Genomic DNA, 72,089 nt, shown 5'->3' with positions numbered 1-72,089 from the left:
ATTTATAGGGGTATCGTAGTTTCAAATTTATATCATCCACGCGTAAATAGTTTCCCTTTATGTAAGAAATAAGTAAACTATAAAGAAATATTGTTTTTTTTATACTCATACACCGGGGCTCGGGTTGACTCGTATTGGTATGTTTCAATCTTATTCAGAACTTTATATTATGCGTAGGTTCTTTAATCGTTTATAAAGGTATTTTATTTTTTTAACGAGTATATCCCGCCTGAAAAATAAAGGTTAATTTGGGCCAACTTTGGGCCAAAATAGCGTTCGTGCTAAAAAAACTTCCACTTGTTTCTATTTTTTCAGAGATGAGTTTCATGGCTTTGGCAAAAATCTGATTTTTTGTCTTCTGAAAAATCAGCCCAATATTGTGCCAAAAATTGGTCATGTATAGATTAAATCCAATTGTTAAACCTGTCCAATTAAAGCTGATTTTTGAAATTCAGTTTGGAGTAGGAATTTAATTAATAAACTCATGTTTATGAAATAACTTTATTATATAAAACGTGATTTGTTTGTTTAAGCTTGGAAAATCAATGGCGATCTGTTTGGAAGCAGTTTAAAGTCTTACTTTGATACTTAGTTATAAAAATGAAGAGATTATGTTGAGTTCATGGGTTTTTAAAGAAATCGCGTACGGGGACCTAAAGTCGACTAAACGGCATAAGAACCGTTGTCCTAAGACGTCTAATTCCAATCATAAGGATTTCCACTATAATATGAATTTGAATACACTTTGTACAAGCACATCAAAATCGGAATAAGTCCTTGAATAAATGTAAAGAGACTAAGTTAGATTAGGGGCGTACCAAGCCCCTAGTTGGCCATTTTCACCCATGGCTGGGCTTTCTACGCGTCTCGCTATCTTCTTTGTCTTCCCAGACTCTATTTTTTGAAGTAGTACTCCTACTTGGGCCTTAGGCCCAAGAGGGTGGTTCATGCATTTTTTTACCTGAGCAGTCACGTGATAGGAGGAGGGGGGGAGGGGGAGAAGAAAGAAAACACCGGTTAATTTATAATCGCTGAACTTATCACTATAATAATAATCAACTATATTTATGTATATATACATATCAAACAAAACCATATAAAGTTTTATGCTTACCCCATACCAGTCCCAAAATGGGGTTTTATTAATTTGAGACTTGACATGGTATGGGGACTGGGTCCTTGCCCCGTATACCCGATGTCGCACAAGTTTCAAGGGGTTTCTAGGGACCCCAGGCATGGCTAACACCGGGAAATGCTCGGACAACCCCAAACTACCACGACTCATTTCAAAATTGATAAACCCCAAAGAAAGACAGTAGAGAGCATAAGGCTTTAAGACTAAACAAAATCAACTAAGCTCACACATGACAAAACAACAACACTGCCCAGGAACAAGAGATATAAGCAAGGCATAGCATGAAATGATTCGGTAAGATTCAGCAGATCAGCCGAGGCACAACATGAGAATCTCATTAGCATTTTTACAGCAAGTTTGAAGGAGAGCACAGGTTACTAATAATATAGTAGCACAGGTGAAGCAAGATCAGCTCAACAAGAAGAATCACTCAAACCCATTTTAAGGCCAGGTCTTTACAGAATCAAAAAGCATGCAGGACTACTCTTAGGCAAATTTTGTACATACAGGCAAATGTCATTAGGCTTGCTTTAAACAAGATGTTGTGGCCAATCATGTGTGTGGGAACAGCAGGAGTTAATCACATTAGAAGGGCAATCTTGGACAGGATCATACATGGGTAGGGATAGGGGGGCATGATGGGGCCTAAGCAAAGTGCCATATGAAGGACCAAAGATCCAAACAAAGCCTTTTTTTTTTACCCAGCAGAGAAGGCCTCAGAACAAGACATGGCAAAACAATAAGTCTTAACAGAAAAGTTCAGCACCAACAAAGGAATGCAACATGGTCATAAGTTCAGCACAAGTCATAAAAATGCCACAAGGACCAATTTCTATATCTATAGTACATAGTTAGGTGCAGACTGCAGTAATGTACAACGAGTGGGCAAAGTTGGTACCTAGGACTACATGGCTAGGTGAGGCAAACAAACAAGGTGGTGCAGCCAAGAGAAGGAAGCAGAGGCAGGGAACAGGCATGTTAAGAGAAAGGGGAGGGACTATGTGTAACGATCCATTTGGTCGTTTTGGCGTTTTGGAGTCTTTTCCCAAAATACCCTTTTCGTAGCTTTAAATGGTATTTTTGACTTGCGGGAATTGGTGGCACGGTGATTTCATTGACAGGTACTTTTTGAATTATATTTATTTAGTGTGTGAATATATATTCGTAGGAATTTTATTTCCACAATATAAGGTATAGTTGGTGCATAATGTAGTTGAATAACTGAGTTAGTTTTTACCTCTTACATAGTGGTTGAGTTAATAGGTTATTTGGGCTATTAATTTTAGTCGGTGGTTAATAGGCCAAGTCCATAATTTATTTAGCACTCATGTTATATGGCTCATATATAAGAATCACTTTAAGTGGGTAGGGTTTGAAGTTGTTAAAGGAGGACATCAAAAGTTTCAAGAAAGGAGTAGCTACGCACGGAAGTTACGATGTCTATGCCTTGAAGAGGAGATTCTCACCTTCAGGCAGATGATTTGAGTGATTTATTCACAAAGATATTATTTAACAATGTGCAGGTAGGATAATATTTGATTTTAATGAGACCATTTTCTTTAAGGATACGGTTCTTTGCTTATGGAATTGGGTGAAAATTAGTGGATGGCTAATGATGACAAAATTATTTGAGGGGCTAGATAATGTAATGATGAAGCAATCATTGGGCACAAATAATAGAATGGGTGTTTGGTTAATGCCTGATCCCTGTACGTTTTCTTGCAAATTGGAAGCCATGACTATCAATTCTTAAAGCAATCAGTGGCATACGTGAAATGCAATATTGTAATGCCAAATTCTATTGTTGGGTACTTTCGGGAATAATGGATGGAAATAACGAGCTGCTAAACTTAATTTGTGATGTTTTCTCTTTGAGATATATTTGTACCCTTAAATTCGTGGTAGTTGAGATATGCAAAATGGGATTGTAATCCTAAGTTAAGATTTTAGGGGTAATTAAAGGTTTCGGACCCTAGTCTTAAGAAATGAGAATTAATGATTTGAGAGTACATTTATGGAAGAAGTTGACTAAGTTTCTGGATTTATGACCCTTAGGTTATGGTAAAATGATTTTTAAAGAAAATTTCAGTTTTGCCCTTGTAGGCTTGGGATCACTTTTCGAGGTGCGTTTTGGGATTTCAAATATAAGTATAGCAATATGGGTGTCCTTATATTCGTATTCTAACGTCGATCTCATATTTGATAGACTTCGATCATTCGAAGGCTCTACGCAAAGGGAAGGCATTGATTTGATCGTTCATGGCACCCGCTCGGCATTGAGGTAGGTTACGGCTTACTTTATGTCTAGACTCCGGTTAGCGAAACGTATATAAATAGTAGTGATTGACGGGGAAAGCATGATAGGTCTTCAGGCATGGTGTAGAGGTGAATTTCATCTAGGTTGATATTGTCAGGTGTTATGTGAGCTTGTCGCCATTACTGTGATACTGTTATGTGGGCTTGTCGCCATTATTACGATATTGTTATGTGGGCTTGTCACCATGGTTGTGATTTCATGTACTTGATATAATTGTGCGATATTGTTATGTGGGCTTGTCACCATGGTTGTGATTTCATGTACTTGATATAATTGTCTCTCTCTCTCTCTTGTTATCTCACTTGTCATATGTAAGAGGAAGGTTATTACTGAGAAATTAAATATTGAATTGCACTTCATAGTATGAATATGTGGAACCTATGATTGCGGTGATTATTGAGATTGATTTCATGCGAGGCATGCATCCCATATTCTATGTGTTATTTGATGTGATTATCACCTAGTTGTATCACTGTCACATACTAGCTCACTCATTTCATGAAAAGGAAGGGTAATATTGATGATTGAACCATGGACAATAATATGACTTGTACTTGTTGATTGCATATTGGTGATATAGTTGAGACTGATATCATGCATGACATGCTTCCATATTACTCTTATGTTGTCCTGATGGTGAGGTGAGTGATTAAGAGACTCCGAGGTATTTGCCGGAGGTTGAGAGACTTTGAGGGCCTTGCCGGAGATTGAGTGTGATTTATAGCCTTTGAGGTTTCTGTCGGAGGGCACGAGTGGTACATGGACTTCGTGGGTCCCCCATGGGTCATGACTGTGAGGCATTGCCATAGCATATGTGTACGAGAGTGGAGCGTGAGAGGTGACTACTGTATTGCATAACATTTGCACAACACGACATTGCATTGCATTGCACTCCATTTGAATTGACATTCAGGCCATTGCCTGGCACATTCTCTTATTGATTATTGATTGGTGAATTATTGATTTGTTGTTGGTTGTAAGGTATTTATTTTAGAGGCTTAACGGACTCGAGGTTTAGAGATTCCCACCTAGGCTTATAACCTAAGATATTGAAATCCTTTGTAACTATCGTTACTGCAAGACTTCCATATTCTTTGAGTTGTGTCTGTGTTTGATTACTTATCCGCTACTTGTTAGTTGCTTCTTGTTTATATGCGTGAACTAACCATTGTAGGCCTATGATACCTACGAGCCTTGTATTGTGCTCATACTACTCTTGCTATACTTCTTGTGGAGTCTAGAGTTGTTTTCAGGTGATGTTCGGAGTCTCGCGACCATTTCGAGGCACTCGTCAGAGGCGTTTGGGTGAGCTATTTGAGATCTTGCAACCCAGAGTCTCTTCTTAGATTTCTGTTGTTCCTTATCCTTAAACAGAAGTCGTATCCAGTTTGAGTCTGTTATTTACTTCAAATTGTAAACTTCTTAGAAGCTCTTGTACGAGTTTAGACTAGGTTTTGGGAATTTCTTCTAATAAAGGTGTTTCTTCCATATTGGTTTTAATATTTAAACTGTTAGATTGTGTTTACATATTGTTATTCCGCATGTTATATCAAATAGAGGTAGTTAGGGGAAGGGTTCTCCCACCAGGGGAGGTTAGTGTGGGTGCCCGCATGATCCGTGATTTGGGTCGTGACACTATCGATGTCAACATCAAGCAAGGAAAGAAAAGGAAAAGAACAAGAAGAGAAAAGAAAAAAAAAACAAGCAGACCTGAAGTAACATGGACAAACACTAAATAAGGTGAGGGGGTCGCCAGAGAGAGGTTATACACTAAAGCAATCTAGACAATCATTCAATGGTCTTGAAGCATGGATGTTTTGTTGACAGGTGACAGGAGCATAGTGAGACACACAGGACATGGATGATCACACACTCAATGCAACAACAGGTATGCCAGGTATGCCAAAATACTTCAAGCAGTGGCAGTTCAAGGAGAAGACAAAGCTGGTTTCAGTCAAGAGGTATACATGGGATGCAGGCATAGTAAACATGACGATCAACCTATATGGACACCCTATCTAAGCAAGAGGGCATGCTTACTAACTAGTTTGAGCCCGGGCTAATGCAAGAGGAAGGCTTGGCAAGGTGCTATGCAGGTGGCTAAATGCATATGCAGGCCAATTTTAGATAAGGCATTTACACAAATAGCATGAGCAGGCAAGTTGGAATGCAAAGGGAAGGGGTTTGGGGCTTAAAGTTGAAGCAGGCCATGCACAAGTGTTAGTTCAAGGCCAATCAAAGAAAGTGCCAAGGTATATGTTTAGCTCTAGTTCATACAAAAAAATAAAGCAAAACTCAGGGAAAGAGGAGGGAAAGCAGGCAGGGCATACTTATCATAAGGGGATGCAAGCTACTCTTAGGCCAAACACATATACTCTAAAGAGATGAGGAGGTCTCTACTCAGCAAGCATGAACAAATAAGGGGGGGGGGGGCGGGGGGGACATCGGATATCATTTATGTGACAGCAGACTTAAAGTGACTCAGTTTTGACACTGAATCCAGTAGAGGTTCACATAGGAGGCATGTAACAGGTTAAAGAACAAGCTGCAGATTAGAGGTTGAGCTAAACTACCTACGGGTAATGTGTGACAGAAACATATGACAAGGCTAGGTGATCATGGAGTAGTACAAGGCCTCACCATTACAAAATCACATGAAGACAGTCTTATTATATCTCTTAGGTCTGCATCCTTACAGGAGACCAAAACATGGTATCAATATCATATATGATGAAGAAAGCTTGAACAAATAGACAAGATTTTCCAGACATGAGGCTAGCATTAGGTGCAAATGATCAAATTTTGAACAAAAGGCTCACATAATTCACAGAGAAACAAACAGGGAAGACAGATAAGCTATCACATCTTTCTTTTCAGAATTACTTTCTTCCACATAGCCCTTCCCCTTTCAACAGCAAGTAGGACTTATACTATAGACATATGTCAACACTAGACCAAGTTATATACCCTTACTGACCATTTTAATCTTAACAAGTTTCATCAGGATCAGGCTGGGATCATAATTATCAACTATAAGCTTATTTCAACCTTCTTCTCATTCAACCAAAGTAACTAGCCACTCCCTTCCCCCTTTTTAAACCTATTAAGCTACTCATCCCACACCAATATCAAGCAAACATCAGCCAACATCCCAACCAAACAAACCCATTTCTTGATCCTAAGCTCAAAGAAAACAGGCACTCCACCCATGGAATAGAGATAAACTCCTTCTACCAGCATAATTGAATTTCATTAAAGTAAAACAAATATCATAACATGATTCAATCAAACCAACAACACTACCTGCTGCCTACATTTATCCCATCAGCACCAAACTTTAGTTCAAAGAAATTACCAATAACAACTAAAGCTAAAAAAAAAAAAACCATTATCTAGTGCTAACAACAGACCATTCAAGAACAAGCCAAATGAAAACATATCAAACTAGGCTATCTTTACAACATAACTGGACCCCATAAGGGTGGAACAAATGTCACACATGATATAATCAAACCAACAACACTCATCTACTGTCTACATTCATCACGCCAAGCCTTAGTTAAGCTAAGAAATTACCATAATAATTAATGCTGGAAACAACTACTTATCACTAACAACAAACCATTCAAAAATAAACAAATGAAAGCAAAATTGACAGGAATTAAAAGGAAGGCAACAAACAAAATGAATATTACCTTTTTTGGGCACGGCCAAGACCAAATGTGGATTTGAGAAAAAACTCCCCTCTCTAAACACAAGCCCAGCGACCAAAAATGAAATAAAATCAAGATTTTAGACTAGGTTTCCGAGCAAATCAAAATAACCTTAAGAAAACTGAAAGAATATTCGACTTAGAGAATTTTTATATCTCCAATTTCTTAACCCTTTTCAAAATCTCTCCCTTTTACTCGTGAAAGGGGGTTTCTATTTATAGAAACCCTAGGATGCACTCAAAGCTAAAACAACGATGTGGGCCTTCATAGTTTCAAGCCCAGATCACAAAAGGAAGGGTTCAGATTCAAGATTCATGCCAATCAACGGCCACAAATGCTCCTTACAACTGTAGATGAAGTAAAAAAAAAGACCTATAGTGCGAATCATACCTTAAGGGGCTGTTTGGATGAAAAATCAGGCAAAACCAGAGGAAAAAGGATGAAGCCTTAAATGCTTCGTCCTCTTTCAACCACCCAACGGCGTCACTGTACTGGTGGCGAACAGTACCGACGATTTGACCTGGGAGGGGTAAGAGGGGTGAGGGAGTAGGGAGGCGGCTAGGGTGAAACCCTAGCGCTTTCTCTAAAATAACATAAAGACCCCCTTTATGTTCGTCGATATATCGAGGGAGTATTATATTGCAGCTTGGGCCGGGTCAGCCCCTTTGTGGGCTGGACCTGGCCCTATATTTTTTTTTAAAGAAAGCTGAACCCCTTTGCATATTATGCACGTATACACGCACATATCGAGTGTATATACGCTCGTAGGGAAAAAATAAATAATCCAATAAAAGGTTGTTACTCAAAGTACGTAATCATAAAAAGAAATAATTAAAACGAGGGCGATTGGAGACGTAACAAAATTAAAAAGAGTTTTGAAACCCACTTTTGTAGAAAAAGCCTCAAATTGACCTTTCAGTAAATAAAGATTGCAACTACGATCAATCATTGTGATTAAATGCATAAATATCCTCGCAATTAATTATTTGCAAGCGTAGCCTTACTCCAGTATTTAATTTAACCAATTAAGACTAATTTGCATCAACGTCCTCAGTTAATCTGTCCATGACTTGGACATTTCAATTAAGGCCGTCCGGAATTCAGAAATTTGCAACATTGACCCCAGCTGTATTGAACCATGAGTTGGTTAACTATGAGGTGGTCATTAATGCACAATAATTATAATAATTAGGCTAAAAATCATAATTAAAAATAATTTTGCCATAAGTGGCACAAACATGCCTATATAACAATAATTCAAAGCTCGAGGGGTAAAAATAGCGAATTCTTTTAATTACTCAAGTTCCTTGGATAAAAATAAATAAAAATGCCTTTTATCTAACTTTCTTGATTTTTGCTGAATTAGATGAACAATTATTTGAAATTCCATCAGCTGCCGGGGGAATTATAGAAAGTACTGTAAAATGCTTATAAATTCCCGAGTAATTAATAAAGGGATTTTTACACTGTCTGCCAATTCAGGTAAAATATTTACCCGGTTTGGCCAAACTTTTTTTTCTTACACGCTCTAGCCGGATTAGTTAGCCGTCGGTATTGTGTGGTGGAGTGTTGGTTGTGTTGCTAGAGCTCCAGTATTGAGAAGACGAAGAGGGGCTGGTCTTTGGTTGTTGGTTCGATATTCGCCGGAGCTCCGGCGTTGGCTCGTCGGAGGAGAAAGCTTTGGTGGCTGTTTTTTAGTAGATCGGAACTCCGACGTCAATGGAGAAGAAGGAAGAAGGAAGCTTTGTCTTCTTCATCTACCACCAGATCTCCCGTCGATGGTGGTTACGCCGGCGCCGGCGTCGTCGTTAGATCTAGGGTTTCGGTAAGTGTTTAAACACCTCATATACACTATTATACACTTTTATACAGTGTAGAAGTATGTATAAATGCCCTTTATACATTATGTATAAACTTGTATAAGTTTGTATAATATTGTATACTAGTCTTATACATTATTATACACTTTTATACAAGGTATATACATTATCTACAGTAGGTGTATAAAGTTGTATATTGTTGTCTAAAGGTGAATATTCAAGTTGGGCCATGAAATGTTGGGCTGTAGGTTTTTAATTTAAAATATGGGCTATGAATATGTAATTTTGACCCATAAATTGTTTATAAGTGAAATTTTCCCATTAATAAAGCTTTGAAATTGCCCCTGTTAATTTACGGAAGTAAAAAATGTTAACCTGAATAATTGTTTAAAATTATTCAGAAATCTTTGCGAGTGTGCAAAATTATCTTATTTATTATCCAAGGACCCTGAGTAAGTAAAGTAAATTACGGGAGGTCAAAAATCAGGTGTTCTGTTAAACACAATTACTACGATTCCAAAACAACAAAAACCTTAATTACAACAAAACCTTACACATTACATGCATTATTTTCTTGCTAGCCAACTGAATAAATTTACCAACTGAATAAATTAATTTAACATTTCTAACATATGTATAGTTAACCCTTGCATTATTTTTTCCTGTTGGAATTAAGACATACATGATAATCTATACATTTGTTGAGCTCTCATGTTGGCCAGCAACCTCAGGATCCTTATCAAACTTGTCAGCCATTTGAATATTATCTACATTATTTCCTTGTGCTCCTCCATAAGGGGTGTTGCCTCCACTGGTTTGCCCTGAAAAATTGCAATTTGGTTAGTGCATATTTGTACATGCTAATTTTATATATATAACACACACAATAATAATAGTGTAAAGATTTTTATTAGTAATGCTGAAATTGATAATAAATTGTTGACGTATTTGATAAAAAAGTGATGATAAATGATTTTTTATATTAAAATAACTAAGATGTCCTTAAAATTATTAGAAAAATTATAAATTTAAAAATATATATGCAAAAGGTGATGAACGAAGGATAAAATTGAATGGCAATGAGTTAGGAGCTTCATATTGGGAAGAGCAGTTTAAGAATTATACAAGATTTTAAAGATAGAATAGTAAAATATTTGGTTAAATTAAAAATGTTTATAAGCTGAAAAACCATAAGTTAAGGGTAATCATCTTATGTTTTTTGCATGATTTGGCTTATTAGCACTTTGGGTGTTTACCCTTTGCGTAACTATGTTAAAAATTGCTTATAAATTAGTTTGATCAGTTTATAAGCTTACCCAATATACTCACATTCACTTTATGATTAACTTATTGTTGGGTGTGCGAACAAAGTACCACATTGGTAGCTGAAAAGAAAAAAGAGCTACTTATAAGGAGTTGGATACTCTTAATGATGTGAGGCCTTTTTTAGAGGCAGGCGCACGCTTGGCCCAAAGCGGACAATATCACATCATGTGAAGAGTATCTTTGGACCGTTTTGGCCCAACAAGCTGGTATCGGAAGCAATGGTTTGGCGGGACGAGTATGAAGATGGCGGGTGTGGCGTGGGCCGGCTTAGTACACCTTTGCCGTCTATGGGCGGTTTACGACCTTTACCGTAGCTTTGAAAGACGCATTCACAACCTTTGGGCTTCGGTGGCCGTAAATACTCTGACGATGTAGGTGGCACACAGACATGTTGAATCTCGGCCTAGTGGTATGATAATGAGCCACGTAGAACTTGGTTCGAGGGGGGAGATTGTTGGGTGTGCGAACAAAGTACCACATTGGTAGCTGAAAAGAAAAAGGAGCTACTTATAAGGAGTTGAATACTCTTAATGATGTGAGGCCTTTTGGGGAAAACCGTGCCGACTTGGCTCAAAGCGGACAATATCACATCATGTGAAGAGTATCTTGGGCCGTTTTAGCCCAACACTTATAAGTGACTTGTTTGTGTAAATATTTCATAGCCAGTAAATACATATAACTAAAATCATGTTGTATTTAATTTGCTAATACAACAACAACAATATACCCAGTGTAATTTCACAAGTGAGGTCAACAGTTTGAAAAAGGGAATACTAAAATGAAAGCTGCTTTTTCCTAAAGCCTTACCTGGGTTTACAGCAGATGTAGTAGCCACTTTGCTTCTGTAGTGTAAAATAGCAAAAATACCCACAATAGCCCAGATAAGGAAGAAGGCTGGAATTGTAGAACCCAGTATTATAGGCAGATTGTTTTTCTTCTTTCTATTCTTATTCTTTGGCGATTTATTAGCGGATCGAGTTGCTGGCTGATCTCCTGATGATGATGAATCAGTGGTCTGGCAAGACTCATCAGATGTACTGCACAAGTCTGAATTGCCTGAAATACTGAAATATAAAAATTCAATCAGACTTTCAGAACAGTCATCCTCTATAATAACATTTCACTATAATGGTCTATGTTTCTTAATGTGAAACCGATTTTCATATGATGTTATGTTATATATTCTCTATAGCAGCTAAAAACTATCCGAACATATAATCGTTATTATAAAGTAGTTCGACTGTAGTAGAAACTTACTAAATTATATATATGTTTGGCCCTTTACATTACTTAAGTCCAAAAAATGTAACATGAAATATTTGTAGAGTTGCTTTTCTTACTCTATGGTTAGGCCATTCTTGTTTGACACTGAATCAGGTATTGCTCCACTGAACTGGTTGTTTGCTAAATTCCTGTAAGAAAAACAAAACCAGCTGTCGTATCAAGATAGAAAGCTTTAGCATATTTATGATAAGAACATAATGACGGCGTAAGAAATATTTATACAATTACTATAAATTATAAAGTAACAAAGTATTTCGTCCTTATTTATGCGATGCATTTTGATTTGGTATAAAGTTTAAGAAGAAAAAAAAAGATTTTTGGAATTTATGGTAAAACACAAATGATAAATATTTGTGTCAGTATAAATCATCTCGTTAAGATAAAATGGGAAGTATAAGTTAAATAATTTCTAAATATAAAAGGGTGTCTCTTTTTTTCTTTCTGGAACATACTAAAGCAGAAAATGCATAACGTAAATTGAGACAGAAAGAAATTTTTTTATACTGTCCGTATACATAACCTAAATCCATAAAATATGTAAGGCTTGTTTTTATACTAACAGTTCTTTAAGATTTGGTAAGGTGCCAAGGAAATCAGGAATACGTCCATCCAAATTGTTGTCACTCAAATCACTGCAATCCAAGGAGGGAAAAAAAAAAAAAAAGATTATGAAATTAATTAAAATATCCCTATTTAGGAAGAAATGTATTTTAATTAATCTGAGAAAAAAAATATTACATTGTCTGAAGAGCATCCATGGAACTAAAATCTGGAAGTGATCCTGACAGATTGAAGCCATTCAAGTACCTGCAATTTTATTTCAACAAAAAGAAAAGTTTATTTTAAGAGCACATATTAAAAATTATCATATTAAAAATTATTATCTTATCATTATTAGTAATGATTATTAGATGGTGCTTACAGTGCTGTAATTCGAGGTGGATCATTGCTGCTACAATTAAGCCAATCCCACGTAAAGGGTGATGGAAGACAAGGATCACCACTCCAGTCTTGTAATACTTCAAATTCGTTTTGCAGTGATACTAAGCTCTCCACTATATAAAAATATCATATAGTACTGAGTATAATTTTCCATATATAATTCAACAACACTAGAAATATCAATAAATAAAGAATTTAACTTATGTATACCGACAATGTAAAGAAATGGTATATTATTAGTGTATTTAACCTGTTGTAGAAGGTGATGATCTGCCATATTTTTCAAGTTATTAATTTCATTTATTATGAAATTATCTACAATTATCTTTTAGATGATCATGAGTAATGTATACATTCCTCTATACTCAATGTATAGAAGTCAAACTCATAAATAGAGATTATTTTGTATATGTTGACAACACATAAGAATTTTACCCCATTGGGCCATTGGAAAAGAAGTGCATGTAACCATCCTTCAAAAGCGAAATTACTAAACTGAAAAGTAGGTGAAGTTACCTACTACAACAAATTAAAATACACAAATAGTATAAAATTGTATACAAATTATTAGTATATATAAGTTAAGTTCATAAATCAACAATAGTGTGTATGCATTCCAGCTTTATATACTCTCCGCATATAGAAGTCAAACTCATAAACAAAGATTACTTTCTATATACGTGTAAGCATTTTTACACTACCAGCTAATCGAAAAGATAATTACATGTAACCATTCATAAAAAGTGGGAATCGTCAACTGAAAAATAGGACAATTTACCTCCTAATAATTAAAATACACTGGTAATATAAGTCCTTATTGTTAGTGCGTATAAGTAAATTCATAAATAAATAGGAGGAGTAACAGGGTGTACGTACCATCTTGACTGTTTGTTCCATCAGTCAACGCATCTCCAACTATAAATATTTCCAAGGCATTGATAAGAGGTGGAAGTGTAGAATTTGTTGTAGGCACAATAGAAAATGTAGTGTTTGGAGAAACAGTAAGATTGCTAACAAACAATTGAGTAAAACTCCCATAAGGTGGCAAAATTGGGTCTGAAAAAGACTCAGTGTCTTTGAAAATCCTAAAGGATCTTGTTTGGTTGGGACCAAGTTGAGTCACTTCAGAAAAGTACATGTTCATGTAGATTGGAACATTATCAATGGGAAGAAATCTCATGTTCAGTGTTACGAAATTTGATATATTGGCTGTGGAAATTGCATTTTGTAACACTTCTTGTGGGGGTTGATCTTCATGAGTGGTGTCAATGTCTGTGGCATCACTAGTGAGTGATACTAATGAATTTCCAGGAATTCCAGGCACCCATAATCTATCATAGGGATCATCTATGTACCTGTTGGTTGTGATAAAAAGAATTTTGTTAATGAAAAAAAATATTGTATAGCTTCGAAAAATTAATTAGCCTCTAAGCCTGAAGACCAAGTAAATTGAAATAGGGTTTATGAATCTTCACTATATCACTCAATTTACATCCTGTCTTAATCCGATACAAAAGAGAAGAAGATAATTCTTCATCACTAGAAATTTAGAATCAAGTCGTTATATTTAATTCGAAAGACAGGATAATGATATGATCATATATAACACAAAGAACCAAAAACTACAAATATTTTTTGTCCAAATCAGCGCTAGAGGCAGAACTACATGGTCAAAAGGGAGTCCAATTAAATTGTTGAATCTTGTCCAATTAAATTGTTGAATCTTTTGAGGAAAAAGGTTCAGAATTGCCCTTGTAGTTTGCGAATGGTCTACTTTTATCCTTCGTTTAAAGTTGGAGTCAACTATGCTCCTGTCGTGACAAAATCGGCAGGCGTTTGCTCTTATTTGTCAACTCAGCTAACAGAATGACTATAAAATTAAAGAAAAAAGAAGGAAAATGGTCAAAAATCCGTCGTGTGGTTTGCAAAATTATTCATAATTAATTACCTCTATGCTTTAGGTCACAAATTTAAATACTAAGACTTGTTGGATCTTTTCTCGTCTTTTAAACCAAGTTAGTAAAGCTTCTATTACGACAACTGAGGTTACTCAAAATTGCTTTAAATCACATTGCTTTAAATCACAAGTTAAAATATCAGCTATGACAATTTTTATTTTTTTTGCATTTTTTGAATTCATTATTAGAATTTCTGATTTCACCACTATTAACGCCGAATAGAACTCTAACATAAAGAGAAGCAACACAACATTGAGGAGGCTAGAATGTTTACCTGATAGTTTGGTTAGAACCATAAGCAATTCTTCTGTTCAAGAACAAAGGATGATTATCATCAACATGATCATACATGGTAGAACCCAAACTACGAACTTCAAGTGCTGATATAAAAGGAAACTGATCAGCCACTGTCTGAGCAAGACATACACTAAGGTATTCTCCCTTAGCAACATAAATTGTCTCATAGTAGACAAGTTGATCACTCATGGTTTTCACATTGGCCCAATCATTCCCATCAAATTGAAGTGAAAATGATGGAGGATTTGATTTTCCATCGTAATTTCCATAGTTAAAGCTAGCTCGAATTAAAACTCGTCCACCCTTTTCGACTTTAATTAGGTAACAATTCTTGTTCCTGCTTGTGAACACTCTAAGTGTGTCCATTATGTGGGATACTGAGTTGTTGGATTGTACAACATAGGATTCTCCATTGCTCATGTAGTCTTCATCTCCTAACCAAACTATGAAATTTTCAATATCAGTGTATGTTTCTGATGACCCACAATCGAGGCTCACGAACACTGCAAATGAAAGGAAGAAAAAAAAAAAAGTTAAAAATGAATCAAGAAATTAGCTAGCAAAATAATAGATAGCTAAGAGTTTCACGGACACCGGATGGTTAAACTAAAAAAAAGGTTTTAAGAAAATATGAACGCCACCGAAGGGTCTGGTGGAAAAGTTGGGATCCCTCCACTGTTGGTCTCGGGTTTGAATCATAGGAAATGAAAACCTTTCAGTAGGTAGCTTTATCCCCTTAGTGGACCTAGCTGACTCAAATCTAGATTAACTAGGCCAGTAGCTTTATACCCTTAGGGGACCTAGCTCTTGCACGAATCTAGATTACGTAGGCCAGTACGTTCCCGATACCACCTAGTTGACCTATCAGACACGAATCCGGATTAGTCTTGGTAAGAGGATATCAACGCCACCACGGTCTGGTGGAATAACTAGGATCCTTTCACCCTAAATCTGAGGTCTCGGGTTTGAATCATATGATAATTGAAAATCTTTTAGTAGGTAGCTTTAACCCCTTAATGGACCTATCACGAATTCGGTTAATTGGGCAAGTAGATTTCTAATACTCCTTAGTCGACACATTTAGCATGAATTCGAATTAGTGGACTAATAGGTTTCACACATCAAATGATTAAATAGAGCAAATGAAGAAAGTTTACAAAAGGTATAATAAAATGCAAGTAAGCTTACCATCAGCAGAAACCGAGAAAACACAAAGAACTAAAACAAGTAGGAGAAAATGGCTGCTAGCCATGCTGAGATAGAGAATGATGAGCTCAGGAATAGAATAGAAAGACAATGAAGCTTAAGGTTTCCTTATATAGGAAATATTGTGTTATTAGTTGAAGTAATTGTTAGATAGGAGCTGAATTAATGTATATCCTTGACCAGCTTAATGCCAATGTAGTGGCAAAAGTTGACCCTGCATGTGTTTTGTTTTTGTATACCCCTTTTAACTATTCCAGCTAGACAATTTGATGATATATATTACTCCTTTATTTTTAACTTTGTTGATTGCGATGGTATAATCGTATCTCCCTCTGTCCCAATTTATATGACACATTTTGTTTTTAGAGAATCAAACAAGAAAATCTTTGATCCCGATTAATTCGTATGCCCTTTAAATATTTTAAATTATTAATAATTGTGACTTGTAATACCTTTTATGTAGTTTCTAAATATGTAAATTATTTTTCAAAAATATTAAAGATTGCATGTCTGAATTCACGGTTAAAATAAAGAAACTTGACTCTCGAAATCCGAACTATGTCATATAAATTAGGACGGAGGAAAATAAAGAAATTTGACTCTCGAAATCCGAACTATGTCATATAAATTAGGACGGAGGGAGTATTATATTTTACTGGTCTGTCTATGTACAAAATAAGTGACTATTTGAATTGGAGTTTTGAGCTTGTTAATTAGTACTCCTTAGTAGTATATGTATCAGAGTTTTAATCTTGTTTCCTTTCTCCGAAGTTTAATACATAAATATTTGGCTAAAGTACTAAAATTCATACTTACAAATACATGGCTGATTTAACCAAATTAACTCATTATAGAGTTACTCGTGGTAGCTAAATAACTTTGCTTTGATCATTTTATTATAAGCTAGGGCCTAGGAGTACCAGTTACATCTAAGAATGTCAAATAAATCGTAAGCACCGTAGTGTAGTTTAGCTTTATGTATTTTCTTAATTCAAGATCTTGCATGGATTCTCTTAAATATCTATTAACCAGTTTTAGAAAGAAACAAATTAAATTAAAGAAACTCTACACCACCAATTAGTACATAAAAAGGGTAAACTTCATAGCATTAATCTGTATTGCGTTGACATTGACTTCAGTAAGGCGTTAAACTAGGGAAGTCAACTAATATGCCAGATAATATAGAAGACTAAAGAGTTTGAACTCGTCAAAGTAAGTTGCTTAATGATTGTACCAATAAGTGAATGTCTCAATTACCTGTCGATCCACAGGTGAATCTATAATGTAACGCATTAGCTTAGGTAAACTTAGTATATTAAGAAATTCATTAAATATCTATAACTATTTCACTCTGAACCTAATTACTTATTGCATATTAATTTAAAGTTATTGTAATAACTCATAAATTTTAAATCCTTAATTTGTCTTGATGTCGATAGATGATATTTTCTCTCCAATTGGACTGTCACTATATACATGTTCCAATATTTCTGCATACCAGTGGCGCAGAAAATGATAAACGGCGATGACATTTGTGAGGTATGTAAGTCATCGGAGAAAGATGCTTTATTTATTGTCATCTCTTTAATTATTGGATGTTGCGGACAACGTGTGAAAGATAAGGGACAAATTGCTCTACTCTCTTGATAGTTCTGCCACAACTTGTTAGAAACATACAATATCTTAAAACAAGTGTATTGGGATAATATTCACTATAAATTCATTAAATAACTTTACCCTTACAATTAGGGATCGTTGGTAGCTGGTTTGGAGGTAGTTATGCAGGTATTAAATTCTGCATAAGTAATACTACTATGTTTGGTAACTGGTTAGGAGGTAAGTTATTCACGTATAACCTAAATAGCCGTTCACATAATTGTTAAACTAAAAATAGCAGGCAGATGTATAATATGTGTATAATTCATACTTCCTCTGTTTCAATTTGTTTGTCTTACTTTCCTTTTCAATTTGTTTAAAAAAGAATGCTTCTTTCCTAGTTTGGCAATTCTTTAATTTCAACATCCCACATGGCATGTTTAAGACGACAAGATCAAAGGGCATTTTGGTACATTATACATATCTTTAGTTTAAGACCACAAAATTCAAAAGTCTTCTTTACTTTACTAAACTCTGTGTCCAGTCAAACTAAGACAAACAAATTGAAACCGAGGGAATATATAATGTGTATAATCATGTATAATTAGTGCATCATCCACATATATCGGCTAGGAAAAGTAAACAATGAATCTAGCCGGCTATCAATGTAAACATCCCAATCAATACGATGTTTGGTTTGCAATTTAAAAACCCACGTAACTAATACATGTATAAGTTATGAGGAAAATCTATGAATTATTTTATGCAGGATAGAAGGTGGAATAACTTTACGAATAATGCGTAAAATAATAAATAGATTCCCTCATATATATAATATATATATATATATATATATATATATATATATATATATATATATATATCCACACATATATATATAATATATATATATGTGTGTATATATATATATATATATATATATATATATATATATATATATATATATATATATATATATGTGTGTGTGTGTGTGTGTGTGTGTATATATATATATATATATATGTGTGTGTGTGTGTGTGTGTGTGTGTATATATATATATATATATATATATATATATATATATATATATATATATATATATATATATATATATATATATATATATATATATATATATATATATATATATATGTATATATGTGTGTATATATATATATATATATATATGTGTGTGTGTATATATATATATATATATATGTGTGTATATATATATATATATATATATATATATATATATATATATATATATATATATATATTACTATCTCGCATGCTCTAAACGATTACGAAACGACCTCTTAAGGTACAGGACCAGTAAATATTCAAATTATTTTTACATGGTAATAGAATCAATATTAGGTAAATCCATTCTTTTACCCTCAAATCCGATTTTCGTATAGACGATGTTAATTTTAGAACCAAAATATACTTGTAAGAAGGTATAAGGAATACACAATGTCTTATTTCGATTCGTTGAGTCTATAAGAGAATCGAGGTGATGAGGTTTAATTATAAACATGTTGCTTTAAGGTTTCTGATATTAAATCGATATGTTTGAATTCGTTCTCAAAAATACTCTATCTAGTTTGCTCGTAGTATGATTTTGGATTACCATTAGCTATGGGATTTTTTGGATTTCTTTTGCCTTTGCTCCGTTGCAGCTTAGCGCCTATGGAGTTTTTTTGATTTCTTTTGCCTTTTGAAACTTGGGTAATTAGAAATAAAGGGAAGGAAAACAAAGTCATTAGGTGTAATATAAAAAAAGAAACACATTTTTTACTTTTGGGTAATTAGAATTATAGAAGAAAAAGGTTTAGAATAATATAAAAAGGAAAGTTAAAAGGCTACTTTAGAAAAAAGAAGAAGCATAGCTCGGGTTCGATCCTGAGACCTTGAGGAAATAAACAGTGTTCCTTCAGTTAATATTAGATATATTTTCAGAATTATACACATAAATATTGAATTTAGTTGAGTGACCATGTGTTCACGTGACCCAAATTTCACACCTAAATTCGCCTCTGCCTCTGCCTATGCCCTCATTTGTTTTTTTGGGTTACAGCACCCTGCATCTAATTATGATGGAACATACTCCATCTTTGAGAAGTAGGATTTCATATCAGCTCTCAAAAAATTCTAACTTGATTATGAAGATATGACTAATATCTTCACAATAATACAAAAGAAAATCAAGGGACATCAAAAAGATAATTCCTATATATTGATCTATTTACATAGAAGGAATTTCTAAACGATGGTAATTGCATTTTGTCGACCTTGATCTCTCCCTTTGTATCTCTTGGCAGTTTCATAAAGCTATTCATCCAAACAATACTTTCACAGCTTAGGAGCCAATTTCCCAGTCTATCAGCAGCTCTATTGCACTCTTTGAAGAAATGTTGGATGGACTTCTCTTGAATGGATTCGAGATTGTGTTGAATTTGCTCAATAATGGTCATCAGTGGGAGGTTTGGATTTGTTAAGAATCCAGTCCACCAACATTTTTGAATTACTCTCAATTTCTAAGTTGTTGATGTCATTATTCAAGCACCATTCAATTCCAACTTTCAAAGCTATTGCTTTAGCCATATTGTTTGTAATATTGCCAAGATAAGCAGCATAAGCAATAATCATATTACCTCTTTGATATGTAATTAGTCCCCCACCTCCATTAGGTCCCGAATTTCCTTTAGAACATTCATCTGTATTTAACTTGACAGCTCCTAGAGCAGGGAAATTCCACCTTATAGCAATAGTATTGATGTGGTGTTTAGCATGTTCACTGATCTCCAATAGTTTACTCCATTCCATAAAAGGTTTAATATTCTTGAATTGTTTATGCACCACCATAAGAGTTTGTTGGCAAGTATTGTCGACTATTCTGTATCTGGACATGTTGTAGTTCTCATATCTCCTCTGACATCTCTACTTCCAGATCTGCTAAATGATGATGCAAGGTAAAATTTGTAAAATCATGCTTTGAATGGGGTTCTTCTCTTTTGTCATCCACCATGACAGTACTTTTTGCCTGATATTGCCATATCCTTCTGTAATGCCAAACATTTGTGCAAAGTGCTTCCATACTTCGATGCTAATCATGCTGTTTTAGAATAGATGCTCCTGTGTTTCCTAATTTCCAGACCTGCAACAAGAACATTTAGAGGTTAGTTGTATTTTAATTCTCTTGAGGTTGTCATGAATAGCCACACTGTTTCTGAACAACCTCCAAATGAAAAAAGAAGTTTTGATGGCAGTTTTTTATGCAATATCTTCTTGTTGGTTAAAGAGGTGTTATGTGTTTCTCTAATGGCTTTCCAAGCAGATTGGCAGCTAAATTTTCCATCACTAGTGACACTCCAAAAAGGTTGATCATCTAAATCTTGGGAATGAGTCTTAATGTCATGTATCTTGCTCACCTCACTTATAGGCAAAATCTTTAGCAGCTTATTGGTATTCCAATTGTTTTGATGGATAAAAGTATGGATGGGGCTTTTGTTTGAGGTATTAGTGCCACTAGGATGAGCTAGTCTACCAGATCCCATCCAATTATCCCACCCAGTGTTTGAATTTTCTCTATTGATTTACCAATGGGTTAGATGATCCACTTTATCCCCGATTTTCATTAGCCTCCTCCAAGAATGAAAATGTGTATAGTTCCATTTCCTTGCCACTGGATGTAGTCTAATTGAATACTTGGCCTCATGAATTTAGTCTATAAGGACTCTGATGTTATGAAAATCCACCATAGTTTAGCTGAAACAGAGTTTGCAATTTCTTGTAATGATCTCACTCTAATGCCTCCTTCATCTTTAGGCAAACAAAAATTAGACCAAGGATATTTATACTACCTTCACATTGTCCACAGAAAAAATTACTTCCTCTGTCCCAATTTATGTGATACACTTTCCTTTTTAGTCTATCCCAAAAAAATGATACATTTTCTTATTTGGCAATAATTTAACTTTAAACTTTATTTTTTCACGCTTAACGAGATGATCTATAACCACACAAATATCTTTGACTTATTTTAGACCACAAGATTCAAAAGTCTTCCTTTATTTCTTAAACTTCGTGCCCAGTCAAACTATATTCCATAAATTGGGACGGAGGGAGTAGCAAATATGCTTTCAATTTGTTTAAAAATGGTTTTTGGGGGCATATATATGGAAAGTAAGTGTACAGGAATAGTAGATAAAACATGTTTCATAAGAATCATTTTTCCACCACTTGATAGAATTTTACACTGCCAAGAATCAAGTTTCTGCAATATTTTAGTAGCCATAAAACTGAAGAATTTGATCTTGTTTCTCCCACAAAAATAGACACCCCAAATATGTGATAGGGAACTCAGATCTCTGAAACTTCAGTACCCTCCAACTATCTTGATTCTTTTTATAGAGATAGAACTATCCATTAGAAAACAACTTTTGTTCTCACTGATCATTTGGCCAGAGTTCTTCTGATACTCTTAGACAATCCATTATCTTATTCAAAGTATAGGGTTTCCCAGAATAGAAAATTATAATGTTATCAACATAGGACAAATGGTTTATGGCAGGACCATTAGCGTGCATATTGAACCCATTGAACCTTGGATCATCAAATAATTTGTTGAGCTTCCTAGATAGCACCTCTGCAGCTATGATGAACAAAGATGGTGATATTGGATCACCTTGTTTAACACCTCTTTGGGACTTGAAAAAGCCATTTCTTTTTTCCATTTATATTGACAGAATACCAAGCATTAGATAGCAGATTCCATATGATAAAAATTCAATGCTCACAGAACCCCATTTTCCTCATGACTGCACATATGAAATTCCAGGAGATTCTGTCATAAGCCTTATTCATATCCAGCTTAATCACTACATTTCCTCCCTTGTTTGGCTTTTTGATTTCATGAACAATTTCTTGTGCTAAAAGCACATTCTCCCCAATTGCTTTGACCTTCATGAATCCACTTTGATTTTGAGAAATGATGTTAGGCAGGATCTTGGACATCCTATTATTCAAGTTTTTTGATACAAGCTTTTGAGTAACATTACTTAAATTGATAGGCCTGAATTCAGAGAATTTCTGAGGATGCTGGACCTTTGGAATTAAGACAAGGCATGTACTAGTGAAATATTTAGGCATGGGATGACCTTTAATCATTCTTTCACCATGTTGATCATATCTTGTGCAATTGTATCCCAACATTTCTGAAAAAACATGCTAGAGAAACCATCAAGCCCAGCAGAGCTATTGGTGTCAATGTCAAAAATAACATCTTTGACTTTTTCACTGGAAATATCCCCAGTGAGCATTTGGTTATCTTCATTACTGATAGATTTTGGTATACAATCCAAAACACTCAAATCAATATAAGTATGGCTTTGAGAGAAAAGGTTTTGATAAAAATCCACTTCAGCTTTGGCAATATGATCCTCTTCTTCTAGCCAATCATCCCCATTTTTTATTCTATTGATCTTCATATGATTTCTTCTTCTTCTTCTTCTTCTTCTAACCAGTGAATGAAAATATTTGGTATTTTCATCACCATCAAGCTGCCATTTAAGATGAGCTTTTTGTCTCCAATAGGCATCTATTGTTTTGAGGTGAAAAACCAGGTCAACCTTTGCTTTGTTCATGGTCATTCTATCATTCTGATTTAATGAACTCATGTATCTTCACAAGCTACCATATGTTCCTCCACTTGGTTTGTTTTGATAAAAATGTCTCCAATTTTGTTTCTGGACCAATCACTAAGAGCCTTGCTCACTTTTTTCATTTTCTGCTGAACTATCCAGAATATATTTCCTTCAACATGTTGATTCCACTGTTCCTTTACTATACCCTGAAAATCTTCCTTATCAGCCCAAAAATTCAAGAACTTGAAATACCTAATGTTGTTAACAGTTTGATCTAATGTTATAGCTCACTCTTGCTAGGTGTTGGACAGAGATAGAAGTAAACAACTAAACATGGCTCCCATTTCATCATTGGCTACCATCCTGTCTAATCTTTTCCATATAATCTCCTCCTCCTTCCTTTCATTACACCAAGTAAAAGAATTACCCTTTGTATCCCATATCTGCAAGCCCACGTTCAGTTAAACATTCAATAAAGTCCATACTCTTGCTAATCTTGTGTGGTGTTCCTCCAGATTTCTCTTCAGGGCCCAAAATACAGTTAAAATCACCAAATACAGTTAAAATCACCACACACAATCCAAGGTTGATTGATTGTTGATGCAAAAGCCCTCATATGTTCCCATAATTGGACTCTGCCAGCAGATCTAGACTTTGCATATACAGTGGATATAAACAACTCCTTATCACTCTTGTTATGACATATTTTGCAGGTAAGCATTTGATCATCATTGGCATACACATCACAATATATATCAGAACTCCAAAAATTCCATATTTTACTGCTACTATTCACAAAGCAGCCTTTCCTACCAAGATTTTGTCTGTAATTTTCAATTTTTTCCTCTTTGATAAAAGGTTCCTGAATTGCAACAAAAGAGATTTTGTACTGATTGATGATGCTTTTAAGTCTTTCAGTAGATGCCTGGGACTTCACAGTAAGCATTAAATTACGAATGCTAAAACTCAGTTTTATCTTATAAGCACTGACCCTAGTCCGTATATTGACAAGATTAAATGGAAAATATATATATTTAATAAATAATAGATAATATGTAAAGTAAGTATTATTTATTTTACATTAAAAAAATACACGATTGGTGCGTCATAGAGCTTGATAAGCATTGATTTATATGATCTAAAGCATGTCTAAGAAAACATATAGAGCAAATCGTTGCGGAACCAAAGATTATCGTCAGCTTCAATTTTTAATTTCGGTGGCAAGATTATCGTCAGCTTCAATTTTTAATTTCGGTGGGTCTTCAAAAGGGTTGTGTGGTTATTGGTTAGGAAGTGAATTATTCATGTATTAAAATCAGTATAATTAGTATCATGTTTGGTAGCATTTTAGTTGCTTATCACCCAAAAAAAAGCATTTTAGTTGATTCAACACATCAAGTATGGTGTTTGGTTACGAGTTTAAAATCTCGTACAACTAATAAGTTATGAGACAATCTATGTATTATTTTATACTGGCTAGAAAATGGAATAACTAAACTCTACATAACTATCATGCATTATTAATAACCGTATAAAAAATTCCTACAATACTTAATAATAAAAAATCCCTACAATAGTTAATAAAGAAGAATTATCTTACTCGTGCATTAGGACCCATACCTAATGCTGATTTTATACAACAAGTCTCTGTGCACATGCATTGCACGTGTATCCCTTGACAATTAATACATACTTTTAAAGCATATACAGGGTCAAAAATACCCCTCTACTTTGGAAAAAGAGCTAAAAATATCCTCTATTACAAATTTGGGCCAAAATACCTCTTCCGCCATTAAAGTTTTCAAATATCTGTCCCCGGAAATCCCCAACATACTTGATTTTATTTTTTAAACTTCATTTAAACCCTAATCTAACTAAATGAAAATCAATGGGTTACAGCTCCTGTGCCTAGTGGCTCCAGATGTAGGACTAGGGCACAAGTTGGTCGCGTATGAGTTTTTTATGTAGTTGGTCAGGTTTAAATAGAGCGGTTTTAAAAATGAGATTGGGTTATTTTGGGGGATTTGGGGATTTCCGTTAAGATAGGGGTATATTTGAAAACTTTAATGACAGGAGCGGTATTTTTGACCCAAATTTGTAACATAGGATATTTTTAGCCCTTTTCCCAAAGTAGAGGTAATAGAGGTTATTTTTAGCCCTTTTCCCAAAATAGAGGATTTTTTTTTATCCTTTTCCCTTTATTTATTATAATATATGTGTATGAAATTCAAAATAAAATTGGAAAGGGAAAAAGCTCAAATTGATTATTAGTGTTCGTATATGTTAAAGCAATAGCGCAGTTAACTTGAAATGATTGGATAGAACTACAATTATATTTTAAGCTAATTGTTGAAGCTGCATTAAGACTTCGACTCTTTCTATAGAGTATGTTCAATATAACAACAAATAAAAATCTCAACTAAGGTGTAGTAACATTATATTGGATTTTCAATCCTATTTCTTGGGTGTGAATAAAATTATTTTGACATATGCATTCAGATGGATATATATGTATCGTGAAAATAAATATAATATTTGTCACTCAATATCTAAAAAGTTGATCGTTGTGTTTTGAATTCCGACACTCTCTTTGGGGAAATGAAAAGTATATACTTAATTATAATAGAGGAGAGGTAGATGAAGCATTAGAATGAGTTCAAAAGAAAAATTCAAACTGAAAAAGTGGTATAGGTGGATATTGATATACTTCATTGAATATATATTCTCCAAGAACTAAGCTTGCCATACAGCCTAGCTGAAGAATCATACAATTTAAGGCATTTTATTTCGTTTTTTGCAACGACCTGTTAGGTTGTTTTGCCTATTTTACTCTAAATGACCCTTTCTCTAGTTTCTTTATGATATATTTGACCTGCCGTTGCCGGTGGGTGGTGCGATTCCCTAGGCATTTTGGTGAGTTTTGGGTAAGAAAAAAGTGTTTTTGGAAATCCTTAAGGTATGGGTTGACCAAAGTCAACATCGGGGGTAAATGAGTCTTTTTGATAGTTTCGTCGATTTCATTATGTTCGGAATGTGATTTTTGATATAGTCGGACTATTGGTTCGGGTCCCGAGGCGTTCGGGTGTGATTTAAATCGTTGGTGGAGAATTTAGAATTTTGATGGTTGGAGTTGACCTTAGTCAACACGGGTCAAGACGACTTTTTTTGGGAATTCCGAGTGCTCGAGTAGGTTCGTAGTGTGTTTTATGATTGAAATGCATATTTGGTTCGTGTCCGGGAGGTTCTAGATGAGTTTTGGGTGTTAATCCAAAGATTTAAAGACACCAGAAATTTCTGATATCTAGTGTAAGCACAATCGCGCTGAGGGAGCGCAACTGCGCTGGAGGATTGAGAGCTAGTCAGCACAATCGCGCTGGAGGATGGAGAGCTAGTCAGCGCAATCGCGCTGAAGGAAATTTGGCAAGGCAGCACGATCGCGCTCCATTAGCGCGATAGATGGGGAAATTTTTGTTAGCGCTATCACGCTAGGGTTGCGCGATCGCTCTAGGTTGAGCGCGATTGTATTGAATCCGATTTTACAATGAACGATTTTGACCTTTGTTGTTGGAACAGGTTTTGGGTTGACTTTCTGGACCCGAATCCTTTATATGGCAATATGGGTAGCGATAGACTCGTATTCTTATCTAAATACCATATTTGACCAAATTGGAATCGTTTGGAAGCTCTATGAAAGGGCAAGGCTTCGTTGCGATAGTTAGACTCTAATTGAAGCAAGATGATACCTCTTTGACCTTATTTAAAGCGCCGTAGTTGGTTAAAATGGACTAACTAAGAGGAAGTAATGAGGTACTAAGGGGGTCCCAATCCTTGTGAGGTAACGAGCACTTGTATCGGGTACCGGTGCTATGTTATGGGTACTTGCCTATATTTACATTGTATAGTCTGATCTGAATGCCATGCTTTGGGTATTAGCTGATAGCATAGAGTGATTGTGATTGCGAATTTGATATGAGGTCCCTTTTTATTGTTTTATGCTTATTACTTGTATTATTTGTGATCATACGTTCTGATCGCTCCATAAAATACTCGTTTAAAAGTGGAAAAGAGCTAAAGATTGAGTCTGTATTTCTTAGCTTGATTTCTTATTGTTGTGCATGTGATATTCATGCTTTATATGGTATCTCATGCATAATTTAGGATACACATGTAAGGTCCGAGGCGAAATGGTACCGGACGGAGTAATGCTGACGAGCGAAATTGGTTAGTGATAAGTAACGTGAGCCTACTGTCACGCCCCGAACCTGGGCCTGGACGTAACACGGCACCGGGCTCGATCGTGTACCGAGCGAACCAACCGGCCGGGTGAATCAACATGTGATATCAAAAACATGGCGAACGTGGAAACAACTAAACACGTAACGATATACTAAAGGTCTAACCGAAATCATAATGCGGAAATACTTAGATAATCTGAAATATCTAAACGTAGCCAACATGGCTTAAACCAAAACAACTGAATAACTGCCAACAAGGCTAACATAATAAATATCTGACTGTCTGAACTGTGTCTATGAAGTCTCTAATGAATATAAAAAGGTAACTCCGGTTTTAGAAAGTCGTAAGAATCGTGATGATCGATAGCGCCCCGGCGGAAATCGGGGCTTACCACGCAGGCAGGGGCCCCATACGAACATTCCCAGCCGGATCGTCAACCTCGTATGTCGTACCGTATCGCGAGACGCAGCCCCTGCTGTCATGGACATCAACACATTTGAATTGTACCGGGTATGTAAAGCAACCGAAGCAATAAAATACCGAAACCGAAACCGAAACCGACAATCAGAATCGTAATAGCAAGGAAGTGTAGCCATGAATACTCCCCCGCTCGTATCCGAATCATCCGTATTATCCGTGTTTGTATACGTGGGGCCTCGGCCCAATAATAAATGCACGCTATGGCCTCGGCCTAGGGGTGCGCGCGCTCAATGGCTCGGCCATGTATACTGTAACATCCCGCATCTTGGAACTAAGTTTAGACTCATAAGATTAGGAGTTTTAATGGAAAACCGCGGTTTGAACGTTTTGCGAAACGGTTGACAGTATTTCGGCAACATAACTCCTTAATCGGTTTGGAATTTGGGAGTACTTAATGAAAGTTATAGTATGTAGAAATACCTTTCTAACGATATAAGGACCAAGCCAACAGTAGATCGGATCAAGGAGATATGATCATCTCAATATGGCTAATAGTAAAACACTTGAAATCCTATAGAATCGGCTAAGTTTTTGATACGTCTGACTTCCAGTCAAATTTCGTGCAAATCCGTTGGGAATTTGAGGAACCTTCCTTGATAAAAGTTGTAGCCCTTTGAAATATCTTTCCAACGGTATATTATGGGTCTTGAACAGAGTTATGTACGAGAAGTTATGCCCATTTTACCGAACACTGTGCAAAACCAACACCCGTCGCTTCGGGCGAGAGGAGGGCGGGAGAGAGCGTGCGATGGCCGCTCTGCGGAGAGATCACGAAACTCTGAGTTTTAGCTTCAGAATGTTGCGCGATGCACCCGCACGCGGAACCATCGCGAAACGGGTCGGGTTTCTGGGTCAAAAGGTCGGGTTTACGCGTTTTAAGTTATATTTAAGATTTGGGTCTATTTCCCCAAGACCCCATCCACGAAAAATTAACCTAAAGTCAAGAAGAACAAGTCCCAAGCCTCAAGAACCCTACAAGGTAAGTTTTATCATGATTCTAGGGTGAATTTAAGTCCCTAATCCCTTTCTAACTGAGTAAACTCTTCTAATCCATACAGAGTTAGGATCGGGAATATTTTTTTGACGTGGGAAACCCTAGAACCCGAATTCAAAAGAGGATGGACTTCAAAAAGGTAATGTTTCTACTCTCTAATCATGTATAGTTGTGAATTGATGAGTTCTTTAGAGAATAGTAAATGGGTTTGATAAAGAGGATTATATAAACTATGCTAGAGTTTTGGATTGTTGACTCGAGATTGTTATAATGATAATGGGTGATTGAGAATGATGTTAACTACATCTAATCGAGATTGTAGAATCACCTAGAAGTAATAGAATGGGAATTGGGTGAAGAAACACCATTAATGGAGATTGTGGAGCTTTATGCCCACTAAGTGTTTGATAAAATGCTTAGATGACCAAAGCATGAATATTATTGCTAATATAGAATCCCTTTGGCTTGTATTGATATAGATCAAAGTCGAAAGTGGGCGACGAACATTGTATTTCGCTCAAAGGCGGAATTAAGGTATGTGATTAACTATCTACGTTAGGGAATGTTCATGATTCTCCTACGCCTCATTCTTCATACTCGCCGCAATTTGACCTTATCACGCTTTAGCCCCGGTTTTATGATACGTTGAGAATCGTTATCTTCTGTGGTCGGGTAGCTATGCATCCGTTCATGGTTATCAATTTGAATATCATGAACTCAAGACGTAATCTTTATAGACTTATGTATTGTTACCACATGAGTCCGCCTAGAAATTCCGCATGCTCGAAATGATGTTGTTTTCTCAGCCTTTAAAGATGTTATTTCACCAACATTGTTCATTGTTGTTACGGTCTCGTCCTTATTAATTAACCATAATTATACATATGTGATTTTGCCCGAGGGCACAAAGACAGCCTGTGTGTATACGTATACATGGCCGAGGGCCATTGACTGACGCACTACTAGGCCGAGGCCATAAGGTATTATTATCGGGCCGAGTGCCCCACATATACAAATTACGTATAATACAGTATGATTCAGACACAGAAAGGTAGGAGTATTCATAACTCTACTCTTGCTATTACGCATAGCTATCGTGGCCTAATTTCGCCGTATTTTATTGCTTCAACAATATAAAGTATTAATTCAAATGTGCCGATGTCCCTTTATTGTTGGGGCTCGCATCTCGCGACGCAGAAACGATATACAAAGTTGGGACGACTCACTATTTAGGAGTGCACGTATCATATTGGTGAGCTCCCAAATTCCTTCGGCGTTGTCGCTTATCCGGGCACACTTAGCTTTATAGAGCTTATTATTCAAAGACCTTGAAGAGGCTTCATAGACACAATACGTCGATATTTATTATGTTAGCCTTGTACGTTCGCTTGTTTGGTTTAGCCATGTTGGCTACTTTATATGTTCAGATTGTCTAAGTATTTCCGCATTATGATATTTCGTTGAGACTTTTTAGTTAATCAAGATGTGTTAGTTTCATTTTATAAATTAGTTATGTTTTGATATCACATGTCGATTCAAATATTCCTTCTATTTCTGGTCACATGCAAATGTGCACCGAGTGCCGTGTTACGTCCAGGCCCAGGTTCGGGGCGTGACATATACGTATACACAAGACTGTGCTGTGCCCTCGGGCAAAATCACATATGTATAATTATGGTTAATTAATAAGGACTGAGACCATAACAAGAATGAACAATGTCAACCGAAATAGATACGTCGGGATCGAATCAAAACACCGATCGTTTCCGAGCATACCGAATTTTCAGACTAAGACTCATGTGGTAACAATACATGAGTCTATAAAGATTACGTGAACAGTTCATGATATTCAAATTGTCAACCATGAACGACCTCCTTCAGAATCGCAACCCTAGAAGATAACAAGCTCTCTACAACATATCATGAAACTAGGGCTAAACCGTATTCTCGAGTCAAATTACTAACAAGTATGAAGAATGAGGCGTAGGAGAATCATGAACATTCCCTAACGTAGATAGTTAGCCTCACATACCTTAATTCCAATTTTCTTTGAGCGTAATACAATGTTCGTCACCCCTTTCAACTTTGATCTATATCAATACAAGTCAAAGGGATTCTATATTAGCAATAATATTCATGCTTTGTCATCTAAGCATTTTATCAAACACTTGGTCAAAGGGTACTAAGCTCCACAACCTTCATTAATGGTGTTTTCTTCACCCAATCCCCATTCTATTACTTCTAGCTGATTCTACAATCCCAATTAGGTGTAATTAACATCATTCTCCATCACCCATATGATTATAACAATCTCAAGTGAACAATCCAAAACCCTACTATAGTTCGTGTAATTCTCTTTACTAAACCCATTTACTATTCTCCCAAGAACTCATCAATTCACTATTATGAATGATTAGAGTGTAGAAGCATTACCTTTTTGACGTTCAATCCTCTTGAATTTGGGTTCTAGGGTTTCCACATCCAACACAATGTTCCAATCACAACTCTATGGATTAGAAGGGTTTACTCAAGTTAGAAAGAGATTAGGACTTGAATTCAATCTAGAATCATGATAAAACTTACCTTGGAGGGTTCTTGAGACTGGGACTTGTTCCCTCCTCCGACTTTGTGGTGATTTTTTTTTCGTGACTAGGGATGTTAGAGAAATAATCCCCAAGCTTAAATATAACTTAAAACGCGAAATCCAACTTTTGACCCGAAATCGACCTCGTTTCGCGATGGGTCCGCGAGCGCGGGTGAATCGCGCAACACTGGGCAGTAACTACTCGCAGTTGTGCATCGGGCCGCGGTCGGGACATCGTACGCGCTCTCACGCGCCCTCACGCGCCCCGAGAAGCCGGTGTCTGCCTCCGCACAAGTTGTTCGGTAAAATAGGCATAACTTCTTGTACATAGCTCTGTTCAAGGACCATAATATACCGTTGGATATCTATTACAAAGGGCTACAACTTTCATGTTTTAAGTTTCCTCAAATTCCCAACGGATTTTGACGAAATTCGACTGGAAGGCAGACGTATCAAAAACTTAGCCGATTCTATAGACTTTTAAACGCCTTACTATTAGCCATATTGAGACGATCATATCTCCTTGCTCCGATATCTGATTGGCTCCGGTCCTTATATATTTAGAAATCTATTTTTACGTACTACAACTTTCCGAGGGTATTTTACCAAATTCCCAACTAATCAAGGAGTTATCACTACCCGAAGTAGTTCGTCAACCATTTTCGCAAAACGTTCAAACCTTCAATTTTTCCACTAAAACTCTAATGATATGAGTCTAACCTTAGTTCTAAGATACGGGGTGTTACATTATCTCCCTCGGGGATCATTCGTCCTCGAACGATGGTCTTCAAGTTATAATCGCGGCTAATTCTCGAGACTCTATGGAAGTTTGCGCGTTTATTCCGTAACCAAGATAACTAAAACTAACCGACCGAGCCACCGTGATCTCTTCATAAGACAAAGCATCTTTAACCCCTATGATTTCGTAGGAACAACTAGAGACGGGTCTCCCACGAACTTCTTCAAAGATAGACATGAAACATCGGTGTACAAAGCCCAAATTTGTGGCAATTCTAACTCACAAGCCACTTGCCCGATCCTTTGCAGGATTCTATATGGCCCAATATAGCGGGGGCTAAGCTTCCCCTTCTTCCCAAATCTCATAACGCCTTTCATAGGCGAAACTTTCAGAAACACCCAATCATTAACTTGGGAACTCCAAGTCTCTACACCGCATGTCCGAATAGGACTTTCAAGGCGACTCGAGTCGTCTTCAAACGCTCTTGAATTAACTTGTTTTCTCCATAGCCTGATAGACCAAATCTGGTCCTAACAACTCTGCTTCCCCAACTTTAAACTAATCAATCGGTGATCTACACCTTCGCTCAAAAAGGGTTTCAAACGGTGCCATCCCAATTACCTTAAAATCAAAGACACAAGCTTACTGAACTGAATGAATACAAGATTACTAAACTGCTGAGATACTAAACTGAATGTCTATTGAATCGATCAAGACTGGCTAACCGAATACCGAGCTAACCGAATATTGATTAACCGAATAACATTAACTGAATACTGAGCTGATTGAATACTGGATTAACTGAATACTGGTCTGGCATGAACACGTGAGTACTGGACTGATATCTGAGGTACTAAGCTGACATAAATATCTGAGTATTGAACTAACATGAATATTATAACATGAGATCTGAATAGCGTATCTATCTGACCATTTGTCTGAGGATGAAAAGCTGTGCTAAGGTTCACCTTGGTACCCAATCCTTTCTGAAAGGATATTCAGAAGTTCGCTGTGAACTGAGCACCATAATCTAAAATAATAATCATTAAGGTCCCATACAATCTGGCAATTTCATTAACATATGACTTGGCATAATCTTCTGTTCAATCTGTGGTCTTAACTGGCAAGAAGTGCGCTGACTTCGTAAGTCTGTCCATAATCACCCAAATCGTGTCGTGCCTTCTAACCGAACGAGGTAGACCTCGTTATAAAGTCCATATTTATCATCTCCCATTCTCAAAATAGGAATATTTATATTTCGAGACAAGTCGCAGGCTCTAGTGTTCGGCCACTTGCAAAAATTTGGGCCACTTAGCCACAAACCCCGCCATATTCTTTTTCACATCATTTCACCAATAAATCTCCCAAGATCATGATATATATCTTCGTGGAATATGGGTGAATGAAATACCTCCGGAATTGTGATCCTCTCGACATAATCCGCTCTCCGAGCCCATCTACATCCGGAATGTATAATCCGCCTCGTATCTTAAGGTACCATTATCTCCCCTTTGTTCAAAAGCCTAAAGCTTATGTTCACAAGGTAATCCCCATTTCATCCGCAACAAGTAGGAATCACCAAACCGGCTTCTCTCCAACTTCAATGACTAAGCAGAATAAGCCATGTTCGGGCAATAACTCCACCCACTTCCGAGTCCGAAAGCTCGAATTCCTAGCTCGGATAAGCGGTGAACTTCTTTCACCATAGTTCTCTTGTCTGCCTAAATCCTGAGCTGTACTTCTCATACTTGATTTTTTTTTTTTTTTGAGATACTTCCTAAAATACTCATAGTACTGTTGTGCGCTAAGTCTATGACTAGCACCCTAAAGATTAGAGTCTCATGCAATGGCACTACCCTTGTGACACATAAATGGGCATGATCTTATAGCTTTTCGTGATCGCCTAATCGATAGTAATTGAACTTCGACACGATTCGTTCGACGATCATTCTACTCATTTTGGGTTTCCTCAAGTTGAGGCATATTCCTTATGGAGACTATATCATTATGTCAACCTAACCGAAACGAGGTTCTTCATATCCCGTACTAACCCTTCGGGTCTTTAATTATCTCACCGGACTTCATCGGCGATTTATGCATCTCCCCTTTTAGACTAAGACTAACGTCTTATACTTACAAATTCTTTTTGACGGGATCCAATTAACATTCCTTATCTTCTGTAATTCCTTTGTACTCTGCAACACTGGCGACTCTTTCTTCCTTTTTTTTGACTCACTTCTGAGCAATTTCTCATTGGGAAAAACTAAATTACTTACATGAACGGGTTGCTATCGTATTCATAATCGGTATACTCCATCTTAACGATTTAATCACACTCGTAAATCTTAGGACAACCCCTTTTTTGACAACTCTTAAAGGTTATTCTTCTGTAGTTTGCTCTCTTACGGCTTAGCTGATTTCTTCTTCCACTAATCACTCTACTCCGAACTTACGATATGAACCCTCATGGGTCACGATTCATAGTATTTGAGCGTGGGTGTACCGGTGATGGAAAGTCCCTGCATTGCATAGCATTTGCATATCATATCATCTCATTGATTCCTTATTTGGATTTATTGATTAAACTGTTGATTGAATTGTATTCACTTGCTTATTGGCCACTTAGACGGACTTGAGGATTTAGAGGTTTCTTACCTAGGCTTGTAACCTGTGATTACTGTGATTGTTATTATGATGGGCTAACAACGGGTTATAGACTAACATCGGTTAAGTGTGGAAGTAGTATTAGAAGACCAACCCTCGTCTCCGTTTTAGTTTAAGGTCGGTCGACGATGCTGCTGAGTACACGTTGTTATCCCGTACTTACTCTACACTTACTGCACCCTTTGCTGCAGATTCTATTCCCAGCACCAATAAATCTCGAGACTATGTCGATCTTTGAGGAGGCCATTCAGAGGATTCAAGGTGAGCACCATGCTGATTTGTAGCACCGGATTTTCCTTGCTGGATAGTATTTCGGGTTGCATCCCAGCCTTGTACTTCTATTTAGCTAGTTCTTGTACTATTGACACCAGTTTCTGGGGTTGGATTGCTTATTTCTTATTTTTAGGATTATAGGACTTATTCAGACTTTAAAACTTGGCTTGTTTATTTATTCCACAGTATTGTCCCTTAATTATTTGACTTTTTTGGGTTGTGGATGGCTTACTGACTTGGTGGGGGTTGGGGCCTTCACGACTTAGTAAATTGGGTCATGACAGTTTTTGTTTGTTTAATTTGAGTGTCAAAATAAATATAATTTTCATAAAGCACTTAATAGAAATATAGAAACGTGAGCATTGAAAATCAAGCAAAAAGCAAAACCTAATTACTTATTTATACAAGAAAATAGAAATTGTAATATATGTTATATATATTCTACTCCCAAATATACCCAAAATCAAATAAAAAAAGAAACTCATTTACATAAATTAAAAACACAAAAAACTTCATTTTGCTTCTCTAGAATCCACCATTCATTTCCCTCATATGAAAAGGACGTGTGAGCATCAATTGATTTGACTTCTAGACAAAATCAGAATATGAAAATTGTAATGACCCGCTAGGTCGTTATTGGGGGGTGACTTAGAAAACTAGACCTCCGTTGGGAATTCCGAGACCGCCGTTGAATCCGTAGCGAGTTTTTGTGTATGTGTGCATGTTTTGTTTGCGTCTGTAGAGCCTCTGATTGGTGTTAGGATTCTTGGGTGAAAAACCAGTGGGAAAAACCCGAGCTACTGGTCAAAATGGACAGATGCAGCGAGTGAGGGACATCTGTAGAGGGTCCGTCGTAGTGAGGCTAGGCTCGCCGTCGCCGGGAGCCGGGGATCAAATGAGGTCCGCCATAGCGGGAGGCTTCCCGCTATAGTGAGACCTCTCCAGCGAGACATTGACCACTGCAACAATCGACGAGAGGCGGAATCAGTATTTTATATTCTTTATTCCGGACCCATTCCGCACACAACTCCAAAACCGTTTCCAATGTCGAAATTCTAAGGCTAGGGCTAAAGTATTCTTGAAAGGTAAGTCTCAACCCTTCACTTTGTTCATTCCATCATATTGTTAGGTTCCATGTGTAACACCCCGTATCTTACAACAAAGGTTAGACTCGTATCGTTAGAGTTTCAGAGGAAAGTTAAAGGTTTGAACATTTTATGAAAGTGGCCGAAGGGCCTACTTCGGGCAACCATAACCCTTCGATGAGTTGATAATTTTGAAAAGGTTCCTTAATGAAAGTTGTAATACGTGGAAGTACCTTTCTAGGCATATAAGGATCAAAGCCAATCGCGAGATCGACCAAAAAGATATGATCATCGCAAGGCGGCTAATAGTAAAGGTGCCAAGATTCGATAATCGCCAAGTTTTGATAGTGTCCTTCTTCCAATGCATTTTGTGAAAATACATTGGGAATTTGAGAAATCTTAAAACATGAAAGTTGTAGATCTTTACCTTTCCAACGATATATTATGGAGCCAAAACAGAGCCCTGTGCTAGAAGTTATGGCCATTTTACCACCTGCAGTGCAAGTCGATGCGCAAAGACGGACCGTCGATGCAAAAGGATGGCCCGTCAATGCACAAGGATGGCCCTTTAACTTGCACCATCAAGTTGCATAGCCAGTGCAGACCGTCAATAGACAAAGATAGTAAAAAGTATAAATTGGGCCCTTCAGTCTAGGAAATCAGTTTTCATAATCCATTAAGCCCTAGAATGAGGTTTCTCTTCTCCAAACAATACAAGACTCTAAGGTAAGTGTCTCAAACACTTCCAAGCCAATTCTAGCATAAGATTATGTAACCTAATTAGGTAATCATTGTTCTTAACCTAGGGTTTTCAAGAAAACCCATGTTCAAGGTTTAAGACACAGGTTTTGGTGATTCTTCTCAAGTTCAGACTTATAGATACAAGTTTTGGAGCATATACAGGTATGTTAGGCTAACTATCTACTTCAAGGGATGTTTACGATTCTCCCTATGCCTCGTTCTACATACTTGTCAGTAAATTGCCTCAGAATATAGTTTAGCCCTAGTTTCATGAATAGTTGTAGAAATTCTATCTTCTAGGGATATAGTTTCATAATTCATTCATGGTTATCATTTGGAATATCATGAACTCAGTACATAATCATTACAAACTTGTGTATTGACACCACATGAGTCTCAGTCAGTGTATAATCAAATATTGACTTAAGTTCCATAATAAAAAACAGTTATCATGCTTACAGTTATATCTCAGTATCATGAATTGTTTAATGTTGAACGCATATATCTATATTTTGGGCTCCAGGCCACAGTTTATGCATACGTATTACTTCGGCCTAAGGCTACAATTTTGTGCATATTTATTTGGGCCCTAGGCCACAGTTTATATTTACAGTTATACAGGTGATATTTCATTCATAACAGGGAGTACTTCAGATCCTTACTTTCCTGCTTAGTTCAGTTTACAGTTATCAGTTTCAGTTTCAGTACTTATATTTCTTTCTTTCAGTTCTTTACCTACCAGTACAATTCAAATGTGCTAATGTCCCTTTTCTTATTGCTTGGGGGCCAGCATCTCGCGATGCAGGCAACGATATCTGTTGACGATTCGGCCTAGCTAGGATCGTCGTATCATTGCTTGGTGAGCCAGGTTTTTCCTCGGCATAATCGATTTCGGAGCTTCCCAATATTTTAGATAGTTATCTTTTCAGTATTTCTTAGAGGCTTCATAGACATAGTCTAGTCAGTCAGATATTAGCAGACCATGGAATGTTAGCGTTGTTGGCATTTATTTCAGATGTTTTAGACTTAAACCAGTAATTCTGCATTTAATATATTTTAGTCAGACTTTTAGTAGATCAACATGTGTTAGTCTTATTTTCTTATTATTGCATGTTTTGGTATCACATGTTGATTCAGCCTGCCTATGGGTTCACTCGGTCACATGTAGTTAGGCACCGAGTTGTAACGACCCGTTTGATTGTTATTGCATTTTTACTATTTTTGCCCCCGTTGACTCTTCTCCGAGCCTTATTAGTACTATTTTGATTTTCGGGGACCAGTGGCACAGTTCCCTAGGCCTCGTTTTGGATTTTGGAATGACTTTTAGAAAATTTGGTCTTAAGCAAAAATCGTTTGACTCGAAGTTGACTTTTGGGTAAACGTGCCCGTAATCAAATTCTGACAGTTCCATTACCTCCGAAGGTGATTTATGACTTAGTGGTGTCATTGGTTTGGTTCCCGAAGGGTTCGGGTGTGATTTGAGTCATTGGTTGAGAAAGTAGTTAAGTTAGAATTGGAGTTGACCACGGTCAACATCGGGTCAAGATGATCCCGTGTCGGTGTTTTGAAAGTTTCAATAAGTTTGCATGATGATTTTGGACATGTCCACAAAGTTTGGTTAGATTACGAGGAGTTTTGGATAAGTTTGGGTTGTATGGTAATTGTTTTCGGTTTCGACGTCGATTTGAGCATAAACTATTATATCCGTATCGTAATTTTTGAACCATAGCAACTAAAATCATCAAGTTGCGACATCGTATGAGGGGATTATGGTCATTTTACTAAGAATCGGGTTGCCAGATTTTTTAGATTAATTACGAAATTGCAACTGAATTCGTATTTAAAAATCTACACTATTCCAAAGATTGAATATTCCATATCTCCTTCATTATAAGGTCAAATAGAGTGATTCAACAGCCTAACTTGACTGGAATTTCACAAGGAATCCATTGGAGGCATCAAAAGTGAGTTTTGGAATCGTTTGGCATAAGAAACGAGGCAGAACAACTGGGTATTTTTGGCTATTAATGTTGTTGGAGTTTTTCTCATCTTGAAAGTTTGGGTTTGGGAGAATTCAAGGATTTTCTTCAATTTTCTTCCATGGGGTAAGGTCTAAGCCATAATCTAAGTATTTACCTTTGATACATTTTCTTGGTTTAAGCTTTAATCCATGATTTCTAAAATAGAAAATTGGAATTTTTCATGAAGAAAGTTTAATGGGTCTTTCTTGAGAAGTTCATAAAATTGGTTAGACTTCTTAAGTTGCTTTAAATGATGAAATTGTTTGGGTTTATGCTAGATATGATGTATCTACAGTTATTAATCATATACCTTCCATTATTAGTGATGAATTCTTGAATTTGAGAGTTAGGGTTTATACCCAAAATTGGGGGTTTCTTTGAATTTCAAGATTGGATGAATCCTTGAGTTAATTTAGCAATTAGTTGTTGAGTTTTGATCACCTAGTCTTTAATTGAATAATTTACCCCCGAATTTCCCGTTCTGACCTTGTGGGCCCGTCTCCCCAAATCTAGGGTTGGTTTTTTATCCAAATTGAATGATAGCAATATTAGTATCGTTCTTCATGATTTCTAATCTAGATTTCGAATATGCCTAGACTTCTTTGGTTCTGAGGCTCAGCGGAAGGGCAAGGCAAAAAAGTGATTTGTTGGTGTTTCTGTTCGGCCATCCAGGTAGGTTATGGCTTACCTTTGGTGAGACTTCGTATAGCGAAGTATATATTTAGATTATATCATTGGAGAAAGCATGTAAAACTTTGGGTATAAAGTTGGGTTGGATATTGTCTTAGGTTGGGCCCTGTTGCGTGATTGGGGCTAGCCACCCCGTTGTGTGTGACTTGATTGATCTGTTGTGTTGGCTTGATGCCACGTGTTGTTAATAGATATCGGGGAACTGTTGTTACATCTTGATTACGATATGATGGTACTTTACTTTTGACGTTGATACGAGCATAGATTTTCGTATGATCTGTATAGTTGTTGATGATATTGTTGGCATACCTATGTTGGTACTTGTGATATTGAGCTGATTCTTGATGTTGACACATGCATTTCACTCATTCTCATTATTCATAATATAGTGTTGAGACACTGTTTGTACTTGATGAAACACTGTGATGAGCTGAGCTCAGTTTGCATGAGCGTGATGTGAGTAGTCCAATATCCGATGGTTGTCCCGGAATCGTGGATTGTGTGATGTGAGAGTCCGTGATTCGAGGTCATGTACTGGAGCGGAATGAGTGTGATAAGAGATCTTGTTGTTGTCATTTGCATACTTGAATTATACATTGAGTACTCATCTTGCATATACATATAAATATCTCTAAAGCACATTTGACAGAGCGGTGACGATGTTGCCTATGTTGTTTTGAAATACTTGGGAGGTTTTATGCTAATTGCGCGACCATTCTATACTATATGATATGGGATGGTCGGCAGGCGTGAAGGGTGGAAAGGTCGTCTCTATACTGTGTGATACGGAGCGATATAGTACATGGACTTCGCGGGTCCCCCATGGGTTGTGCTACCGAGACGTCGATATTTTCGTCCGGAGTACATATGTACACAATATTTGCATGACATTGCATTGCATTCATACATTATTGCATTGCATTGCATCATGGCTTATATTGAGATGATTTGGTGTTTTACTTGTGATGTCGGTTTCGGATCAGACATATAGAGACTTGGCACATTTGGGATTAGATGCTCTACTTAGACAATGACGGTACTTGGTTCTGATTATGTTCGGCTTATACTTGTTGATTTATCTGCCTATTTGCTTTATTGTCTGAATTATGTTAGCTATACTTAGTCGGCCGATGATACCTACAAGTACTGTGGTTTTGTACTGACGTGCACTTGCTGCATTCTTTTATGAATGCAGAATTCCAGGCTGGATCTACTTTTATTTCTCGTGGCTGAAAGTCGCTTCGAGATTTTCTTAGAGTCTACAGGGTGAGCACGAGACGTCCGCCGCCTTGAAGATTCTTCTTATTTATGTCTTATTTCCTATTCCGAGATATATTCGGACTTGATGTATTATTGATATTCCGTTTTGTAAATTTTAGTTAGATGCTCTTGTATGACTAGATCAGATACTGGGGCGGATTTCATTTAATTCCGCATTTTCTTATTTATATTATAATTATGATACTTTCGTTATTTTACTTCTTCCGCTATATTTTATTATTTGTGAATGTTGAGTTAAGAGTTTGCCTACCGAGGTGGGAAAGGTAGGTGCCCGCACGACTTAGTGAAATTGTGTCGTGACCCGAGTGCAGTGCTACGCCCAGACCATGGTTTGGGGTGTGACACCATGATTAGTTAAAGGTTCTCTAATGGTGAATGAAAGGTTAGACCCCTAGAAACTGCAAACCCTTGAATAATTAATGGGTTATTGATTTTATTGTTGTTTGATCATCTAGGAGGATAGATTATCACTTACGAGGATGAGAATTTAATTATTAAATGATGAGAATGATGTATTGAGACTTAGGGTTTCATAAAATAAGAAGCTTTAGCATAAAAACTGCTTGTAAAAGGGTTGATTTGATTAGAAAACCCATGAATGGATAGAATATGATTATTGGGATTAATATTAGTATGAATTCAGGCTTAGTGATAGTTCACCCATTTGAAAAGGGATAGAAGTAGTTGGGTTCTCTTCCCCAATTATTGTTTGTTGAGTAGATGACCCATTACTCACTTAGCGTTATGGTTACTAGTCTTTGAACGTTCTGAAGCATTGCGAAAGGGGAAAGCTATTGCGGAGTGATTGCATTGTTCCAGTTCTTCTTTGAGGTAGGTTATGGTCTACTTGAGTTAGACTTTGATTAGTTGATTGTATATGTTATGAAATTGATAGGAGAAGCGTGATTAGGGCTTCGAGCATAAAGTGTGGTTGGAATTTCCTTTATTTGATATTGGTTGATTGATTATGTGATTAACTATTATGATATTATAAAGAAGGAGTTAATGAATACTCTTCTTGTTGACTTGGAGGAATCTCTTATTCATGCTATTGATGAATTGATTCTTGAGTCTTGATATGACTTGTGACATAGTGACTTGTGTTCCTTGATATTGATTGTTCACATTCCTTATTGATTGTGGAACGAAAATTGATTGTGATGAGAAAGATAATATAAATATGAAAAGGCACATTTGACAAGAGGTGAGGATGTGGCCTAATTATGGGTCGTGATCTGAGGTCAGTTCCAGAGCGAGTGGTGCATGGATACCATGGGTCCCCTGGAGGTCATGACTATCTTGGCAAACAATACCATTTAGCATGTGTGTACGGATATGTGACAGAGTTGAGATATTTCGGGAGTTATGGTTGTGTTGGTAATGACAGGTGTTGAGTTACTTGTATTGATTACTATTTGTGTGGGCTTATTTATTTTGGTGTTGGATGATTCTTGTTGATAGTTTAATATGGTTATGTGTTGTGGTGCCTATCTATCTATTCTGTTGATTTTGTGATTTTATGCATGATACTAATCTTAGTCGGCCTATGATATCTACCGGTACATAGTGTTTGTACTGATACTGTGTTTGTACTGATACTACCTTGCTGTATTCTTTTGAGTGCAAATTGTGATCCAGAGACGTCTACCAGACCTCATATTTAGCGTGAGACCAGTTTCCGACAGATTTGAGGGTGAGCTCCTATCCATGTCAGGCCGCCCGAAGATCTTTCTCGTTTTGGATGTCTATTTCATTTTAGACATTTATGTTTATTTCAGACAGTAGTTCATTCTTTAGACAGTTATTATTTTAGAGTCCTTGTATGATGACTTTCGGATTTTGGGGTTGTAATAGTTAGACTTCCGTATTAGTTATTTATATATGGCATAACTAGACGTTTTGGATGATTATTAATTTTGTTATATTCTTGATATGTCTAAAAGGGGCTAAGTAATTGTTAATCGTTGGGTTGGTTGGTTAAGTAGATGGTTCGCCCACTAAGGGATTGGTGTGGGTGCCACTCACGGTAACTTAGGCCGTGACAAAAACACTCAACCTTACCAGATATCTAAGTGTTGAATTAGGTGAATTTCATTAGTTGTTTTCTTTTCATAACATGCATACGCAATTAAACTATGCAATTACAGTGTGTATTCAAAAAGTATAATATGTTCAAAACTAAACTAAATTATTTTATAGGAAAGAGTTCGGACATTACTAAATATGAGACTATAAATGCATCAAGGCTTCCCTTGCTTTTAACTTCATGCCTCCATCTACTGTCATTTTTTAGGCACCTCATATTTAGTCGGTTTATTCTCTTTATAGAACAATCTGTCTACTAAATGTAACTGTTGATTTCCCAAAAGCAAATATTTTCATGAATATATTTTGAGATTCAGAGAGTACCTCATGTTTGACATTCAATGGTCATTATTCTTGCTAATTAAGAGTAGTGGAAAGAAAAATAACATTATCAAACGATTAATACTCATTACAATTTTTTTAAAAAAAAATTTGTGTGATGATTTTGAAGGAATAATGCAAGAAGAAGGGTATTAATGCCAGTCAATATTTTAAAGGTAGTTTAGTGTTTCAACATTTGAGTTTGATGCTTCCCACTTTTATGATAAAGTATGATATGATAAGATATGATGAGGCTATTGTTAAATATTTGTTCCATTTTCAATTTGTTTTTAAGCCCTGAAAAGCTATAATATGTGGCAAAATATTCAAGAAAACTCAATATGATCAATCCAAAGAGTCGAGTCTCAAAAAGCTTTTATAGGTACAGACGAATGAGGTATATTCGAGTTTCGAGACTTTGAAAATCCCCTAATTACAATGGAAGATCAAAAGTTTCGTCTAAAGAGATTTTAACATGTCCCAGCCTTATGCTCACGTGATGGGTTGGTTCTATTAAAGAGCAACTGGGTATAAATCATATACTTTGTGCAATCCTTATATTAATGAATATGGAATCTATGAATTTCCGTATGTGAAAGCTTACAGTTGCACAACTCCACATGGTTGTGGATTTTGCTATGATTCTAATGTCGATGACTACAAAGTTATATTGATCTATAAATCTTTTTATGTTGTTTGTTATGTAAGTAAGAATTGTTGGACGAAGGAAACATGTGTTCATCGTAAAGTACAAGAGCTTAATGCAAGGTCATGGGAATGCAGTCGGGGGATAAGCGTTGAAAGTCGTGTCTTTTGATCCATTGATTGAAAAATTAACCACTTAATACGTCGAGATTCTATGAGTATATACTTTGACATGAAGCCAGATGAGCCGAAGGAGATTCCAAAATCAGATTTTATAGATAAATATGATCAATTGTATCGATTGACTTCTTTGAAAGGTTGTGTCTGTTTATATGGTGGCAAAATGTACAACAATGCATTGGACTTTTGGATCATGAAAGAAGATGGATGGAAGTTATTAATGAGTATTAATTGCAATATCTTATGCGAGCTATTTGTAGATAATAATGTGCTTTTGGACTGCACAAATCATGGTGAAATTCTCTTTCAAATATGAGGGAGGATTCAACATTATGTCATCATGATTATGAACAACTTTTATTCATTAAGCCAACTCAAATATCCAATGATTCAAAACATTATATGCTTACAATATGTTTTGAGAGTTCATATTTTCTGAAACCCAATATTATGCGCAAGAGAAAGCAACTCAGGTGATCAAGTTGTGCTCATTGAAATAGTTGAGATGTGTGTAATTGGGGCCGAATACTTAAAAAAAAAAAAAAAAAGCAACTCAGTTGATCAGATTGGAGATTGAACTCAGAATAGATTCAAGATTTTTTTGTTTCTTTTAGCCCTTTCTTACCAAAAATGGTTTAGAATGTTAAAACATGTTCGTAGGGGTGAGCGAGCATACATTTTCCATCGTTTTATGTTCTATCTTAAAAGCATTGAGATATTATGATTTCATGATTATGATTTACGTTATGAAGATAGCACATGTTTTCAATAAAATGAAAGATATATTACATGACTATGGTGTTTAAGAATAAAAGATGATTCACTTATGATTCAAGTATGAATATTACCGATGTTGTAAATAAATAATAGGTTAATGGGCGAATAGTAGAAAATAAAAACATATAATGAGGTGCAAATAAAGATATAATGTATATGTGGGAGTTTGAAATCCAAAGAACTTTGATTGTAGCCTATAGGTCTTGAATACCTATTCCAATTCTTCTTCTTTTTCCGTCCTATTTTAGTTCTAAATCTTCACAAATTTTTTTTCCTCTTTAACTTTTATACATTGAAGTAATTCACTTTTCTTTTTATAATTCCACCAAACTAAAACTATGATGAAATGAAAATATATTACAAAGCCTGTTTTCCTCTGCCACAAAACAAGATACAACAATCGAATCATATGATGTCGTATTTCCATCTTTATTTGGTACGTTTTCAATTTGTTTATATACCATGAAATTTTATAGTATGTAATAAAGAATTCAATCAATCTAAGCAATTGAATCTCAAGAAACTTTTATTGGTACAAATAGACGAACGATCGAAAATTCGAGTTTAAGATTTAGACGAGTCGAATCCTAAAATCTTAATTTGTCATTGGGATCGAATAAGCCATGCCAAGTTTACAAGGCAATTAAGTAATATGTAAACTGATATCATGACATAAAATAATTTAATAATTTAAAGTTTTCAGAAATCCCATCATTAATATATTGCTAGAAAATAACATTAACTGTTTTCCAACCTGCTCAAAGCAACAACACTTAACTGGTTAACTAGGGTACAAACACTGACAATATTCATTGAACACATGACACCAAGCAGTCATTACCAAAAAATCAAATTTCATAGCTTGGTGGCGAATCATACAACACTACTTTTACTCTTCCACAAATTCTCATATTCGGTGTGCAGGCCCTCCTCCTTCTTGATGCAGCATAGCATCAATCTCATCATTGTTTTCTAACCCATGCTTCATTATATCCAATAAGAAGATTAAAAAAATTAGATAAATATGAGGACTATGAATATGTAGAGTACTGTTGAAATGCCTAATTAACCATAAGGTAAATAAAGTTATGCAAATAAAGAACTTACTTCATTAACCGTCTTTCTGGGGGAAATGCGTTGGCCATTGAAGAAAAATCGAACTGTTTTGTAATATATTATTTGCTTTCTCTTACAATATTCCTTGAATATCACTTTCATTACGGAAGATGGATCGACCGTCAAGTAGACACTCGTACCATCCTACAAAAACACTGATAAGATTAGAAAGATAGAAGTGTAATTATAATGGCTAAAATTTAAAATATTTGTGGTTTTATAGTATTTTATATGCAGGAAAACTCAAAATCGTGACTTGTGATCACTCTAAAGTAATATTATAATACAAATGCCCCAATATTTGTATAGTTGTAAAGGATTTCAAGGGCATTTCTTTAATCGTATGCTTCCTTGAAAGTGCAATGTGTTATTTATTTCTCGCCAACAGAGCAATTTTTGATTATTTTTTTCAAGAATATTATTCTCATCTCAAATGTCCTTTTATTGACATTTTCATATATATATATATATATATATATATATATATATATATATATATATATATATATATATATATATATATATATATATATAGTAACTAGAGAAAGCCAGAGAGTGAAATGGTGAACCTGTGATTTAATTCTGAGATATACACAATTTTCACTATTTGATCCAGTTGATTCTTCAAATGGCCTCTCAGTTTTCTTTTCTGTTGCCATTTTCGTTCTTCTTTCTTGTTGAGAATCTAGAGAGGGAATTGAAAAGAAAAAAATTACAAACATATGATGAGAGGGGACATCAATTGAACAACATGAAGGATATCATAAGGAATTTAAAAAGAGTTACGAAACTAAAAGATAGTAAATTAAATATAAAGCAACCAAAACGTACAAAAGTATTTTTTTCATATTTGTGTAATTTTTTTCCAACTTTTGCTTGTTAACTCAACTTAATGCACACCAGAATCTTGACCACAATAATCTTACTGAGAGATAATACGGAAAACACACCCGATGTGAAAGACACTATCGTGCAAAGGAACGGAAAGCGTTACTTGTAAAAAACTGGTTTCTGCCTCCTAGCCCTAACTTCATTTTATCATAGCCGTCAGTGATGAAAAACGTATAAAGAATATGGGGTAACCATAATGGGTGGAGGGAGGACTAATTTATAAAGGTTGAGACTTAATCCGGTACGTCCATCAAGTAACCTATGCAACGGATGAGATTTATTCTTCATTAAATATTAGTTATAAGCCTACATTAATCGGGTCACACATAATAATAAAAAGTCTAACATTCTCCTTGTTGGCCCAATGACTGCATAACATCAATATATAATGACATACACATTAGTTGCACATAAAATAAATCTCTTCTGTAATGTCCATCATACATGTCATAATATGACAAATCATTAACTGGGAGTTATATTGTACATAATATTGTACTACATACATTCCTCCATATACTACAACATTAGTAACTCATCATACCAGGTTCATAAACTATAAACCACTTAACGTTATGGTCCACAATAATGTCTCATTGAGACTTATCCTGTAATATCTCAAAACAATAACGTGTGCACCATTATGAGAAACAAGAAATTCATTAATGTATATAGACGCATAATTGAGCTCAAAGTGTCAAATCATCATAAATGCATCAATCATAAGGACAATAATTGTACTCAAAGCAATCACATGGTCTAATCGAAGACACAGGCATACTATAAATAAGGAAGGGTCAACACCTTGCTTTAAACTAATTAGTCCACAAATTTAAAAAAAAAAAAAAAAATAACAACAACGAGGGAACTGAGAATGGGGCTAGTAAAGTTTATAAGGAAAGACACACCATATATTTAGACTAAACCTGTTAAACTCAACTTTAAGGATTCACACACAAGAGAGGAAAAGAGAAAATTTTAGGACCATTAAACCAACACTTCACTTAAACTATATCTTAAAGGAATTCCCAAATTAGTTTACTAAATCAGGCAACTGTGAATGGGGCTAAATCATTATATGCTTAAGCTACCAAAATCTTGATATTAAACACTTAGAAAGTTTGAAAGCCAATATCAAACTCAAGAATGAGCTGCTCATTTACTAAAACAGAATCTTAATATTGTTAACTATCGGCTTATGATAAAAGAAGCAGATGCATCACAGAGGAAATGAACTGAACAAATTCTTTGTTCCTTAGATAAACACTACTCTAAAAACAAAAAAAGATTTAACTAATTCATACTTTAATTAGCATTATTATAGAACAAAGAGCAGTTACACAAACCTATAATATCAAAGAGCAAAGAAAAACTATCCACAAGCTATAGTCGTTAAACTAGAAAGGAATACGATAGATGAAAGGGACGAAAGGTTACAGAATGTGAACAACGACTATGATTCTATCCCAAATCATAATCAAATCTCTAAACAGAAATATAGCAAATATTAAAATATATATACACAAAACTCAACTTAAAAGAAAATAAGATCATGTTTGTACTGAAATTTAAACGTCCCTATACACAGAACTTAGAAAGCAATAAACAGAACTGAGACTTAAACTAAATACCAAAACAAGCCGGAAATAAAAGACAACTAAAAAATGAAAAGAGTAGAGAAAATTACCTTCTTTGGAGCAGAGATTAGGGCAATGAGCGTCGTGGATCACCTTCAAACTTTCACCGACGAATCGACTATTTCGCGTTGGCAAAGACCAAAAAAATATATATATATATATATATATATCTTGAGCAAGAAAATTTACAAACTCAAGGCTCGTGGATTAAAATTCCATGCTTAGCCGAGTGACTGAAAATTCAAGCTCGAGGCGATGTAAAAATTGTGGTGTTGAAGAAGCGTATGGGGCTCTTTATATGGAACCCCAAATATTCATATTTTTGAAGTTGTATTCGATGTGGGACTTGAGGATTAAAGAAATTTATTAAAGAAACATTTATTCGATGTCGAACTAGCGGATTTCAAAAATTCATTAAAGAAACGTTTATTCGATGTGGGACTCGTGGATTTCAGAAATTCATTTGAGAAACATTTTAAATCCGTTGAATCTTACTGGAGAATGATGAAATCGACCAACAAGAAAAAAGAAAAAACAAGAGATTTATATAATCTGGTTTACGCCGGAAGAAAGGACAACGACATTAATGCTTTATTCTTCTTTCTTGTTGGGAAACTAGAGAGGGAATTGAAAGAAAAAATTTCAAACAAGTGATGAGAGGGGAAAACAATAGGAGAAAATGAAGGATATCATAAGGAATTTAAATAGAGATGAGAAACTAAGAAGATAGTGAATTAAATATAAAGTAACAAAAAAGTAAAGAAGTTTTTTTTCCCCATATTTGTGTAATTTTTCCCAACTTTTGCTAGTGAACTCAACTTAGTGCACACCGGGATCTTGAACACAATAATCTTATAGAGAGATGATATGGAAAACATACCTGACGCGGAAGGCATTATCGCACAGATGAGAGAAAGCGTTACTTGTAAAAACTAGTTTCTATCTCCTTGCCCTAACTTCAAGTTAACATAACCGTTAGTGATGGAAAACATGTAGAGAATAAGTGGTAAACCTAATGGGTGGAGGAAGCACCAATTTATAGAGGTTGAGACTTAATCTTGTACGTCCATCAAGTAACCTATCTAACAAATGAGATTTATTCTTCATTAAATAATAGTTAGGAGCTTACATTAATCGGGTCACACATAAAATAATATAAAGTCTAATGTTCTCCTACTTATTATCATATTACTTGGTTGTACTGACTATTTCCTTTTCAATCAGTTCTTTCTTTTTCCCGATCTGCTTTCATTTGCTTGGATTGAGCTGAGGGTATATCGAAAACAACATCTCTATCGCACAAAGTAAGAATAAAATATGCATACATTCTACCCTCCCCAGACCCATTTGTGGGACTACATTGGGTATGTCGTTGTTGTTGATGTTGTTGTAACATTCTCTTACTTGGCTCAATGACCACATAACATTAATATATAATGACATAAATATTAGTTGCGCATAAAATAAATATCTTCTATGATGTCCATCATACATATCATAATATGACAAATCATTAACTGCGAGTTATATTGTACATAATATCGTGTTACATACTTCCTTCTATATACTACAACATTAGTAACTCATCATACCAGGTTTATAAGCTATAAAACATTTAACATTATGGTACACAATAATGTCTCATTGAGACTTATCCTGTAATATCTCAAAATAATATCGTGTACACCATTAGGAAAAACAGGAAATTCATTAATGTAAATCATAAGCGCATAATTAAGCTCAGAGTGTCAAAACATCATAAATACATCAATCATAAGTACAACCAAGATTCATTCTATGTACAGTACATGTTCTTTAAATGTCTTTGGTTGTAAACCTTCATTAATACATCTACAATTATGAGATCATTTTGGTTGACACTCTTTGTTTCTGAATCCCTTGGGGGGATACGCAGGCAACCTATATAAGATTCGGTCTTACGACAATATAAGTTTAGTATTACCCTTCTGAGACCAAAACTGGGGCAATTTTCGGAAGACATGAACAAGTTAGGCATTGCCAAGCTACACTTGATTCAGGCTACCAGACAAGAATTATGCAGACAAAGGATGTTTCAATTTGTTTTGAAAGTGTCACAATCTAAAAGTTGACATATATATATATATATATATATTTCAATTGATACATTCTCTTTCAGTTACTTTTCTACTATTCATTTACCAAGGCTTGAATGAAGATCACAAGGACTGAACAAACGAGACGAATGGAGCGCCAACAAAGTCAAGGTTCGAGTCAACACAAGCAACTCCCCTCCCAAACTAAGAATTTTTCTTTGAGTGCAAGTTTAACAAGACCACGAGATCAGAACACTAAATAAACAATCAAGTCTACCAATCATGGCCAAAAGACGTCATTTGGCCCGTTGCGGCTTCGCCTTACTAAGCCAAGCAACTTCATCTTTAACTTTATTTTATTCTTTATTTTTATCACAACAACTTTATGACTTTATTAACAAATGCAATTGTAGTTTGCAGGTTGACATCCAGACTTATGAAAACAAGCATCAAGCCTTTTGAGATCGACGACGTTCTTAATTTAGCATGTCACGACCACATCATCATCATCAGCCAATCAGCTTCACTCTTAATTTATTCTCTTCTTTACTAACTACTTTTATAATTCATTTTAACTACTTTAACGACTTTACCTTGATTTTTTCAGGAATCAACACCAAGTCTTTGAAGACAATCGAAGACATCATTTGGCCACACGGCCCCATCAGCATAAGCCAAAGGCTACACTCTTACTTTACTCTCTACTTTACCAATTACTTTATCATTCATATTAACTACTTTAATGACTTTACCTTGAATTTTGCAGGAATCAACACCAAGTCTTTGAAGTCGAAGATAACATTTGGCCACATAGCCTCATCTGCATAAGCCAAACAGCTACACTATTATCTTACTCTCTACTTTACCATTTACTTTATACCATTCACTTTACTTATATCATTCACTTTACTAACTTTTAATGACTTTGCCTCCATTTTTACAAACATCATTTACCATCGAGTCCCCAAAGACAACTGGAGGCGCCACTCATCTTCAAGACTCCCAAGACACCCGGAGGCCTCACTTGGCCATATGGCCCCATCGTCATAAGCCACACGGCTTTATTTCTTAGTTATCATTTACTTTATCATGACTTTATTACTCTATTTAACGACTTTACTCTAAGACAATCGTAGGATTTACAACAACCAACATCAGTCCCCGAAGACAACCGGAGGATTTTACAGCAATCAACACCAAGTCCCCGAAGACAACCGGAGACATCAATCGGCGTCACTGCCCCTCCATCATAAGCGAAATGGCTTTATTTCTCTCTTATTATCTACCTTACCTTACTTATCATGACTTTATTTAACAACTTTACTATAAAGTTTTGCAGGATTTACAACAATCAAGATCAGTCCTCGAAGACGATCGGGGGATTTTAGAACAATCAACATCAAGTCCCCGAAGACAATCGGAGACGTCATTCATCACCAAGTCCCCGAAGACAACCAGAGACATCATTCGGCCAGACGATCCCTTCATTAATTTTTAATACTCAACGTCAAGTCCCCGAAGACTAACGGGAGCGTCATTCATTCAAGTCCCTAAAGACAACCAGAGACACTATTTGGCCACACGGCCTCGTCATCTCATTAGCCACATGGCTTCGTACTCATTCTCATTCTCATACTCTTATTAATTATCATTTTTACACTCTTTATACATTTTACGCTTTTAACTTTACCCCAAATTTTACTAATGGTTTTAACATGAATTTCATGTAACTTTTGCTTGAGACATTACAAACATCGTTTGCTGAGGAAAGCACATCAAGATTCTAAAGACATTATTTCAACTCGTTACAACTTCATTTTCATAGCCATACGGCTTCACACTTATCTCAATTTATATTCTATTTTTTACATTTTACTTTATATACTTCATTTGCTAATTATTTACTTTAAGTTTTGATAAGAAATGCAATCTACACCTATGAACTACAAAAAGAGATGCAACACAGCGTGGAACTTTCTCTTATGTAGTGAACTGAGGCAAAAATTTGCTGAAGAGGAATGTCCAAACTCACTAGCAGAGGTCACAGATCTACTCTCAAACTCCGCTCACGTCCCAAAAACATGTGATACGTGGGTTTTCTCAATTTTTTCTTTCATGTACACCATTAAATCTCAATTCAATCAACTCTTTCATAATCCTACACTTTTTTATATCACAGCGTCACGATAACTTAACACTAAGGCAACCTTAGAGAATCTGCAACATGTTTAGTATAGTCCTACTTATGGGTGTGTTGTGCACCACATTTATAATTAGAAGGCTATAAACACACGTTCCATTCTCAAGCATTCTTATCACCTGTCTTTAACCCCTTGAGGATACAAATCCCGACTCATCCAACATACTTCCAAAATCATTAACGATTTTCAATACTCCATCAACCTTCACTCCATAACACCCCATTCTCACCTTAATTCGACACTGGAGCAAAAGCAGTGTTGACATTGACTTGCTTATCTCGAACTATATATGACCTCATTCTCATAGAACCCGAGATATGTAGGCAATTCGAAACGGGGTTCAGTTATAATCCTTTCAACATCGTTTCTACGGTCCCATAATTTTCCAACATTCGTTCTACCCCCGTAACCTTTTCAAACACCCGTTCTACCCCATAATCTTTTCCAACATCTCTTCTACCCCATATCATTTTCCAACAACCCTTCTACCCCTCATAATTTGCCAATATCCTTTCTACCCTATAATCTTCAAAACATTTCTTACACATAATCCTTTTTGTACCCATATTGTTCTAATCTTTCCAAGGTCGTATTTGTCGGTCGGGATAAATTGACTTCTACGTCAACTTCTTTGCCCAAAAACTCTTACATCATCTCCGTTCAAAGAGGGACAAGCTGTTGACACCCAATTTTGTCCCACTTTTCCTCCGATTGATTTTTTTATGCTTCTTGATTATTAATAATTTGGACATATTATTTTATCTGGCTTTGTGTTATCAATTTTACTCAAAAATAGTACTTTATTAATATTTTTATATGTTCTAGTAATTAAATTTATTATAATGAATTACATATCTTCCTACATAGTATTATATATAATATTTAGTCCAAGTTATAGAGAAAGAAGTCCAAAGGAAATTAATCTAAAGGAAGAAAAGACCTTAACATCTCAATCATTACATGAGAAGCCCATTAATATTTTCCTCTAGCCCAAACTTTAATACATCAGTTAGGGTTCCTAATCCCTTACTATACCTCTGTAACAGCCCGTTTGGTTGTTATTGCCTTTTCGGTGCTTTTGACCCTTTCTCGAGCCTTGTAAACTCACATTTGACCTAAGGGGACCCACTGACACGCTTGTCGAGGTCTTTGCTTATGATTTGGGTGACTTTGTGGGAAATTTGGGCTTAAAACGAAAAAGAGTTGACTCAAAGTTGACTTTTTGATAAACGGATCTTTTCGGGAATCCGTCACTTTCGAGAGATTCGGATGATCTTTTAGAACTCGTGTGTATGTTCGGTTTGGTTCCCAATGCACTCGGATGCCTTTTGGGACTTGGGTTGGAAAATTAGTTTTGAGGTATCGAGGGTTGACTCGATCAACGAGACCTCCGTTGGGAATTTTGAGGCCACGAGTCTGTTCATGGGGAATTCTGGTGTCTGGTGTCTCGTTTTTATGTTGCATATATGGTTTGTGAGCAGATGGTCTCGGGTGATAGTTGAAATTTCGAGTTGAGTTGATGAAACTTGGGGAATTTTAGTGTCTAGTGTCCCGTTTTAATGGCACCAGGAATGTGGCAACCCATTCACTATAGCGGTGACCTTGCCGCTGCAGCGGCCTGGTACATTTAGCATGGACCGTGGAAGCTGTAATAGGACCGCAGAAGAGGGACTGCTGAAGCGCTAGAGTGAGTGTGGAAGCGGGTGACGGGCAGTTACATTCATTAAATGTGTGTTAAAAGCCCTAAATCTTTCATTCAATACCACTCCAAAAATAGAGCTATTGGGAGAATTTCTTGGGGAAATCATTGTGGTAAGTCCTTCCATCTTCATTGCTATTCCATATTCCATTAATCACCTTAGGAATCCATTAAACATGCTAGTTTCCTTAAGAAATGGTGGATTGAAAGAGGGTTTTATGGGTTCTTCATTCTAGGCTATTAAATCTTGAATTATTGATTGGGTTATTAATGATTAGAAACTATTATTGCATGATTCCTTCCTAATTAGTGGCTAAATTATGAAATTGGAAGTTAGGGTTAATACCCAAATTCGGGAGTTTTGCCTAGAATTCGAATTTAAGTGATTTGTTAGTTGTCACGACCCATTTTGCTTAGGCCGCGAGGGCACTTACCTTCCCACCTCGGTAAGCGAATCCTCATCTCATCAATGAACCAATACATAAATTAAAGAAAATTAAGTAGTGGAAATCAACAAATACGTAAGTCTCACGATATATATAAAGATAGTAGTAAAAGTGCGGAAGACAGTAAATACCCCCAGGGTCTAGTCTGAATAATACAAGAGCATCTAAGGAGAATAATACAATCTGGAAGTACTAATACATAATATCTATGTCTCTGGAATAAAAGTAAGACATAAAGTGGGAAAGTCTTCAAGGTCAGTGGACGCCATGCTTAACCTGGAAACTTGAGTGGAAGCTGAAGAGTCGATCAGCCACGGGTTAGAGAAGTAGATTCGATCTGGTACTCTGCATTCATAAAAGAATACAGCAAGTGCAGGTCAGTATAACAACAGTACTAGTAGGGATCATCTGTCGACTAAGCATAGTTAACACAATTCAGAAAATAAAGCAAATAAGTAAGGAATCTAACCAGTATAAGACAATATAATCACAAACAAGTATCCGTCATCGCCTATGTAAAGCATTTAGCCCAAATACGTCGAGTCCGAATATATCCGAATCCAATCCAATCACCAAGAATCTTAATCAAGTCATAATGCAATGCAGTGCAATGATGGAATGAATGAAATGTAATGCCATGCAAATGAGGTGTACAGATGTACTCCGGACCGAAATATCGACATCTCGGTAGCACAACCCAGTGTGACTTGCGAAGTCTAAGTGCCACCCGTCCCTGATCTTTTCCCAACTTATAGACGGGACCCTAGCTAATTGCTCACAGGGGGAGTCTCACCGGCACCACCCTGGGGGACCTGCAGAATCCATGCACTAACAATGATTCCGGAATATCATCAGAATCGGCCATGCAACAACTATGCCGGAATAGATCATCGGCCATCTCATAATCACTCAAGTAAAAGAGTCTGTCAAATATCAGTTTCATACAATCAACGATTCCGGAATTGATCTTCGGACATCGGTCTTCTCACAATCACTCAAGTAAAAGAGTTATTTTATATCAACTTCATACAATCAACGATTCTAGAATTGATCTTTGGACATCGGCCTTTTCACAATCACTCAAGTAAAGAGTTCATTAAAATATCAGTTTCACTCTAGCAACGATACCGGATCATCACCGGGTATCGGCTATGCATCATGAATGAGTGAGAATGTATGCAATGCGTCTATCAATCATCAACAATTGAACTCAATATCACAAGTACCAACAACGGGGTACGTCAATAATGTATCATATCACAATACCAACAGTAGTATGCCAATAATATATCAATATCACAAGTACCAATGGTGGGTGCGCCGACAATGTATCCAAGTATAAATACCAACAACGGGTATGTCAATTCTACCTCAATCAAGACAATAACACAGATTCCAATATCTACCAACTACTCATGGTATCAAACCATCAAAATGGAACAATCAAAGCACACATAACGGGGTGGCTAGTCCCAACACACAACAGGGCCCAACCTAAGGCAATATCCAACCCGACTTCATACCCGAAGGTTCACATGTCGTCTCCGACATTATAGTCTAAATATGTGCTTCGCTATACGACGTCTCACCAAAGGTAAGCCATAACCTACCTGGATGGCCGAACTGCAACACCAACAACTTTCTCCTTTGCCTTGCCCTTTCGCTGAAGCTCAGAACCAAAGTAGTCTAAGCATAACCGAATTCTATATTAGAAATCATGAAGAATGATACTAATATTGCTACTATTTCAATTCGGTCTATTTTAGCCCTAGAAATTAAGAAAACGAGCCCACAAGGGCAAAACGAGAAATTCGGAGGCAAATTATCAAATTAAGTACTAGGTGATCATAACCCAACCATTAATTGTTGATTTAGCCCAAAGATTAGCCTAAATTCTGATTTCAAGCAAAACCCCCAAATTGGATATAAACCCTAAATCTCCAAATCCGAAATTCAACATTAAAAGTGGAAGACACATGATTAATAAGCTTAGATTCATCAAATTTAAGCATAACCATCATCAATCTATCATACATGACCCTAAGGGAAAGTTTCCCAAAACCCTCCTTCAAATTCCATCTCTAAGGGGTTGTTAAAGGGAAGGGGAAGATCTAAGATGATTGTGATTAAGGAAGAGTAAAGGATTCGGCAAGGTTTACCTCCAAGAATTTCTCCAAATTATCTCCAAGAACAGTTTCCTCACGCTCTAATATCGAGATGGGAAATAATGAGGCTTATTTAATGAAATATAACTGCCCGTCACCGCAACGACGATAGATATGGCCCTATAACAGCTAGGAACTGCCACAGCGGTATGGCCAACAATTCTCATGGCAGCCTCAGCGGCAACACACCGCCACAGCGGTGTCGCTGATGCGGGCACCAAATACCAGAATCTTCCGAATTTTTTAAGTCTTCAATCGAAATTCCGGGTTATTCCCGAGGCCATCTGCTCATAAACCAAACACACAGACCCATACAAAAATACGTTGCGAACGCGCTCGTGGTCTTGAAATTCCTAACGGAGGCCTTGTTGCCCGAGTCAACCTCCGATGCCTTAATCCTAATTTCTCATCCCAAGTCCCGAAATGCATTCGAGTGCATTGGGAATCGAACCAAATACACATACAAGTTCTAAATGACCATCCGAACCTCTCGAAATTGACGAATTTTTAAAAAAGGTCCGTTTGCCCAAAAGTCAACTTTGGGTCAAGCCTTTTTCACTTTAAGCCTATATTTTCACCAAAGTTGCCCCAATCCGGTCTAGACACCTCGGGAAGTGTGTCAACGGTCCCCTCGGGTCAAAAGTGAGCTAATAAATGCTCAAAAACTGGCGAAAACATCGAAGAGGCTATAACGACCAAACGGATCGTTACATCAGATACCAATTGAACCGTTGCTTGTCCTCGACCGAAGTAAAGAAGGGAAGTAGGGAAATACCTGAATCAGTGAACAACTGGGGATATCGGATAGGTATATCGGACTCAGTCTCCCAAGTAGCCTCTTCCACGGGACGGTGCTTTCATTGCACCTTTATAGAACCAATCTCTTTTGACCTCAACTTTCGAACCTGCCTATCCAATATCGCGATAGCCTCCTCCTCATAAGTCAAATTATCATCAAGCAATATAGAATCCCAACGGATAATGTAGGTACCATCGGTATGGTATTTCTTCAGCATCGAAACATGAATGACCGGTGAACTCCCGCCAAGCCTGGCGGTAATGCCAACTTATAAGCTACATCACCGATATAATCCACTATCTCAAACGGACCGATGTACATGGGGCTCAACCTCCACCTCTTACCAAACCTCATAACACCCTTCATGGGTGAAACCTTCAAAAGAACCTGATCACCAATAGCAAACTTCAAACTTCGACCTTCCGGTCCGCATACATCTTTTGGCCGACTCGAGCCGGCCACGAGTCCGGCCTTCGAATAACTCTCACTCTATCAAGGGACTTTCTCAATAGATGCGTGCTCCCAGGTCAAGCCTCGAACCCATCAAACCAACCAATCAGAGATCTACATCTCCTACTATATAAGGCCTCAAAAGGCGCCACACCAATACTCGAATGATAACTGTTATTGTATGCAAATTCTACCAAGGGCAAGTGCTGATCCCAATGACCACCAAAGTTAATAACACACGCTCTCTACATGTCCTCGAGCATCTGAATAGTCCACTCGGACTGGCCATCGGTTTGGGGATGAAAAGCTGTACTAAAGTCCAATCGGGTACCCAACTCCTCATGAAATGCCCTCCAGAATCGGAAAGTGAAGATAGTACCCCGATCAGATACAATAGAAATAGGGATCCCATGCAATCTCACAATATCCCGAATATACAACTTAGCTAACTTCTCCGCGGTATAGGAAACCTGAACTGGAACAAAGTGAGCGGACTTAGTCAACCGATCCACTATCACCCAAATAGAATCAAACTTGCCAAGGGTCTTCGAAAGACCCGGGACAAAATCCATGGTATTCCTCTCCCACTTCCACTCGGGAATAGGCATCCTCTAAAGTACCCTACCGGTCGCCGACATGCTACATTACTCCGTTGACAATTCCCACACTTAGCCAAAAAATCAACTATATCTCTCTTCATACGACGCCACCAATAGTGCTGCCTTAAGTCATGGTACATCTTAGTCGCTCCCGGATGGATGGAATAGCGAGAGTTATGAGCCTCAGATAAAATCAACTAAATCAGATCACCAACACGAGGAACGCACATGCGTCCTCTAATATTTAAAATGCCTTTAGAATTAATCACGACCTCCTTGGCCTCACCTCTGAAAACCCTATCTCAAATCTTGCTCAACTGAGCATCCTCAAACTGTTGAACCCTGATTCGATCCAATAAAGATGACCTCGCCTCTATACAAGCTAAAATCCTGCCCGGAGCTGAAATATCAAGATGAACGAAACTGTTAGCTAGAGTCTGAACATCTATGGCCAACGGACGCTCGGGAACAATCAATCGAGTTAAACTCCCCATACTCACTGTCTTGCGACTCAAGGCATCAGCCACCACGTTGGCCTTTCCGGGATGATATAGAATTGAGATGTCGTCGTCCTTCAGGAGCCCAATCCATCTACACTGTCTTGAATTAAGATCTCTCTGGGTAAACACATGCTAAAGGCTATGGTGATCGGTAAAAACCTCACAATGGACACCGTACAAGTAGTGCCTCCAAAGCTTCAAAGCGAAGACTACGACCAACAACTCTAAATCATGGGTAGGGTAATTCTTCTCATGAACTTTTAACTGACGGGAAACATAAGCTATCACTCTACCCTCCTGCATCAACACCGCACCCAAACCCATACGGGAAGCATCACAATAGATCGCGAAATTCTTACCTTCTATAGGTAGGGCTAAGATCGAGGCTATAGTCAAAAGAAGCTTGAGCTTTTGAAAGCTCTCCTCACAATCGTCCATCCACTGGAAGGGAACATCCTTTTGAGTCAATCTGGTTAAGGATGAAGCAATGGCAGCAAAACCCTTCACAAAGCGACGGTAATAACTGGCCAGACCCACAAAGTTACGAATCTCAGTAACAGTAGTAGGCCTCGCCCAACCTCTCACAACCTCAATCTTTTGTGGATCAACCATAATCCCCTCCTTAGACACTACATGACCCAAGAATGCTACAGACGCCAACCAGAACTCACACTTAGAAAATTTAGCGAACAAACTATGTTTCTTCAACAACCCAAGAACGGTATGGAGGTGTCTCTCATGCTCCACTCTACTTTTGGAATACACAAAGATGTCATCAATAAACACAATTATAAAGGAATCAAGGAACGACCTAAAGATGCCATTCATCAAAGTCAAGTCGGGGCATTGGTAGGCCCAAAAGACATCACTAAATTCTCATAGTGGCCATATCTCGTATGAAATGCTGTCTTTAGAATATCCTCCGCCCTAATATTCAACTGCTGATAGCCGGAACGCAAATTAATCTTCGAAAACACCGAAGCACCCTGAAGCTGGTCAAACAGATCATCAATACGAGGCATAGGGCAATTGTTTCGGATAGTGACCTTGTTCAACTGGCGGTAATCAATACACATCCTCATGGTCCCATCTTTCTTCTTCACAAATAACACAGGAGCACCCCAAGGGTAGACGCTCGGTCTAATGAACCCTTTGCTCAATAAATCTTATAATTGTTCCTTAAGCTCCCTCAACTCGGCAGGTGCCATCCGATATGGTGGGATGAAAATAGGATGAGTTCCCGAGTCCACGTCGATACAGAAATCAATATCGCGATCGGGTGGCATACCCGGCAAATTCGACGAAAATACCTCCGCGAACTCGCTCACAATAGGGATAGACTCAAGGGGCGGAGATGCAACTGTCGTATCACGAACATGCGCCAAATACGCTAAACACCCCTTACTTACTAACTTCTTCGCCCGAAGGAAAAAAATGATCTTCTTCGGAGCGGGACTAGGAGTACCTCTCCACTCAAGCCTGGGAATGTCCAGTATGGCTAAGGTGACTGTTTTGGCGTGAAAATCTAAGATCATATGATAAGGAGAAAGCCAGGACATGCCTAATATAATATCAAAGTCCACCGTATCAAGAATCATCAAATCTACCCAAGTGCAGTACCCCATAAAAGTAACCAAACAAGACCGGTAGACTCAATCAACAACCACAGAATCTCCGACCGGAGTAGACACATGAACAAGTATATCTATGCTATCACAAGAAAAATCCCAACCAACGGCATGAAATGCAGATACATACGAATAAGTGGATCCAGGATCAAATAACATAGATGCTGCTCTATGACGGACAGAAATGGGCACCGAGATCACATCCGTCGGTGCCTCTGCCTCGAGCCTACCAGGAAATGAGTTACAATAGGTTCCACCACGCTCAGTCTGGAATCTCCCTCTCGCACTCTGAGTACCACCCCTAGATGGATGGGACCCACCTCTAGAAACCATGGGAAGTACCATGGCCTGACTGAGCACCGCCTCTCTGAGAAGTCCCACCTCGACCATTGGAGGGTACATGAGTCCTCGACGGCTGATAATCCCTCCTAGATCGAGGACATCTCCTGGCCACATGCCCAACCTCTCCATAAGAGTAACAGGTAAGAGGAGTCGAGTGTTGAAACACGAAAGCTGAAGACCCGATGAGGTCTGTCCCGCTAGTCCGGAGAACGAACTCTCGGAGGTCTGCTCGCCAGGTGGCTCGCTGGGGGAAGACGGTATGCAATACCGAATGCACGGAAAGATCGAATAGGTACCGAGGTGGCCTCGAAAACTGATCGGCGCCCCTCATACTAGAACCTCCAAAACTGCCAGTCTAACGTGGCCACCAAAAGCACGAGCCTTAGCTCCCTCAACCATCAAAGCATGCTCAATAATGGACTGGAAGGAAGCCCCCATAGACTCCATCTGAAGGCAAAGAACCTGTAGAGAACCCACTAGTCCTCCAACAAAGCACCTGATACTATCGACCTTAGTAGGGATCAATGGAGTAGAATAGAGGGCCAAATAGAGGAAACGGGTCACATAGGACTCCAAGGACATGCCCCTCTGCTCAAGGTGTAAAAACTGCTCCCTACGCGCCTCTCTCAAAGACCGAGGCACATACTTCTTAATGAAGGCCCGGTAAAACTGAGTCCAAGTCAAAAGAGGAGAATCCTCAGGTCTGCACGCCACGAAATACCTTCACCACATCTTCGCGCCGCCGCGAAACTGGTAGGACACATAATCAACATCGTGGGTCTCCACTATCCCTATACGATGCAGCAACTCATGCATATCAAGAATAAACTCATAGGCACCATCAGACGAAGTACCAGAGAACCTCGGTGGCTCTAACGTCCTGAATCTCCCCACCAGGTCCTGATTAGCATCAGTCATAACGGCGCTCTTCATTGGCCTAATATCCTTACCAGGAGCGGGTATCGCATCAATGCGAGGAGCCATAGCTGCGACGGGATGTGCCGTCCTGCTCAGGGGTCTGCACCCCACCCCTAGTTTGTGAACCACCATCGGGTGTAGTCACACCGGCTGCTGCCTACTGGGCATCAAGATGAAGCAATGCTCTAGCCATAGTATCATGTATGTGGCCGATCGGCACCTCGAGGCCGGGTCGGAGCCGGAGCCACATCCTCGGCCTCGGGGGGCGGAGATCTCTCAATTTTTGTCTCTCTGCGTCGATACCTCGACCGAGGCGCCCCGTGGCCTCTCGCTTCGCCGTTCCCTGCGGTACATCGTTCGCCCTCGAGAGCCAGCCGTAGCTACGGGCTCTAGCACCTGACCTCGGGCCATAGTAGCTCGAGTCCTTACCATATGTGAGAGAAGAGATAAGAGTCAGATACCAATTTGATCTTTTCAGATACCAATTTGAATAAAGTAACACGACGGAAAGAAAGAAAGTGAGATTTTCTAAATGTCCTATAGCCTCCTGCAGATAAGTACAGAGCTCATCGTACTGATCTGCTAGACTCTACTAGACACGCTCTTGTATTAAAGACCGGGTAACCTAGGGCTCTGATACCAACTTGTCACAACCCATTTTGCTTAGGCCGCACGGGCACTTACCTTTCCACCTCGATAAGCGAACCCTCATCTCATCAATGAACCAATACATAAATTGAAGAAAATTAAGTAGCAGAAATCGACATATACGTAAGTGTCACGATATATATAAAGATAATAGTAAAAGTGCGGAAGACAGTAAATACCTATTGGCACCTAATTTTGGCTCGCCGTGTTTGAAATTAATGTTTCGGGTGGTCCTGATTCGTTAAAGAGCACGAAATAGCTTTTTACACATTTTTACATTTTTCGACAATTTATTGATGATTATCCTTATTTTAGGAATTTTATCAATTTATTGTCATTTTTAAGAATCATTATTTTTGCACATGTAAAGCGTAATACTACCATTTTGTGCATTTAATAATTTCTTCTTTATCATATAACCGTACATTTTTGTATCTTATACATTAATATTTATATTTTATACTTACAATTTTATTTATACATGTATTAATTAACTATATTTTAGTACAATCTGTCAGTGTAGAGAAAATCAAAGCAATTAATTTTTAAACGCAGAGTAAAAATTCGATCAAGTCAAGGTCTCGTCACCTTTTAAAAAGTTGAAATTTGAGGTGATGGGTTGGGTTCTTGATCCATTGATTAATAGATTTTTGTACATTGGTTAAAAGGGTAAAATCCCCATTGGACAATAACCCAAGGATTAAAATGAGCATTGAGGGGACAAGGGGGTATGGCTTTATATTTTTTGGACAATAAAATGGGCCACTTTATTTTATAAAAGAAGTTGGGGGGTTTAATTTTATTTTTTCATCTTCATTTACACACACACACACACACACACAACACTTTGCAGCCACTATCTTCTTTCTCCCATCACTCCTCTTTCTAGCCGCCATCCCCGACCACCCATCACTACGCCGGAGCTCCAACCTCCGGTGAACCCCAACAACAGCTACCACACCACCACGCCACCCTTCCCCCATTTTTCCCTTTCGACCACCATCCTCACTGCCACCGCCTTCACCTCCAACCATAGCCACGAACCACCACCCTCACTGCCACCTCAAACGATACCACAACCAAACAGCCACCACCAACACACAACCCCATCCCCTTTCCTCTCTTCTCCGCTGCTCCCTCTCGTCTCCTTTTCCTTCACCGCGGCTGCGCCGTCGCGTCACCACCAACGACGACGGGCTGGCCCACTTCCAGCGAACAACAACTCCGCCAGCAGCCAGCGACCAAACCGCCACCACCACCAGTCGCTGCTACCTTCCTTCCTCCTCTAACGATTTTTTTATGTGTGTGTGTGTACTTTTTTTTTTTCAGTTCAGATCTGGACAGAGTTGTTGTGCTCTGGTGACTGGGTGTTTTTCGACGTCTACCATGGCTATCTTCAATATTCCTATCTTATTTTTATTTCAAATGCCCAGTTGTGCTTGTCTCTGTTTGTGTGGCCATTGATGTTTATTTTGTAGTTGTTTTCATATCTTGACTGTTGTGGTTGTTTTGGTGTATGATTTTGGCCGGAAAACGCTGTCTCCCTTTGCCCTCTATTGTTTATCGCTACTGCCTTGCCCGGAGTTTCGCCGGAGATTGTTCTCTAACAACCATGACTGTGCTGTTTTTGCTTACTTTTGCTACCACTGCGATGTTACATTAAACCATTTCCAAGTTCATAATTGTCTTTTAAAAAATTTTAGTTGCCTTAACTGTTTCAGAGAATCTCTAGCGCTGTCTTTGCATTTGTCCGGCGTATTCTGCGAGTTTGTTGTTTTATTTAGTTATTGCTGTTGTTGTAATCTAGCTAGCTAATCTTGCTACTGGTTTTGTACTACATTCATCACTGTTACACTGCATTCGGACTGATTTTACATTTCTTTTACTAAATACATGTTGGTTTTGTGCCCGGAAAATACTTTTGGCGGCCAATAACACTTTTACCCTTTTTACCATTTATTTAAACTCATTTGGGCGAATACTAAACCCAAATGGCCGATGAAGAAATTTTCGTCGATTTCCAAGGCCTCCCATGTACAAAAGACGGGTTTTTATTTTAAGTTTATTTATTATTTCTTTAATTCATTAGATATTTATTTATTTTCTTACTAACATTTTTACCAAGTGCTTATATAGGTACGGGGAAATACATCTCGAAGACGACACTCGGAAGGAACCCGAAGACGTCATCGAATCCTTGTTTGTATTTACTTTCGCGCGCGTTATTTAAAATTGTACGAAACATAAACTCATAATATAGTGGAAACTTTGTTTTTGAAAAACGGGTTGATATATTTATTTACTTGTCTCCTTGTTTGTTCAACTTAAATTTTTCATTCGCTCTAGGCAAGACTTAGGCCGTCAATACTTTCATAAATAGATTAAATTGACTTGGTATAAATGCTTTGTTAATTAAATTCACACTTTTGACGTTTAGGCAAAAATACTAGTCCATCTTTTATTTTATATTCTTTATACACTTTTAATATAACTTACATTTTACATTGTTTCGTGTACACTAATACATATTTTAGTTAAGTTAAATCCACATTTTGACGTTAGGTAAATATTAAGTCGTCCATTTACAAATCTTTTATTCTTTAAAGGCATTACACATTTTCACTCATTTTTTTAATCCACAATTCCTTATACTTATTTTTTACCAATACTTTTTTTACAATTCTTTTGTTCCTTATTCTTTTGATGGGATATTCATTAAACAAACACTCTTTTATGAAACAGTAGAAACAAGTCAAATCGACTTAAGTTTTCTGAATAATTTCTTTATATAAAATCTTTAAAACCATGAATATTCGTAAATTATTTTTTACATTCTTTATGCACTAATATACCTAGTTATACAATTCTTTATACATTTTATGTTTGATATACACTCTTTTATACTTGAAATATGTTCTTTATATGTTTAATATACATACATTCTTTTAATATACATAGACACACATTCTTTATATCCTTGATATATTTATTTTGCATACTCTTACATTTTTTTTATACATTCTTTATATAGTTGTATACATTCTTTATACTAACAGATATACACTCTTTATACCAACAGATATACTTTTATACTTACGAGGTACATTCTCTTTATGCTCTTTTATATATTCTTTTTTTAATAGACATTCTTTACAAATACTTGATACTTGGTATAAATATATTTTTATACACTATATATACTTAGAATATCAGCATCCGGTGTAGCTTTTCATGAAATCACAACATTTTGAAAACAGGTAATAATAATGATAAACAGATAGATAATCCCCCTCTAGTGTTCAGTTAAACTAAATTTGAGGACTGTCTTCGGACAGGCCCTGAGGGATGCTTAATACCTTCCCCACGGGGTAAATAAAACCCTTATCTAGAATCTCATATGTTTTATGGACTAAAAATGGAGTAGACACGCAAATACATATAGGTTTCCTATTTTTTCTTAAAAAATAAGGTGGCGACTCTAACCCTTTTTTAAACCAGTTAGAAGAACTGGGAAGTTGCAAACTATCTTGGACCCGTTCAAAATAAGGCGTAACAATACCCCCCAGGGTCTAATCTGAATAATACAAGAGCATCTAGGGAGAATAATACAATCTGGAAGTACTAATACATAATATCTATGTCTCTGGAATAAAAGTAAGACATGTAGTGGGAAAGTTTTCAAGGTCAGCGGACGTCATGCTCACCCTGAAAACTCGAGTGGAAGATGAAGATTCGATCAGCCACGGGTCAGAGAAGTAGATCCGACCTGGTACTCTACATTCATAAAAGAATGTAGCAAGTACAGCTCAATACAACAACAGTACTGGTAGGCATCATCGGCCGACTAAGCATAGTTAATACAATTCAGAAAATAAAGCAGATAAGCAAGGAAGATGTTACACCCCAGAAAATTTTGCGTTACTAAGGCTGCAGATGGCTTAATGTGAGCTCAAGGAGGAGAAAATATTACAAGTATAAAGGATGAAATTCTACTATATTAGCATGAGGATAGCATGTGTATGATATTTTGAATTCGTACAATATGATTGGAATGATACGTTAAAAGATATACAGCCCTCGTAACCGTAAGCTGGGTGGAGATGACATGATGGGATTTTTATAAAGGTCATATGACAAGTTATATGGACAATATATGTGAAGTTAAACACAACTCAAGAAAGACCCTTGAGCCAAATCCAAGTGTAAGCCCTCCAAAAAGATGTTTTTAAGTTACGTTTTCAGGTGATCTGAATTGGGGAGGCTATAACCCCATCATTATTTGGGCATTTGGATAAACTCCAAATATGAAAGTTGTAGATAATTGAAATACCTTTCCAACCATAGGATGTGGGCCTTCATTCAACATAGGGATAAAAATATATAGATGTTTTAAGACGGAAAGGTCTAACTAGCCAGTGGGCTCAGCCCAACCCGACTCCAAGTCGGGTCAGGCCCACTTCCCTTGCTATTTAAGGAGAGTTTTCACCCTTATATTCCTCGTTTCATACCAAAAGATCCAGAACATTTTAGAGAGAGAGTGAGGAGAGTTAGAGAGATAAAGCAAGGGTTCGATAAAGTTCGAGGCCCCGAATCCCGAGGCTCATGAAGGATAAAGTGTAGTACGAGTTGTCGTCGTCGTTTTAAGCTAAATATTGAGCTTGGGGGATGATATTTTCGTGGTTGAGCTGCTGTTAAGGTATGTATTATCTTCTCATCTTTGTTATTGAGACGATTACGTAGAGATTTAATGGATTAAAGTGTTAGAAATATAGTTATAATTATCATATACCGAATATTAAGGCGTTGTGGTTTAGGGGTTGTTTTGGATGGAATTGTAAGATGAGTTTAGTTATATTATTGTTGTAAATTGTTAGATTTGTTGTTGTTGTTGGTTATCAGCTGAATTTGGGATTGTTGGGTTGGTAGGATTATAGAGGAGATGCTGTCCAAATCCCGTTAGGCGAAAGAATAAATGATTAGTTAGAATAATCTTGTTGGCCTAGTCTTAATCCCTATATTGTTAATTGTATTATAGTTGACTAAGCTCGGGAGGGGACTCAAGGATTAGCTAGAGGCGTAAATAAGGTATGTAAGGCAAACCTTTCTTCCTTTGGCATGATTCTTGTTGTTATCCATTCTATATGTACTCCATAGGATTCCATTCTTAGACGAGCAAGGTCTAAATGTTTCTTGTGATGGCTTATTGATATTGTACTCCTATTCTGTTCCGAAGGGAGCACCCATAAGGTGTCAAGTTGAGTTGTGTATATGTTTTTACTAATGATTTTGAGGAAATGAGTTTTATACTAAAGGAAACATAAAGTTTAATTTTCAAAACCACTCCGAAGGGGGTGCGAGATTTTACTACTTCATTTCATTTACGATTTCTGTTTATATTCCATAGTATCATCCCTTTGTATTGATATGATTATTTGTTCTTTGGGTAGGGTAAATAAGATAAAATTGAGTAGAATCTAAGTAGTAATAATTTCATAACAATTCTACTCTCAAACCTGGAAGTATGTCCTCCTAAGTCTAGTGAGATACAAATTTGATAACTTCTTATGAAAGACTAAGGCTAACAACTAGATTGTGATGAATTGATTAGTGACTTATGATATGAATTGAAATTGATATTTGTGGATTGAGTTTGTGTTGATATGATGGTGATATTAAGTTAAGGGCCGTCTGAAGGGACCATCATTATTATACCTAAGCGTCGTCCGAAGGGACTATTGTGATACTAGCCGGAAGCGGCTGTCCGAAGGACCATTATATTAACATGTCAAGCGGCATGTGTGTTGGATTGCATTATTTACTTAAAGATTATTTTGAGACTTCGTGTGCACATTTATGTTTCTTCAGTCAAGGTCGCAGTGTATTGAGTTAGATTGTGATTTCTTCTCTCCTAAGTCAAATTATGATTATGATTTGTTACCACCTTACATACTCAAAGACATTGTCCGCATCGACGTCCCTTTTTTCCGGGACGCCGCGTTCATGCCCGCAGCCCCGCATTGTTTGGCGAGTTAAGTGTATAGCTAGGATGATTGGACGTCACCGGGATTGGCAAGTTCCACCTCATTCTGGAGCTGTGCTGAGTCATTTATAGGTATGTATGATTATGGCTATGTCAGGGCCCTGTACTAGCTCACAATGTTCAGTTTACTTCTTAGAGACTTCTGCAGACAGTGTCATGTGGTATGTTTGGCGAGATGTCAACAAAGTGATGTCAGTTGAGTCATTTGTGGATTTTAAAAGAGTATGTATTTTAGATAATTTCAATTTGGTTTAAAGTACTTATTTGATTGAAAGGTTTCATAATCGTTATAAATATAATGATTCCTCTTTGAAAAGTTTTATCTTTTTAAAAGTTTTTGAAATGACAGGTTTTGATAGAGCGAATGTCTGAGGGTTCGCTGGACTCTGATGAGAGTCGGGTTCCCGTCATGCCCTACCATTGTTAGGGTGTGACAGAATCTAATAATTATAAGACAATATGATCACAAACAAGTATCGGTCATCGCCTATGTAAAGCATCTAGCCCAAATACGTTGAGTCCGAATATATCCGAATCCAATCCTATCATCACAATCCAATCACCAAGAATCTCAATCAAGTCATAATGTAATGCAGCGCAATGATGGAATGAATGAAATGTAATGCCATGCAAATGAGGTGTACAGATGTACTCCGGACCGAAATATCGACGTCTCGGTAGCACAACCCACTTAGACTTGATTGCTCACTGGGGGAGTCTCACTGGCACCATCCTGGGGGACCCGCAGAGTCCATGCACTAACAACGATTTCGGAATATCATCGGAATTGGCCATGCAACAACGATGCTGGAATAGATCATCGGACATCTCACGATCACTCAAGTAAAAGAGTCTGTCAAATATCAGTTTCATACAATCAACGATTTCGGAATTGATCTTCGGACATCGGCCTCCTCACAATCACTCAAGTAAAAGAGTTATTTTAGATCAACTTCATACAATCAATGATTTCGGAATTGATCTTTGGACATCGGCCTTTTCATAATCACTCAAGTAAAGAGTTTATTAAAATATCAGCTTCACTCCATCAATGATACCAGATCATCACCGGGTATCGGCCATGCATCATGAATGAGTGAGAATGTATGCAATACGTATATCAATCATCAACAATTGAACTCATTATCACAAGTACCAATAACGGGGTACGTCAATAATGTATCATATCACAATACCAACAGCGGTATGCCAACAATATATCAATATCACAAGTACCAACAGTGGGTACGCCAACAATGTATCCAAGTACAAATACTAACAACGGGTATGTCAATTCTACCTCAATCAAGACAATAACACAAATTCTAATATCTATCAACTACTCATGGCATCAAACCATCAAAATGGAACAATCAAAGCACACATAACGGGGTGGATAGTCCCAACACACAACAGGGCCCAACCTAAGGCAATATCCGACCCGACTTCATACCCAAAGGTTCACATGCTGTCTCCGACATTATAGTCTAAATATGTGCTTCGCTATACGAAGTCTCACCAAAGGTAAGCCATAACCTACCTGGATGGCCGAACTGCAACACCAATAACTCACTTCTTTGCCTTGCCCTTCCGCTGAAGCTCAGAACCAAAGCAGTCCAAGCATAACCGAATTTTATATTAGAAATCATGAAGAATGATACTAATATTGCTACTATTCAATTCGGTCCATTTTAGCCCTAGAAGTTTGGAAACGGGCCCACAAGGGCAAAACGGAAAATTCGGAGGAAAATTATGAAATTAAGTACTAGGTGATCATAACACAACCATTAATTGTTGATTTAGCCTAAGGATTAGCCTAAATTCTGATTTCAAGCAAAACCACCAAATTGGGTATAAACCCTAAATCTCCAAATCCGAAATTCAATGTTAAAAGTGGAAGATACATGATTAATAAGCTTAGATTCATCAAATTTTAGCATAACCATCATCAATTTATCATACATGACCCTAAGGGAAATTTTTCTAAAACCCTTCTTCAAATTCCATCTCTAAGGGATTGTTAAAGGGAAGGGGGAAATCTAAGATGATTGTGATTAAGGAAGAGTAAAGGATTAGGCAAGGTTTACCTCCAAGAATTTCTCCAAATTATCTCCAAGAACAGTTTCCTCACGCTCAAATATCGAGATAGGAAATAATGAGGGTCTAAGACTTATTTAAGACACATTTAATGAAATATAACTGCCCGTCACCGCCACAGCGGTATGGCCAACAATTTTCATGGCCGCCCTAGTGGCCAACACACTGCCACAGCGGTGCCATTGGGGCGGCACTGGTGCCTCTGATGCCGGCACCAGATACCAGAATCTCCCAAATTTTCTAAGTCTTCAATCGAAATCCCGAGTTATTCCCGAGGCCATCTGCTCACAAACCAAACACACAAACCCATACAAAAATACGCTGCGAACACGCTCGTGGTCTCAAAATTTCCAATGGAGGCCTCCTTACCCGAGTCAACCTATGATGCCTTAATCTCAATTTCCCATCCCAAGTCCCAAAATGTATCTAAGTGCATTGGGAACCGAACTAAATACACATACAATTTCTAAACGACCATCCGGACCTCTCAAAATTGACGGATTTCTGAAAAAGGTCTGTTTGTCCAAAAGTCAACTTTGGGTCAATCCTTTTTCACTTTAAGCCTATATTTTCACCAAAGTTGCCCGAATCTGATCTAGACACCTCGGGAAGCATGTCAATGGTCCCCTCGGGTCAAAAGTGAGCTAATAAATGCTCGAAATTTGGCGAAAACGCCGAAGAGACTATAACGACCAAACGGGTCGTTACATTAGTTCTTCTAGCTTATAATTGATAGGCGTTGATCATCTAGAATATTAATTTCATGTTGAGACCTATAGATTCTTTATTTCATCTTTCT

General features: G+C 37.1%; 2 protein-coding genes across 2 annotated transcripts; both read right to left on the bottom strand.

The window, feature by feature from the left end:
* Positions 1-9,490: 9,490 nt before the first annotated feature.
* LOC132065690 (uncharacterized protein At1g24485-like) lies at positions 9,491-16,141 on the bottom strand. The gene is made up of 9 exons (XM_059459197.1): positions 15,981-16,141; positions 14,770-15,295; positions 13,414-13,892; positions 12,518-12,650; positions 12,334-12,402; positions 12,156-12,227; positions 11,652-11,723; positions 11,119-11,375; positions 9,491-9,806 (listed from the first exon to the last, which is right to left on the bottom strand). The coding sequence occupies exons 1-9, from the start codon at positions 16,042-16,044 to the stop codon at positions 9,676-9,678; spliced, it is 1,803 nt and encodes a 600-aa protein (XP_059315180.1). The 5' UTR covers positions 16,045-16,141; the 3' UTR covers positions 9,491-9,675.
* A 29,594-nt stretch (positions 16,142-45,735) lies between these two features.
* On the bottom strand, positions 45,736-47,187 carry LOC132062996 (small ubiquitin-related modifier 2-like). The gene is made up of 4 exons (XM_059455447.1): positions 47,106-47,187; positions 46,725-46,840; positions 46,147-46,299; positions 45,736-46,021 (listed from the first exon to the last, which is right to left on the bottom strand). Exons 2-4 carry the CDS (start codon positions 46,812-46,814, stop codon positions 45,947-45,949), a joined length of 318 nt encoding a protein of 105 aa, XP_059311430.1. The 5' UTR covers positions 46,815-46,840; positions 47,106-47,187; the 3' UTR covers positions 45,736-45,946.
* Positions 47,188-72,089: the final 24,902 nt, after the last annotated feature.

This window comes from Lycium ferocissimum, chromosome 7 (genome assembly GCF_029784015.1).
Source record: "Lycium ferocissimum isolate CSIRO_LF1 chromosome 7, AGI_CSIRO_Lferr_CH_V1, whole genome shotgun sequence".
NCBI lineage: Eukaryota > Viridiplantae > Streptophyta > Magnoliopsida > Solanales > Solanaceae > Lycium > Lycium ferocissimum.
The sequence above is the reverse complement of the archived record's forward strand: the minus strand, read 5'-3'. Positions and strand labels throughout refer to the sequence as shown.

Coding starts and splice junctions, on each gene's coding strand:
- LOC132065690 (XM_059459197.1), bottom strand. CDS start 16,044: ATGGCTAGCAGCCATTTTCTCCTACTTGTTTTAGTTCTTTGTGTTTTC. Junction 11,724..12,155: donor TTACCAAATCTTAAAGAACT/GTTAGTATAAAA, acceptor TTTTTCTTACAG/GAATTTAGCAAACAACCAGT. Junction 11,376..11,651: donor AAGAATGGCCTAACCATAGA/GTAAGAAAAGCA, acceptor TTTATATTTCAG/TATTTCAGGCAATTCAGACT.
- LOC132062996 (XM_059455447.1), bottom strand. CDS start 46,814: ATGGCAACAGAAAAGAAAACTGAGAGGCCATTTGAAGAATCAACTGGA. Junction 46,300..46,724: donor ATCTCAGAATTAAATCACAG/GTTCACCATTTC, acceptor GTGTTTTTGTAG/GATGGTACGAGTGTCTACTT. Junction 46,022..46,146: donor CCAGAAAGACGGTTAATGAA/GTAAGTTCTTTA, acceptor GATATAATGAAG/CATGGGTTAGAAAACAATGA.